Consider the following 72,089-nt stretch of genomic DNA (forward strand, 5'->3'; position numbering starts at 1 on the left):
CAGGGTGAGTGTTCTAACTACGAAGCTCATTTTAGAAAACTACTAAATACTCAAAACCAAGAAAAAAAAATGAATGTATAAAGTCTAAAGATGTACCTAAAAAAATCTTAATCATTTTTGTAGCTTCTAATGATGACGACGACAATGATGATGATGATAATAATGATGATATCTAACATGTTTAGTACCTTAAAGTTTCCCAAACTTATACTCACATTCTTTTAAACATATCAGTCTGTTGGAATATTTAGAACTCTGACTACTAGTTTTGTGCTATGTGTTAAGACTCCTGTGCCACAGAGCAGTTAAGTGATTTATCTAAGGACACATAACTAGATGGATTAGAGCCAGTTATTCTGAATACAAGTCTATTTCTGTCTGCACTTACCTATGGTGCGCTCCAATTACATACCACATATTGACACATTATAGTTATCATTAATTATTACCATGCTTTTAACCGAAGACACATATGTCTTGCAAGTGTTAAGATAATTTCACCAAGACCAAACTTGATAGATAATCTGATTTATGTCTTCAAATATCAAATTGGCCTGCACATATTAATTCAGAAAAAAAAATGAATTGTGTTGTTTTCCAAAGAGCAGGCAACACTCTGTGTGCAAGAAACACTATTTCTAAATACAATTAGGCATTTTTTAGCACTTGAAGAAAGGACATGAAGAATCTCTGGAAATGAGAAAATAATGGTGAAATAAGGGATGTTCTGTGCTCGCCAGTGACCTTTTAATTTCTTTGCTGAGGATGAAGAGGAAGATGAGGTCTCTGGGGACAGCTCTGAACATGCCTGTGGCAGTATGGCTGCTGAACGCTTCTTTCTGACTCCTATTTTTTCAGGGTAGTGACAGCTGTTGGCTTCTCCCTCCTATGGAACCTGCAGTCATTTGCCACCCTACAGCAAAATCTGGTTGATCACAGTTAGGGAAAAGTAGGGAAAAATGGATTCTATGACTTAGCATTTACATTCTGCTCTCGTGCTGCTGAACTCCAGCATTAAAAACAAACAAACAACCTCTCATGGGAACCCTTTTCCTGGCCATGGAAGCTACATGAAAAATCCATAGCAAAGCCATCTGAAGCGTATATGTACTTGCGAATGACATGTGGTCCAGCCTCCATTGGGAACAGATCTTGTTCAAGCACAATCATCTGACAGGTGGGCTGCTAGGCTTGGCTATCAGGAGCTCCACTGCATGTGCTGCTTGGATTTGTGTCCAAATGTTTAACAGTAACTGATTTTTTTTTAATTGAGACTTTACAAAGGAAAAAAGAAGATTACTGGAGAATTACTGAACTCATAATGTAGAATGAACTATATTTAGTTTATTATATTATGCATATAAAGTGTATCTATGCATACATATATATAGAATGCCTAGAAACGGTGCTCAGCTGTAACTAAAATGAGATCCTTGGGTTTCCTACCAGTCTTTTCTAGCTGTAAACAATTAAAGGGAAAAAAATACACCCCAGTTTTGACCCTGATTCTTTTATTCTGTCATTATTTGGACTTTTCTTTTTTAATCACGGGTTGACTTCCCTCTGGGTTCTCATTTTTCTATGTTGATCGGTCTCTGTGTAGTCACTTCCTTGAGTCAAGACAGATGTGCTAATTGGAAGAATTCTCAGTCTCTCTGTTTGCAATCATTTAGAGTTCCGACTTTAAAATATTGCCTTTTTCAGCAGAATTTCCACAGCTTGTATTTCTGTTCTTATTTACTACTATACACAGCTCTGCAAGGGCTGGGTATGTGAAACTGCTCCATTTCTGTAAAAATGCCTATTCTAACTCTCCACTATATAATTTCTTCTCGTCTCTATCATAGTAACCCCTCCAAATTGGAATTAGGTATCCCTCTTATGTTTGCCTCTAGCACACTGTATGTGCCCTCTCATAGCACTTACCAAACTGTATTTGAATTGTCTGTCTTTTTATTATCTACTTCCCATTAGACCCTAACCTCTAGGAACAGGAATAATTCTATCTTTGTTCATTCATACAACCAATGAGTTGTCTACTCAAGACTTCATGCCTCTGTCATATATTGAGCATCTGCTATGTGCTAGACACATAACCCACTCACACTAAGATCAAAGCAGACATTTTCCTTGCACTCATTATGTAATCATTGAGCTTAGTCTACTGAGGCAGGCAGAGATTAATCAAATAATCAACCATAACATATACTATCATTAAATGTGATGAAAGAAGGAAATGTAAAGGATATCATGAGATTAATAAAATCTGGTCTGGAGGTAGGGTAAGTGGTCAGAGAAGAATTCTCTGAGCAAGTGACTACTGATCTGAAATCTGAAAGGTGACTAAGACTTAATTGAGGGAAAGGTAGAAAAAGAGCATGGCAGACTACAAAGCAGCCACAAGGCAGAAGGGTAACTCTGAGAAATGAAAGCAGAGCACTGTGGTTGGAGCAGAGAGAGTGAAGAAGAGAGCGGCAGCAGATGAAATTCGATAACAGGCATGGAATGTATTGTGCAGGGCCTTGTAAGTCACTTTAGGGGTGTTGACTTCGTCTTAAGAGCAAGAGAAATTCAGTGGAGAGTTTTACGCAGGGGAACCCCAAGATCCGGTGTGAAATTGCTCTGGCCCCAGTGCAGAGAATGGATTGGATGAGAACAGAGTGAATAAAGAGGTTTACCAGGGTGGCTCCTACAGCAATCCAGAAAAGAGATGATACAGTTTAGATTGGGATTGTGGTGGTAGAGACAGAGTAGAAATTGCTAGAATGGTGGAATGAAACTAGGTTCATATAGCTTTCAGAAAAGTGAAGAAAATATTTCCAGAAGTGAATGATTATGAGTGCTGAAGTTTACTTAGAATTTTCCCACTGTGCCTTGGACACCATTACATCTCTAGCACCTGACAACGCAAGGCACGTTGTAAATGCTTAATACATATTTTTTCCAGAAAAGACAGAGGGGAGTAAGAAACAAAAATAGCAAGAAAGAAGTACATAATCTTACCAGGCTTTTAGTGAAAAAGAAAAAAATCTCTGGAGTACTCTTCACCACCATTCAAAATTCAGAAATTCTTTGCCGATCCTTGATAGAAAGTAGCTTTCAAATTGGATACAAAGGTTTATTATTTGTTTGTTTGTTTATAGTGACTACTTCCAGTTCTAAGTTGAGTAGGATGCTGAGGCTTGATCTGGGTTCCATGAGACACAGAGCTGTGCTCCTTTAGCACTGTCTGCCATCGGTATGCAACATACAAAAGGGGGTGAGGTGAGCACCACATATTGCTTCTTCTGTAGACTGCACTCCAGCTACTTCTTATGATGCATTGTAATGGAAGCTGTGTCTACCTTCTCTGAAGATTTTTTTCTGTTTACTTACTTATACTTGTGTTGTGTGTACTCAGATCACACACACACACACACACACACGCATACATACATTTTGTTGTTGCTTTTGTCTCCACTAGAGTTATCAATGTTAAGAAAAACATGATAGTTCAGTTTCCATAAATGGATCTTCTTTTGACCACATTATCTTTCATGCTCTGTATAATAGATTTAAAAGACAAATGGTTCACTCATTATTTCCCTGGGAAAAGGATAAATTGGGACAGATTGAAGAACTACTGAAATTTTACTGCTCTCCAAAAATACCATGTTAAGATTAAGATCAATGCCTGCTGTTCCACATCCACTCCCACTATTAATCCACAGCCCCTTTTTCCAACAGCTTTTTTCCTACCTCCATGTCACTTGGTACCTGCCTCTTGTGTTAGGACCTTCCCCTTCACCAGTGATCTGACTTTAGCTCTTCTTCCTACAGTGTATAGATTCTGTATAGATTCTCAGACTCATTCCATAGAGACTTCAAAGCTCCTCTTATGAGTACTGGAAAAGTTTTTTTTATTTAATTCATCCTCCTTAATTTGTGTCTTCAGGGATCTCTAAAGTATTAAGTGTGTGGCCCCAAAAGTTCAGAAGTTCAAACTGCCATCTGAACTTTGAGTATGTTCTAGCAACATAGCTAACACATAGAGATAATTTCCTCTGTCATTAAGAGATGAGATAAATTGCTCCCAAATTCCCATGACGGAAGAAGACTAAGCAAAAGTGTGCAAAGCTAATCTTCATCAGCTCCTAGATACCAAAACTCAACAGGAAATCGCAGGAGAAAACATTAAGCCATTGGCAGGCCTGATTTGTCCCAGTACAACAATGTTGAGGGTCAAATGATGAAATTCCCAGCGAGAATATGCCACCATTCTGCGTCTGCCTCATAATATATTGCTACTTCATGGTCCAGAAAAATAAGAGTAGATAAATATTTATTTTAATAAGAAACAGCAGAAAATATATAGTGAAATAAAATAAAAAGAACTGCATTAGTGACTTCTGCTGCTTAAAGCTAGCTGGTTATCCTCATCTTCCTGGCACAAAGCGGAAAATTATATTTCTCTGACCTTGCAATTAGGCTAGACTATGCAGTCAGTTTCTGGCCAAGTATTGTGAGAGGAAGTGGTACGTGTTGTGTTGTCGCTTCAAGGCTGGAGAATTTAATTGCTGCTGTGAGCATTTCTTTTTTCCTGCTGTATTCACCAGGAAAGTACATGGTACAGATGATACAGCTACAGTATGGTGGAGACTAGCTCATCCGAGACCACTGAGTGACTGCATGGACAACAGATGCCCTGGAGAGTCACCAGAAACCCACAGCAGAATTTACATGAGCAAGAAATAAACATCTACTGTATTAAACCACTGAGATTTGGGGCTTGCTACTGTAGCTTACCTGGCCTATCCTGATTAATACGATGACCTTAGGGAAATTGTTAATTTCTTATCAAGTACAATTGTGCTACCATGATTTGGATGGTTGCATCTAATATTAAAGATTTTATGGGAAGTCAAAATAAATGATGATAACCCTCATCTATTCCCCTGGTTATGGCTTGGTTCTGCCTAAATGAGTTTGGGTTTGGAACGAACTACCCCACATGTGGGGGTGATATCACATACACTGCATCAATTTTTTAAGTCAAGTTTATTGAGGTATAACTCACATATGGTAAAATTCACCATTTTTAAACATGTAGGTTTACAAATATTGGTGAATGCAGATATTTGTATAACCATTACTATTATCAAGTAGAGCTAGAATATTTTCATTACTCCAAAGTTTCCCCTTTAGTCCTATGTAATAAGTTCTCTTCCCCCTTCTTCTATAGCCCTCTGACACTCACCTCTGTGATTTATGTGCCTTTAACTGTGCTCTTTCCTGATATTTATATAAATGGAACCACACGGTGCATAAGTCTTCTTCGTCTGGCACCTTTCAGTTAGCATAATGCTTTTGAGATTCGTCCATGTTGTTGCATCAGTTTATTCTTTTTTGCTTCTGAGTAGAACTTTATTTTATGGAGTTATCACAATTTGTTTACCCATTCTCCAGCTGATGGACACGTGGATTGTTCTTAGTTTGGGGCAGTTTTTGTGTGTACATATGTTTTCATTCTCTTAGGTTAATATTTTTAAGAGGTATTATGTGGTCCTACGGTAAGTGTATGTTCATTTTTCAAAATTGTATTTCAAAATCATTTGCATTACTAGCAAAATGCATGAGTTATAGATGCTCCATATCTTTATCAGAATTTTGTATTTTCAGTTGTTAAAATTTTATCCACTCTAGTATGTGTGTAGTGATATCTTACTTTGATTTTCAATTGGCATTTCCCTAATAACTGATGGCATTGAGCATCTCTTCACGTGTTTACTACCATTTGAACCTTTTTCTTGGTGTGTTCGTTATTCAAATCCATTGTTAATTTTTTAAAATGTGGTTTCCTATCTTTTCATTATTCAGTTATAACATTCTAGATATTTTATATTATATGTTCTAGATGTAACTCCCTTATCATACACATGTTTACTGCATCATTTTTAAATCTGACAAACTCAGGTTGAAAGGAGGTGTAGGGGTGAGAACATAAAAGGGTAGTGGTTCTGTGTAGATTTGAGAAAGAAATGAGGAGTATTTTATCCTTTTGCCTTCCTGGAGCTTTGAGAAGAAGAACAATGCATAGAGACAATATATATAACCTCATGCTTTTTTATGTTCAAAGGATGGAACTTCTGTGTCCTCTCCTTTCTCTTCTACTTTCTCTATATCTTTATAAGCACCTTGAGGCAGAATCTAGCCATGTGCCCCAAATCCCTCAAGACCTTGTCCCAATTCAAGGCGTCTTAAAGACTCCTTTGATAGGCACTCTTCTGCATAAAAGTATAGTTAAAAGATTTCAGCACATTCTCTATGACATCTTATATTGTTCTCAGATGAAGAGATTACTAAAATTATACTTGATCACAATGGATCTTTGAAGAAACCACCTAAGTTAATAAGAAAAATTGCTTCTATTCTAGAAATTTTGCCTCTAATAATAATTTAAATTGGTTGTTATCATTAGGATTAAAAGGACTCATCACTAAAACAACTTTTGATAATGAGAAAGCAGAATCATTCAAGTTTGTTTTCTTCCTCAAGGTGCATTGTAAATTTATTCTGAAACTTTGGGTAGCCTTATTTTCTATGATAATTTTTAAATTTTTTATAGGTTCTTTCTAGTTTTGAAAATTATCACCTCTCTGAGATAAAAAAGTGGCTGACCAAGGAGTTCTGACTAATACTTGAGTTGTAAATTCCTATATGATATATGTATTTTTGTTCAGTTTCTTTTGGGTTAGGAAGATATAAACTCAGAAATTTGTTTCAGTCTGTCATGGATAATATTTGCAATAGTACTGTCATATTGCATTTATTATTTATGAATATTTAGAGGTGAAAAGAGTTTTCCTCTATCAGAGTTGATAAACTTATTAAGCTTAAGAGATTAGTCACTGAAATTCCACCCTAAAAATACTCATTCAAAAGAATACTGTAAATTAAAAAAATAAATACTGGGTGGTCAAGAGTATCAAAAGAAAGATGTTCATTTTATGGAATTTAAATATCATCAACCCTTTAGTGGAAACCTACTTCCATTAGGTACATTACATTCTTTTTGCTATGTTTGATTCATATCACACAAAATAATCCTTTTTCCCTTTCTATTATCTAATAAGTTTAAATTCTTTATTCTGTGCCAATAAAATTTTCACATATTTTCATGTGTTCTTAATATGACTTACTATATAATGAAAGTAAATAATGATTGAAATAGAACTTGTAAAATGTAGAAGAAAGATATGACTCCCAAAGGCAATAAAGACAAACTAAGAGATCAAAAGCATGGCTCGCAGAGAATCTCTAGGGTCACATGTTTTATTTCTTAACAGAATAGAAGAAATCATAAGCAGCCTCATTGATTCAGGACATTGAAGTCTTTAGGGAACTGGATCAAATCAAATAAAAAGAGACATGAGAAAAGTGAACCAATAACAGTAATAATCATTTATTGAGCATTTACGATGTGCTAGACCCTACTCTTCATGTTTTATGTGCATTAACTCATTTAATCCTTACAACAACCTAATGAGGTTGTTATTAACACTATTATTAGACCCATTTTACAGATGAGGAAATAAAGGTCACACAGCTAGTAAATGACAGAGTCAGAATTACATCCTGGCTGTTGAACTACAGAGCCCATGATTTTATTCAGTATGCTACGTTACCTCTCAATTAAGTTAATATAGTAGCTCAAAAAATTCTCTCTCATAATTATTATTAATTGAATTTAGCCTTGTGAGCTAAAACTTTATAAAGAAATTTGATTTCTGTTTTCAAATAATTTTTATCTAATGCATCATGTATAGATTGGATCTATAAAATAATGCAAATGATTTAAAAAACAAACAAACCAAAATTTATAAATCCAATGCATATTGTCCTTCTCAGAGTGATCACCTTAGTAGAGCTTATATTTATTGCAAAGATGTTATTAGTGGTCAAAATATTTTTGCTTTTTGTTTTTGAATGGCCTTGGAAAACTCGGGATTTTTTGAATATCTCTAATGATAGTCAAATTAAACTTTTTAAATGTAGATTTGAATGCTGAAAACAAATCTGGTAGATGAAAACACAGTTAATCAGATTAAGATATAATTCTGAACAAGAATGAGTTCTTGTTGAGGTTCAAACTGGCATTGACTCCAGGTCTAAAATGTTTGGAATATTTGGAAAAGGGGGCAATGAAAGTTTTGGAGTTCACTAAGTTGTGTAGCTTACTAAGGTGACTACAACCTTGAAGAAACAACTTTGGGTAGCATATATTCTGATATGTTTTATAAAATAGACAATATTGATAGCTCATAGATCTGTGCCTAATACTTGCTTTAACTCATAAGTGGGTTGGATGTTTCTGAATTAATAACAGGACCAATATTTGAGTGTCCCATATTGGGACCTAATGATAGGAAGGATTAATTCTTGATGTTTATACTCTTCAGTATAAATCAGTGGTTTTCCTGCAATTTTACTTCATTTATAGATATTATATATATATTTCTCTATCAAACCCTGTTACACAGGAATTCAATTTCCCCTTTCTGGTTGAAGTGTACAGATTTCTGCCTGTTTTTGAATGGCTAATAAGTAAATTGGAAAGGACACTCTGAGCAAGACTTTTCTTGTCATTTGGTATGGGAGTATAGATTGGACCATTTAAAGCTAGGTATACACAAAGAAAATGTTTCAGTTACTCATTATTCTAAGCTGAAATGAAATAAAACATTTTTGTAATATTTTCAGGGCACTAGTGTTAGCCAAAGAAATCAAAGTTATGATTTAGATGAATTTTAGTGTTTCAATATAATTTCTAATAGTCTCATCCAGAAATGTTTGAGGCAGGCCAGTGGTTCTCAACCAAGAACAACTCTTGACCCCGGGGGACATTTGGCAATGTCTGGAGAAAGGTTTTATTGACACAACTGGGGGAATGCCACTGGCATCTAGGGAATAAAGGCCAGAGATGCTGCTAAACATACTACAGTGAACAGGACAGCCCCTCATGAGAAAGAATTATCCAGCCCAAAATGTCAATAGTACCATGGCTGAGAAACTCAGGTCTAGATGAATTACAAATGAGGACAATTGTAATAAGTTAAAATGATTACTTTAGAATATAGACACAAAATTAGGGTAGGTAATATTTAAAATAAGTTTGTAGAGCACCAAATGTAATACCTCAAATTATTTACCTCTTCAAATTTAAAGATGAATAACCAACTATAGTGTATTGAATGGTGGTCCCCACATAAAATATGTCCACTTGGAACCTGTGAATGTGACCTTATTTGTAAAAAGGATCTTTGCAGAGGTGATTAAGTCGAGGATCTCAAGATGAGATCATCCAAATTATCCTGGTTGGTTCTAAATTTAATGAAAAATGTCCTAATACACAGAAGAGGAGAAAACAGGGGGGATAGGTCATATGAAGAGAGAGGCAGAAATTGGAGCTATGCAGCTACCAGCCAAGAAGCTGGAAGAGGCAAGGAAAGATTCTCCCTAGAACGTTCTAAAGGAGCATGGTCCTGCTTACACCTTGTTTTCAGACTTTGGGCTCCAGAATCATGAAAGGATAATTTTCTATTGTCTTGAGCCACTAGTTTGTAGTAACTTGGTATGTCAACCCTAGAAAACTAATAAACCTGTTAATTTTCTTTGCTCAAAAGAACTCTTAAAAAACAAACAAACAAACAAACAAAACCAAAACAAAACCACCACTGAAGAAAAAGATACACTTCAAGGAAATAAGAGATCTGGTATAGTTGAAAAGATGAGGGTAGACCTATCTGAATTCTTTAACCTTGCCAATAGAAATGAACCAAAGGACTCCCAAGCCAAATCAGTCTCCCAGGGAGCCCTCTACTGGACATAATGTTCAGCCAGATTTGCCTGGCCATGGCGGATAAGCTCTGTATAGATACTTAACCCAAAAGCCAAGACCAGAACCAAAATATATTTAAAAGGTCAAGGCCAGAGAGATGAAGTTTGTCAGGATATTTGCCCCATGGTATTCATTTGGTCTTCAATGTGAAGAACAGTGTAACATGTAGCACATGCAGAAAAAATAAGCCCTATCACCAGAGAATATTTTAATGATTAGTCTTTACTTGTTTTTCTCCATTAAGAAGATCAAAAGCATGAGTCTAGTATGGAGGGTGTACCAAATCTAAGATTTATTTAGGAAATATTCATTGGGTCTATTGTTCTAGATATCTCTCCATCGAATCTCGGCAGAGGGTTCTTCAACTCAGGATTTTATGAAGAGGACAAATGGATTTATTGACAGTGACATTGACCCAAAATTTACCATAATTTCTTGGACGTGATAAACTCTGTGCAGATATGGGCTTTGGATTTGGCTGTCCACTTCTCCTGGGGTAGGAAGCTAGTGACAACCCTTAATCAGCATTACGGAAGGAATGGTACTTTTAAAAATTATTCTTTGCCTTACAAAGTCTGCCTTAAGACATGTGCTTCTTTTTTTTTTTTTTTTATAAAAACTTTGTTACTAATCAAATTTACTCTTTATACACTTATTCCAAATGCAGTTTTTAAGTATTTGTAGTTTCACTTGGTTTTTCTTCACTATTTCTTAGAGTTTTGGGTGAGGCTGTGTGATACTTAGTGCTATGCATCCTTCATTCAGTGGCTGTAGGATCAGAATTCCCTTCTCTGCAGTAGTGTGGAAAGGGTGTTTAAATCTCCTTTGGTAGAAAAAGTTACTCCTAGCTCAGAATGTAATTAGCAAACAGATTCACTGTTGGTCAAACATTTGGGTGCCATGATGCTTCCTGTGTAACAACATCAACCATTTCCCGGGCAGTGACATATCAGCCTTCTCCATTTTGTGGTGATTTGGGCAGGAGCAGTAAACTTTAGTCACTTCATAGCTAATGATTTTCACTGGGATATGAAATTTTATTATGTCTTTGGGGGTGACACAAAGGGTTGTGATTTAGGAAGTCTTCGCTACCTTTGAGGTTTTCCTTGAAATGTTAGGAATATATTCCATCATTTTGTACTTTTGAAAAACACATTGGTCTACAAAGGATCTGAATAGGCATTTCTCAAAAGGAGATATACAAATGGCCAAAAGGTATACGAAAAAATACTCAACATCATTAGTCATTAGAGAAATGCAAATCAAAACTACAAAGAGATACCATCTCACCCCAGTTAAAATGGTTTTATCAAAAAATCAAACAAGAACGAATGCTGATGAGAATGTGGAGAAAGGGGAACACTTGTATACTGTAGGTGGGAATGTAAGTTAGCACAACCACTATGGAAAACAGTGTGGAAGTTCGTCAAAAAATTAAAAATAGAAATACCATATGACCTAGCAATCCCACTGCTGGGTATATATCCAAAAGAGGGGAATTCAGTGTACTGAAAAGATATCTGCACTCCGATGTTTATTGCAGCATTATTCACAATGCCAAGATATGGCATGAACCTAAGTGTCCATCAATGGAGGAAGAAATTGTGAGATATATATATATATATATACACCATGGAATATTATATAACTACAAAAACAATGAAATCCTGCCACTTGAAACAACAGGGATAGAACTGGAGAACATTATGTTAAGTGAAATAAGCCAAGCAGAGAAAGGCAAATCTTGCATGTTCTCACTCATATGTGGGAGGCAAATATTAAAAACAATTGATCTTATGAAGACAGAGAATAAAACGACAGTTACCAGAGGCTGAGAAGGGTGTCAAGGAGGTGCGGGGGTATAGTTAATGGGTGCAAAAATATAGTTAGTTACATAGAATGAACAATATTTGATAGCACAACAAAGTGATTATTATCAACAATAAGTTAGGGTATACTTTAAAATAACTAAAAGAGTAGAATTGGGATGTTCCTAACACAAAGAAATGTTAAATGCCTGAAGTGAGGGATACCCCAATTACCCTGATTTGAATAATTTACATTGGGTGCCTATATTGAAACATCACATGTACCCTATTAAAAATATACAATTATTATGTACCCATAATAAATAAAAATAAAAAAGTTATATTTATATTTGTGTATTTTGAGACAGAGTCTTGCTCTGCCAACCTGGGTAGAGTACAGTGGTGTCACCATAGCTCACTGCAGCCTCAAACTCCTGGGCTCTAGCGATCCTGCTGCCTCTGCCTCCCGAGGGGCTGGGACTACAGGTGCGCACCATGACACCCGGCTAATTTTTTATTTTTAGTAGAGACGTGGTCTCAGTCTTGCTCAGGCTGGTCTTGAACTCCTGAGCTCAAGCGATCCTCCCACCTCGGCCTCCCAGAGTGCTAAGATTACAGGCATGAGCCATTGCACCCAGCCAAAAATAAAAATTAGACAAAAAGAAAAAAACCCACATTGGTCTAGATATTCAAAAAAATCAAAATACTATTCTAAATCTTTCCTGAAGTCATCTGTGCTCACAGCCTTACCATCTCTTGTAGTTGAGTATCTTAGGCTTGCTGCCCACAGGCTGTTTTCCTTTTATTAGCTGTAAGTAGCTCCATTTGTTATTAAATTTAAATGATCCAGAGGCTTGTCATTTATATAACCGTTTTTCCCTCTTCTTCCTGCTGCCTGCTTTGGACTTACTTTTCTGGGGTTTTATGTCCAGCATTACCTTCAAGGAATGGGAAGAGAGAAGGGCTGAAAGACAAATCAGGTAATTTTTACCAGTGAATTTAACTTTAGGGGGGGTCCAGTTGAATGGCCAATGTAGAAAGTTATCTCTGGATTGATTCACACGTGCTAGCCTTGTTGTTCGTCTGCACTGACACTCAAGTTGATTGTGGTGAAAAATGTCCTAACATGCAGTTTAATTTTGAATAGCTGCTTCTTGGAGTTAATGGACTTTTCTGGCAAGCCCTGGTGCATTCGCGGACAAGCTAGGCAACCTTCTCCCAAGAACACGACGGTGGGACAGCAACACTGTTGTCCCACTTTGAGAATCTCTTCCAAGTTACTATTATACAATGTGCTTCAAAACTGTTTGTAAAACAAAATTAACAGATGCTGAATAATACTATTGTCAGCTATCTCTGCCATAATATCCACTGTGTGGTAACTCATAACGTTTATTTCTGATTAAATAGCCATAGTTTTGACACAAACAAAGATTAACCCAATTCATTAGGAAGAAAGAGAAATGACTGGATTCCATTCACAAACACTAATTAGAAAAGAGTACCATTTTAAGACCTTATTCAATCCTTCTTTGTAGTATTGAGAAAAAGGTCTTTAAAGAAATTGGTCACAAGGAAAGTAGAATTTTGGCATTTTTCACATTTTTATTTATCTGCAAAGATGCACATGCTTTATAGCTTTATAAAGATTCCACATAAAGCATTATGCATAGAGGTCCATCATTTCTTCTGGAACATGGTACATGGTCTTCTGCAGCCAGTAAATCACAGATGGTGTTTTATCTCCATAGTGCAATTGACAGAAGCAATGTCCCAACTCCCTGGCCCGTCATCCTCAATTAACAGATATAGCCAGGTCTCTGAGCAAATGAGGGGTTTCGCATATGAGAATTCTCAAAATCACTGAGGGTCATTCCTATAAACCAAAACTTTAAAAGATGCAAACCATTTCAATAGAAACTTTGACAGAATGAATTATATTCTTCTGTGCCTTCAAAGCAGAGTATGCAATCTTAACTCATATCATGGATGCAGAGTAGACTTTTATTATAGTCCATGATCAAAGCAGGTCATAGTGCAACACTGACCCGGGGAGACTGAGGTGTGGAGAATTATAAGAATAGCTGCTCCTGATAGCGCTATGCATTTTGGCTTTTGTCCCTTACTCAACAAATATGTATTGAGCATTAGTATGCTAGAGATTGTGCTAATTACTAAGGCTACAAGGCTGCAAAGACACCAACCCTGCCCTCGAATAGCTTACAGTCATTGGAGGACAGAGACAGATAAACATTCATTGTATAATTACCATTGGTAAATGCTCCTAATAGAGATGAGAACAGAGCTCTCCTGGGAGAGTCAAAGAATACGTATTACATTTTATTTTATTGAAAATATCTGCATTACCTTTTCTGGTTGTAAACTTACCTGTGAGAAGTTTAGCAAATACAAAAACATGTAAGAAGAAAATGAGACCACTTTCAAGTTCATCATTGAGAAATAACTACTGATTTCATTTTGGCATACTTTTTTCTGAAATTTCACATAGACTGCTATGTTTGTGCGTGTTGTGTGCATGTGTGTTTTCTCCAGATTGTCTTCCACGCAGCTGACCCCTAGTCTACGTAGCCGTCCTGCTCACTTTGTAATTTCCTGCTTTTTATCTCTATTGATTGGGAAATCAGACAACCAAACTTGTTTGGATGGTGCCTAAAAGAAGAACAAATCACACGGAGTGCAGGTCTGAGGGCCTCTTCTCAGAGAAGAGAGCAGGAGCTTTAGCGCATGGTTTCTATTTTGAATCCTCAGAGGCCTTTTTTCCCTCGCTTCCTGGGCTTCAGCTGTGTTCCTGGTACTTGAGGTTATTGGAGAGATGACCTCTCCGTAAGTGAGCTGCTTTTTTCTAAATGTAGTTCCTGACTTTTAGAAACTAATGAGAATTTGGCAATGCCTGGCTATCAATAGCTTGTCACTATTAAGCTGTGAGCAAAAGCGGCCTCAATTTTAAGCCTCTACTTCAGCCCAGGAGGAGCCTACCAATCTGTGCACAAAAGACATGTGGCAAATGGAACCCAATGCTAGTTATATTTGTCCTTTGGTAGCCTCCGTCTAGGGTTGCCAGATAAAATATAGGACACCCAGTTCAATATAAAATTAAATAAACAATGGGTGATTTTTTAAATATAAGCATGCCCCATGCAATACTTGGGATATACTTATACTAAAAAAATAGTATGCTTTGCTTATCTGAAATTCAGATTTAACTGGGTGTCCTGTATTTTAATTACTAAATCTGGCAATTCTATCCCCCCTTTTCCAGGTACCCAATCACCATAATTAAACTCTCCCCGCTACTGCCCTTTCCTTCTTTTCTCCTTATCCACAAGGCTGACTAGAAAAGATCAGTTGAGTTGACCTCACTTCCTGCAGAACCTCATCCTAAAACAATTCAATTAAGGTTAAGTGTGTGTGTATGTGTGTGTGTGTGTGTGTGTGTGTGTGTGTATTAAATGTAATCATTAATATTTTAAAAGAAAAATTCATTTCCACTTTAAGTTCATAATCTAAGTCATAAGGATTTGAACAGACAGTTTTGGAAAGTTCCAATAAAGATTAAGTTTCAAAATCATGGGAGAAATGACCTAAAAATAACTGTTTCTCAATATCTTTTTAGTGATCCTAAAACCATATCATAAGGCATGCTAAATTATTCTGCAGTCCTTAATCTTACAACGTCCCTTTCACTTCTTGCCAAATGCCCAAAGCCATATCTGGAGAATGGTTACCTCTTCAGCCTCTAATCTCTTAAGTTACCTGGCACCTAAGAGGACAGAGGTCATGCATCCTCAGCACTGATAGCTTGCTTACCTTTATCTTTCCTCTGATAAATCCTTACTACTAATTTTTCTTCATCCTTGGTGAAGGAAAAGTACTATGACTTGATATGGCCTAAAAATAAACTTCAGCCAACTCTACAAAAATTTCATATAAGGTTCTAATTAAAGATAAAATGATTGAATTAAATAAAATATTTTATAACTGTTAAATAAAAGGTATGTACAAACAGGGATTGAAATGTAGTAGAAATAATTGTTTAAACCAAAAAAAGTAGTTAAAATCGCAGTTGGAAAAATGCTACAAAGGTAACATATTGCCTTATTAGGAAAATTCTGGGGTTAGGATGAATTGGTAAGATTAATATTTTTAAATATATGACATAAAAATACAAATATAAAGGTTTCAATTTGGAAAAAAATAAAGGATAAGATGAATACATCTATGGCTTGCCTGGCTGCTCCAGTTTGAGTCTGTTCCCACCAAAATCGTGTTGAAATTTGATCTTCAGTGTGGCGGTGTTGGGAGGTGTTGGGGTCATGGGGTCAGATCCCTCAGGAATGGCTTGGTGCTGTTCTCATAGTAGTGAGTTTTTGCTCTGGCAAGACTGGATTAGTTCCCATGGGAATGGATTAGTTCCCGTGTGAGTGGGTTGTTAAAAAAAAACAGGATGCCCCTCTGGTTTTGTCTCTTCACACATGTCTGCTTCCTCTTTGACCTATTCCACCATGTTATGATGCAGCACAAAAGCCAGAGTCATGCCATTGAACTTCCCAGGCTGCAGAACTGTGAGCTAAATAAATCTTTCTTTATAAATTCCCCAGTCTCAGGTATTCTGTTACAGCAACACAAAACAGACTGAGACACTGGCCCTCCCAGCATCCACGTCTTCCCTGCAAGGCAGAGACCGACCATCTGAGAGACATTTCCCAGTGAACAGCAGCCTCTGTCACTAAAGTTCTCCCCAGCATGACTATTCTACTGGAGTAGCTTCAAATCACAGACCTCTACATTACAAAGTGTCTCGTGCATTTTGTTTCATATTTACTTTTAAAATAGCAGAACTCTGGCATTTTATAGTAGGTACCTATCGTTGTGTTGCTATAACAGAATACCTGAGACTCGGGAATTCATAAACAACAAAAGTTTGTTTTCTCACATTTCTGGAGGTTGGAAAGTCCAGGACTGAGGTGCCAGCAGGGTGGGTGTCTGATGAGGATCTGTTCTGCTGTTGGCATCCTCTCCCAGTGGGATCCTCACATGGTGGATGGGGGAAGCACAAAGGGAGGAGCAGAAGAGATGGACAGGCAAAAAGGGCCTCTCTAGTTCCCTCCAGCCCTTTTATAATGTCGCTAATCCCATTCATGAGGGCTCTGCCCTCAGGACTTAATCACAAAAGGCTCCACCTCTCAATACAGTACTACCACCTTGGGGTTTAAGTTCCAACATGAATTTTGGAGGGGACACAAACATTCAAACCGTAGCAGCACCTTTTCTCTCACATTTGTGATCACTCCTTTGCATAGGGACTGTCTATCAGAAGGGCTCCGCCATAGCTGATGTGCTGGAGGTAAGAGAGAGAGTGATCTCAAAAGCCAAAGGAAAGGGAAGGCTAAGAGAGAACTCGCCTGAAGGAGAGGTGTGGCCTAATCCAGTGATCTGGAGCTAACAATAGGTCCCGGGTAGAGGGTAAGGAGGGGGTTAATAGATGTGAATAGTTTGCCAGCTGATTATAGGAAGTGGACCAAACAACCTTATTTCACATGTTAATTGAATAATCCATCAAACAAAACAAGATAACACTTTGGAACTCAAGCAGCTTTGTTCTAGGACCCCTGGCTATGTATACCAGAATAGGAACACTGTTCCTCTTACTTTGCGTGGGTGTCCTTGTATCAAATTCTAAGCATGGCAGATTTTTCAGAGAAGAAATATCTTGCATTTCAGGCAGTGCCAGTTCTGATTTCAGTGACATTGGGAATGTAAGAGCCCCCATGTGACGCAAGTGGGCAAGGTAGTGATGAGAGCAGAGTTCCAGCCTAGAAATGGCCTTGGTGTTAGGGCCTGGATTTTAGGAGCCTGGCTGTAAGGGAGTGAGTGAGAGTATGGAGTACCGAGTACCCTAATCCTTGGGGCTCAACCAAAATTGCCGTTGGGAGCCCTGGCTGAGCCTAACATAAAATGGACATCCTTTTTATCACCCAACGATCCTCCACCTTCAGTCATAGTGCCATAGGCCTAATTTTATTGGCATATTGCATGGGGGATTTTCCTTGTGGCCATGATAGTAGTGGCCATGGAAACAATATTTTAACCTTAGAACATTTTTGCATGGACCTGAGGGCCAAAGAGTCCTGGCTTGCTAGCAAGCAACAAGGACTAACAAGTGCCCCTGGAGAGGTTAAAAATATTTGGGTAGGGAAACTTACAAAACACTTGACTTCCTACAGTTAAGTAGGAGGATGGTTCAGGAGAAATAAATGTAGGATATTAATATCAATGAGAATGTCTCTGTGCTCACTTATACGTAGAGTCCACAACATTTGAGTTACACTGAAACTTATGTTCTCACATACTTATTCATTAATGTATCCCAGACACATTTGCTGGACATCTTCCGAACGCTAGACACCCTGCTGTGCTCTGTGGACACATTAGAAATAAGACAGACATGATCCCTAACTTCCTTTGATGGAATTTGTAGTCTAGTTCCTGCATATCTCCAAGGAAACTTCACTATTTTAAAAAAATCTTTTTTTTCTTAAATTTAAGGCATTGAAATTCAAGGATTTAAAAATAAAAACCTTGCAAATCTGTGTAATAGCTAGGAATAGATACTACTTTTAGTGTGTAGAAATACTGATTGTTGCTATTGTCTCCTAAAATAAGATAGTGAGAAGGTACAGCTCCTTTTATATGTTTGACTATAAAACGGTTCTTCTCCTCCAAATGGGATGCTCATCCTCTCAATTTGATTTCACTATTTCAGTGTCCAGGAATGAAAGGGAAACCTCACCAGCCAGCCAGATGAACCAAATCCACCCAGGAATCAACTGGATAGCAGATAGTGCAGCCAAATCTTCCTCTCGTCCTGCAGGTTAATATTAGATCTTTCCCATTCAGGAAAGATAGGTCAAATAATTTTCCAGTTTCAGACTCTCATAAATAAAAATCACCATTCCATTTTATGATAAATATGTTTGCTTGAAGTACCACCCACAATCTGAAATATAGCTTGGTCATTTGGATCCTCTTTAATAGTATTATGTACATGTCAACTTCTGCCTTGACAGGCATTAATAATGAGTCAAATAAAATAAATGGTTATTAGCACTTAAGATGTGTTAGATTCTGCTAGGCAATAAGAATTTTTTAATCCCTGCAAAGGGAGAAGTAGAATTAATATATATTAATAGTATGGTTCAGACTCTCAAAAAATTTATAATCTTTTTGGGAAGGGAAAATTAAAACACATGAAACAAAACTAAACCAAAAATGCAAAGGAGTGTATAATAAAGTACTGAAGTATGGCAAGTGGTAAGGGGAATTAATAAAAGTCATTGAAGGTTGTGATAGTCCAAGAATGTTTCACAACCTAGACTGCACTGTGTTGAGCCTTCAGGGAAGGTCAAGTGTGTCATGGGTACAAGCAAACATAGGAAATTGCAGGTGGAGTAAACAAAGGGTAGTGATGTGAACTTGCTGTTTCTAGAGCAATAGGTAGACTGGTTTCACTGGAATGAAAATTGAAATAAGATCAATGGAAGAGTGGATGCTTTTGGGAGGACCTGACAGCTAAACAGAGATGTTCTAATGGGTATCCTGAGTGATAAACCATAAAATATTTTGGCAGAGAGGTTATACAAGAATTAATCTGAAAACTATATGAGGGTTTAAAGTGAGAAGAACATATCAGGGAGACCATGAGGATACTCAGCCACTGGTCCAAGGTGAGTCATTACTTCCTATATAAAACTTCAGGATTATTTGTAAGCGATTTGTTGGCATGAATTGATGAGTGCAAGTTAGAATAGAGTAATTAAAGTCCAAGGATTGAGCAAGACTAGAGGGAGTGATGAGTTTGAGAAGTGTGAGTTAGAAGGAGAATACAAAAGGCAGAATGTCTGCTGTTTGGAAGATCCTCAGTAATGCAATACTCTGTGTTGAAAAAATTCTCTTGGAAATTCTGTTAATAAGCAATAATTGGAGGGCCTTAAAAGAAATTATTATCAGGGCCCTGACTCCAATGACCTACACTACCCTGATAAAATGTACACATTATGGAGCAATGTTTAGAGAAAAGAGAACTATTGAGGTCAATGTAAACCCCTATATCCACAAACAGGTCATTATCCGAGATCATCTCTAGATCAAAATGTGAAAAATGCACTATGTTCAAATTAGTATGCATAATAAATCATCAGCATGAAGTGAATTTATGTGATTATGCCATGAATAATTCATTAGCACAAGCAATACAATTAGCTGCTTATAACATAATGATATAACTATTATATTCATGTACAGTAAGCCTGACCCAAACTATAGTAATAGCAAGACTAAGTTTGAAAGCAAAAGAGAAACCCAAATCTGTCAAATCCAAAGGCACGTAATGACATGTGTTGCTAGTGGAACCAAAAAGTAGTAAGTAGACAGAACAAGTGCATGTCTAAAATTTGTTTTAAAAAAGTATGTGGTTAAATATACGAACATTTTATTAGTGAATAAAATTACTTACTTTGCATTATGATCTAATTGATGTGTTTAATAAACATATCTCTTGACACATTTATAAAATTACTATAGATAAAGCATATAAATAAACAGTTAAATAGCTAGCTATTCTAAACCAAAGCATTTTAACTGTAGATAAATCTTGCTCAGATTTTCAGTAGATAAAAGTCAGGGATTTGAACAGACACAAGATCATCCATGCTTGAGCTGGATCAATAAGTAAATGGCATCTGTAGTTTGCTTCAATAAAACCTTTACTTTCCAGAATAGAGGTTCAATTCACTTTAAGTCCTGCTTTAGTCATTTTCATGATGAAATTACATCTGTTTTGTACTTTCGTTGTTGGCTTAGGCTAAGCTTGCCCATTGATAGACAGTCTGTGGGGGTTTCCTTGGAACTTAATTCTGCTCTTCTTCAAGAGCTGCTATCCTTTCACCCCTAGGAACCCAGCAGAGTAACATATTTGAATTTGGCTTCAGATTACTTCTTGTTGGTTTTGCTTCATTAATTGATGGACAACCATAGAATATGCAAATTGAAAATGGTAAACCAGAGTGATAAATTTCTAAAAGATGCACCAAAAATAATACAATGTCCTTATCACTGTTGTTGTTGTCATCCCTGTCAGTGAACCATTTATGGAGGAGGCAGTGGCAGTGGGGGTTGAGGGACTACTTTCAGTGAAATCACACATCTATAGCAGGATGTATGTTTACACTGGATTTTCCACAGTAGCAGCTTCAAGTTACTCATTATGTTTCCCAGATATGATAACCAGTGATACATTACTGAACATCTTTTGTACATTCTATAACAACATATATAGAAATGAAAAGACATCAATTGAGTAGGAATTATTAATGTGACAGGCCTCATCTTATGTTTTTTAGTGTATGTAATCCCTCTTAATTGCCACAAATACCCTCTATGAGAGACTTTCATTTCTGGCAACACAGTGGTAAAAACCCAACTATTGAAAAACTTTAACATACTGAAGAAAAAACACACATATACAAACACAGCCACACTCACATTGCTGAGCTGGCAAGAAAGGTAAAATTAAGTCAAAGCATGAATCCAGAGCAAGAAGTGCTGGCTGAACTCTAGGTGATTTCCAGAATTATCCTAACAGAAGCTTGGATATTAATGAAGGACACATGGTTAACAGACAAAACTTAGGGCTTCCAAAGAAACAGAATTGATTCAGAACTTCAAATAAAGCTGGAACTCCAAAAGTATCCTCAGTGAAATGGTTAGCTAGAAACAGAGCAAAACAAAACAACTCTGTCTTGTAAACGTTTTCATTAAGGAGAATTTACTCTGTTCTTTGTCTTGATGGAAAGAAAAAAAAAAATAAAAGCAAACCTAAACTAATAAATTCAGCCAAATTGCAGGATACAAGAAAAACACAAAAGTTATTTGCATTTCTATACACTAGCAATAAACAATTCAAAACTAAAATTAAAAAGGAATTTTTTTTACAAAAGCACTAAAAAGCATAAAATACTTAGCAATAAATTTAACCAAGGGTAAAAGATATGTATATTAAAAACTATAAAATATTGCTGAAAGGAATTGAAGAAGACATAAATATATGGAAAGACATCCTGTATTTATGGATTAGAAGACTTAATATTGTTAAGATGGCAATACTACTCAAAATGATCTACATATTCAACACAATCCCTATCAAAATCTCAATGACATTTTTTTTCTGAAATGGCAAAGCTTATTCTAAAGTGCAAATGGAATTATAAAGAACCCTGAATAACCAAAATAATATTGGAAAAGAAGAACAAAGTTAGAGGACTTACACGTCTTGATTTCAAAACCTATTACAAAGTTATAGTAATCAAAACAGTATGGTAGTGTCAAAAGGTTAGATACATAGACGAATAGAATAGAATTGAGAGTACAGGAATAAACCCATACATCCATAAACAATTAATTTTCAATAAGGGTGCCAAGACCATGTAATGGAAAAAAATATTCTCTTCAACAAATGGTGTCGGGACAATGAGATATCCACATACAAAAGAATAAAGTTGGACCTCTACTTCATATCATATACAAATATTAACTCAAAACAGATTAACAACCTTAATGTAATCAAAACTATAAAATTCTTAGAAGAATACATGCAGTTAAATCTTCATGATCTTGTATTTAGCAATGGATTATTGGATATGACATTAACTATAAAAACAACAAAAGTAAAAAATAGATAAATTAGAGTTCATCAAAACTAAAAACTTGTGTACATCAGAGCACACTATCAAAAAAGTGAAAATAAAGCCTACAGAATGAGAGAAAATATTTGCAAATCACATGACTGATAAGGGTCTAGTATGCAGAATTTATAAAGAACTTTTACAACTCAACAATAAAATGACAAACAATTCATGTTTTTTTTAAATGGGCAATCAACTTAAATGGACATTTCTCCAAAGATTATATTCAGATGGCCAAAAAGTACATGAAAAGATCCTCAATATCATTAGTCATTTGGGAAATGCAAATCCAAACTACAATGAGAAACCACTTCACACCCTCTAGAATGGCTATAAACAACAACAAATAAAAAAAGAGGAAAATAACAAGTATTTATAGATATGTGGAGAAGTTGAAACCTTCATATATTACTAGTGAGAATATAAAATGGTAAAACCCACTGTGGAAAACAGTTTTCTGTTTCCCCAAAAAGTTAAACATAGATTTACTATATTATCACAATTGCACTCTTAGGTATGTACCTAAAAGAACTGAAAACTGGTGTTCAAACAAAAACTTGTACATGAATGTTCATATCACCACTATTTACTAGAGTCAAAAGGTAGACACAACCCACCCAAATTTCCATCAATGAATGAATGGACAAACAAAATGTGATATGTACATGGAATTTAGCCATAAAAAAGAATAAAGTACTGATACATGCTACAACATGGATGAACCTGAAAAATATACTAAATGAAAGAAGCCAGACACCAAATATCTCATACTGCATGATTTCATTTAAATGACATATCCAGAATGGGTAACTCCATAAAGACAGAATGTACATTAGTGTTTGTCAAGGGGTAGGAACTAGGGGTTTGGGAAAAAACTGCTTAGTGAGTATGAGGTTTCCTTTTGGAGTGATGAAATGTTTTGGAACTAGACAGAGGTGATGGTTACAAAACATTGCGAATGTACTAAATGCCATTGAATATATGCTTTAAAATGATCGGTTTCATATTATGTGAATTTTAATCTCAATTACAAAAACTAAATAAAAAATGCCTCCACTGGGAATTTATAAATATAGCAAGGCCTAAAGTAGAATTGTACTCTGAATTTATATCACCCCCTGATCAGTAGTGCCAGCTGATGAATGACATAAGAAAATGCAAATATTTCCTCGAAGAATACACTCTCAATCTAGGACACAGAATAGCTACACAGAAAAAGTTTCATTAGGCCTGAGCTCACAAGAACAACAAAAATAACAAAACACAATGAGAAATAAAACAACAAGATCAACAAAGAGCATAAACAATGAAGACCAGAATCATATTCATAAAGACTTCAGATAATGGAATTATTAAATTTAGAATATAAAAATTAAGAATACTCAATATTTTTAAGGTTAAAAAAAGGAAGGCATCAAATGTGTGGACAGGAATAAGAGACTATGGAAATTGATCAGGCAGAGTTGATAAAATTTTTTTTAATGCCCAAAACTTCTAGAAGTAAAAAATACAATTATTGAGATTAAAAACTCAATGGCAAGTTTAAATAGAATATCAGACACAGCTGAAGAGAGACTTTACAATTGGAAAATAAAGCAGAAGAAATGACTCAGAATACAAAATTAGTAAAGATTTGGAAAACATGAAATAGAGGTCAAGAGACATTAGAGTGAAGTTAGAAAATCTGGCTCACGTCTGGTCAGAATTTCACAAGAGAATAGAGAAAATAGAGAGAAGTCAGTATAGAAACATAATGGCGAATGGCTAAGAATTTTCCAATATTGATGACAGACTAGAACAGATTCAGAAGACCTCATTGAAATCTAAGTAGATAGCAACAACAACAATAAACACACACCTGAACACATCTTAGTGATATTGCAGCTCAGCAGAAACAAAGCACAGGAGAAATACCTACAAAGGAATGACAACAGCCTCAAAGGAAGCCAGAAGATGATGAAAAGTATCTTCAAAGAGCCAAGAGAAAATAACTATCAAAACATTATATGGTAGGTGAAACTAGTTGAAATAAAGCCATGATCAGATAAATAAAAGTTGAGTTTGGGGGAGCAAAGGATATTGTAAGGCATGTACTTCAGGAAAAATGAAAATATATTTGAATGACAATATATAAGAATACATATGATTTTTTAACAATCCTAGTGATGTAGAAATTATTGTACTTATTGTTTAAACCCGAAAATTGAAGTTCAGATTATTTTCCAAAATCTACCAACTAGTAAGTGAAGGAGTCAGTCTTAATATCTTGGTCTATATGACTCAAAGCCTGTATTCTCTTGTTTTTCATATAAATATATATAAAATGGATAATTTATTTATAAATAAAATACTTGACACAACTGTATTAGCTGACTTGGGCTGCTATAACAAAGTATCATAGACTAAATGGCTTAAATAACAGAAATTTAATTTTTCATGGTTCTGGAGGCTGGGAAGCCCAGGGTCAATGTACTAGCGGATTCAGTTTCTGGTGAGATCTCTTTTCTCGGTTTGCTTATGGCCACCTTCTTGCTGTGATTAATATTGGGGATTAGGGTTTCAACATATGAATTTTAGGAGAACACAATTCACTCCATAGCACCAGCCTTCCACATAGTAGCTTTCTTTAAATTCATGAAAGTTAGTTATAGATCCTATGATTAAGTTCACTCTATTCCTTATTTATTTAAAGGAGAAATTTGGTGCTAGTCATTCCTTACTCTCCACACCAAATTCCTTCTTAACCCGTGCGTTCCCTGCCTCAGGAGGCTAACCCCTAACAATGAATCTTTTTGCTGGCATGTTACCATGTTTGGCCCACAGAACACACTCGGTTGTAGGGGAGAAAAGCCAGGGTATTTTTTCTCTGGTCCTTCCCTGCTTTAACACAACAACTCAGGTAGCTACTGTGTTTTTCTCCTAAACTACAGCTCCAACTGGGCAGCCCTTCCTCCATAATTCTAGTTCTTATTGGGTTCTGGTCACATTATTTCTTCTCCTTGTCCCTTTAGCCCAGAGGTAGTAATGTTGCTAGTCCTTGGGTAAATCACCAGCCCTTACTTGTTCCTGACACTCTACCTATGCCTACACTTTTGGAAAAAGTCCTGTCATTAACATATCTTCATTTAAACCATACGAAGGGTGAATTCCATTTCTTAGTGGGATCCAGGACCTCACAAGCCTTGCTTAAAGACTGTGTTTAATTTAAAGCTCAGGTATATGGGAATTACGTGCCATTCCACATTTGTATTTTGGGGAAAAATATATACATTGACATCCATCTCACTTAGAAGTGAAAGATGAAAACGGTAGGAGAAAATGCTAGAAGTGAAAGGTACTTTGCAAACCTGCATAAAGAAATTGTCCCTGAAACCTTTAGAAAAACCTCACCATTGTCAAAGGGTCTCTGCCAAGGGAGCCATACAGAAAAATGCCCTTTTGTCTTCTTATGAATAAATTGAACATCATTACCCAAGTATTGTCCATTCCTTTAATGGAAAGGTTATAAAAGGAGATCATTCATTTTCTTTATGATTCATTTTTTCATTTCTTTCCCCTTTGGAATGAGAATAAGTAGAAATTTTCAATACTTTAGTTTAAAATAGGTCATTTCCTTCTCGCATTGTCAGAGAAATCTTACTTCCCTAAATTGGGTGATTGGGTGTATTCAGGGAGTTCCTCTACGTAGTGTAACTGAGTTTCAAAAATCAATGTCATTCTCAGTGTTTGAAATGTGTGGTGGAAATCTGTTGGGATTGCTTTGTTAATGCAGAGGTAGGTCATGGAAAGTCCAAAGGCAGTAAGTTGGAGTGGGCACTAGAAATAGTTTCCAGCAAAAAAGCAATTCAACTGGACAGTGGGCAGGTACGGGTAGGTTCTGACGCTGTGATAAAATGGTCACGAAAGGGGATTGGAAGAGAGAAGCAAAAGGACAGGGAAGGAAGTTTTCTGTATGGGTGGGCCTTGTTGTTGAGACTGAGAAGAGTCTGAGAGAAAGTCCTTTTTCACACACTAGATGAATTCCATAAGAGTTAAGGGATATGCCTTAGGGGGAATGGCTCTGCAACTTCTGCTAAGCTCATTGAAAATGAATTTATACTATTCATGTAGTATCTATAGATTATACCCTCAGATTCTCCAATGTTATTTTAGATGTGCCCCCAAACCATCAGTGTAGGCCAAGGGAGGGGAGAGAAATGAGTCAGGGAGGAAACTGTTTTTCACTAAGATGAGTTTTTTGACCCTTGGGTCCCTAAGATGGTGGCGGTCCAGGAGCAAAGCCAAATCTAACACCAGGCAGTGTGGTTGGGACCTCCAGGGTAGAGTGTTCCACCCCGGGATTATTCTCTATTAAACACTTTGAAGATTAAAAGCATGACTTTGTGACTTGGTATTCCCCGTGCTCAGAACAAATTTTGTCCTCTAATGGGTAAACAGTGAATGCTTGTTGACTAATTGCAAAAACATCCCCATGCCTGACTCTGTCTGTCTTTTCACCCTCTAGACTTGTCTTAGAAATGATGGACATGAGGAAACTGGGCCTTGCCTGGACCCCCGCCTAGCCTGGGCCATGCCAGCCACTGGGCTATGGCGTGTGGTTGCTAAAGTTTAGCTACAAGGCTATATAAGAGTTGTTTTAGGGGGAGGATGGGGTGAACTTTTCAGCTAGAATTTGGCCTGAGGAAAGATTTCAAAACTTGTGTCTGCAATGCTTTAACAGCATTAAAGTCAAATGGAAGCTTTTCATACAGCGAAATCCACAGCAGCTCTCTGTGGTATGTAGGGCTGCCAGCCAGATACACCTGAAAGCAAGCGCTTGCCTTGCTCTCTCTCTGCCAGAAAATGATGATACAGGGATACCAAAGGGAAATACCGGGAATGTCAAGTCAAACAAATCATAGCTCTTCTCCGGCAACTTCTTTGACCTTGTTCCGAGGTAAGTCACACCTGCAGGAGGGACATTCAGGATAAGCATGTTTGTCATTTGAGGCTTCTATCTGCTCCAAAAGGAACTCTAAATCTTCCTTATGGAGGCACTGACATTTAGTTTGGCACATTTTCAGATACTAGAAAAAGAACCATGACTTGACAAAAAAAATATGTCAAGTTAATATAAAGCAGAAGAGGCAATTATTTCAAGCTACTTAGAGAATAATTTGCACATAAATGTGCAACCACACAAGTTTTCAGGTATTGAGATTTCTGTTTTTTTTCTGTCAATGTACATCAAGTAAGATAATAATAGCTTTTTCAAATCCTCTAAAATCAAGTAAGGTTTTTTTTTCCTTTGTGATATTCAGGGCTTTTGTTTGTTTTCTGCCAAGTGTGGTTTCTATTTCAAAGTTCAAGAGCATCATATCAAGCTTTATTACATCTGAAGATGAAGGGAGTAGTTTTACAGGGAAGCTATAGCATCCATTTTAGAGTAGATATAAATCTTATATTTGGCACATGTTTATCTGATGAACTTCACTGTATATGTTCCAAGTTTCAATTAAATCCCTTCTGGGGCAGCAAACCCATTTGTTGATTTGATGGGGGTGTTGTACTCTTTTATGTGACAAAATAACCCAGAGACTCTCACAACTTAAAATGTAAGGGATCCAGAAAGACTGAAGAGATATAAAAACATATCTCAAAATAGACATGCAGTTTGTACTTGTTGATATACTTGCTGAATATTTTTGCTGTCTTCTTTGTTTCCAAAGGGGCATCTAATCCTATGTTTCCACCATTTTCTTGGCTCCTCTCCAGCTTGTACATCCTGTGACTTCTACGGTCCTGACATATTAAGGCAATATTCGATCTCTCCAAGTCTTTGATTATTGTTTTACTCATCTCCAGACTAGCTCCTCCATCACGCTAACTTTAAAGATAAAACATTGGCTCATGAATGAAATCAGAAGGGGAGAAAGTTCATTTTTGTAATTCCAGCGATGAGACACCTTTCACATTTATTACTACCCAAGTATCAGTTTTTGAAGGCAGATTAAAAAAAAAAAAAAAAGCCTGGTGTCAGTAACATTAATATGTCATGCCCACATCATATGGAGTCTCTTGAACTCTAAGAGGAAAGAAAGACAGCCTGCTTTTAGACCTTCTGCTTTCCTTATTAACTTTGACCTTAGCCATTTCTCAATCAGCTGCTTACACATCCATTTTATACACTAGAGGTGTAGAAAATTTCATAAGAAAAGCAACCAGCATAAAAATGACTTTTTAAAGAAAGTTCAGCAACCTCCATATAGATCGAATATGACATGTTCAAGTCACTGACTTCATTTATTAAATGCACTTCCCTGATGTGTTAAATAACTCTTTCTCCTAAGTGCAAAGGGTTTGTGTGGCTCCTTCTGCCCTCTCTGTTCCCGTCTCCACGATTTATGATGTTCCGCTGACAGGCTTCATATGTCTAGGGCCCATTAGGTAGGAAGGTAGTTTTACCTCTGGGTGAGGACTGAAGTCATCCTGGGGTGAGCATTATTGTTGGGCAGTCTCCCTGGAAGTTTATGAAGGAACAAACAAAAAGAGAATCACCTGGAATAGAGGTTTCGGGGAGCGTTTGCTCCTGCTTTTCAAAACAGGGTTTTCTTTCTGTGTGAACTTTTGTTATTACTATTATTTTTACTGTGTAAATGCACAATGTTCTCTTTTTTAAGAGCATGTTGAATTGGAACAAAGGTGACCTTAAGAAGGTGGCTCAACTGTTTCAAAAAGATTTGAGGAAAAAAGTAGAGCTGCTGAAGTCGTAAATTGGGGCCACTTGTTGCAACCCTGAGGATGGAAAAGTACATCTTGCATTAAAATATGGTCTCGTGCCTGTGAATCAGTAAAGGATGTTTATAGATGTGAAATGTTCTAATGTTGTCTGGAAACAGCTGCTAATGTTGGATCAGTCTTAGGTGTGCGTGTGTATAAAATAGACCTCCACACACACACAGAAAACTGAAGCTTCTGGTTAGGATCAACTGTAAGTTAAGTATCTGAATTATTCAAGGTGCCTGGTTTTTCTAAACTTCTTTGCAGTAGAGTTTGATGACTGAGAGTATTTGGGAACACTACCACTTTCTGAGAGTTGTTACTCTCAGGGCTGGTATTTAAAATGGGAATTATTTGTTTGAGAAAGGGATTAATACTCAGGTAGGGAAGGATTTATTCTGCAAGTAGTTTGTGCAAATTTCTTTAAAATCAGGTTGCAGATTTATCAGTCGTTTCTCTTTCCTTGGAATGGATTTTATTACTAGATCAAGAACTGCCAACACCCAGGCCTAGGAAAATGCAAAATCACTCGTATATTCCTATCTTATAACAGGTTGAGGCTTCTGAGTACCTTTTATTTAAATAAATAATAGTAGTTCTTAAAAATATAAAAACACTGGTTACTGATTGCTACCTGTCTTGAGGCTTAGTTGCCAACACATTGTCACAAAGAAAGAGCTCAGACGAAATCTAAATTTGGTGTTAGAAGTCCATTGCTGTATTATTAATCATTTGAAATAAAAATGTCACAGTTATGACTCTTTGGAAACTGCTGCACTTAACTTCCAAACTGTTGCTTTTAAAAAGGCTAATTCAGGGTTGGGTACATTAATGTCAATGTCCTATAAAACTGCCAGCTAAAAAAATGTCAGCAGAGACATTTTTTCTAGCCGATGTCAGCACAAAAGGGTGCCTCAGTTGTTTCATCTCCAAACAGCTGCATGCTTTCATTGACATTTGGTGACCTTCCTTTGTGCACCCGGCCTAACCTCTTAGGTTATTTCCTGGCCTCCCTTCTGTGACCTTTGACCAAGGCCAACCTTTAGCTGGAGAATGTGACATTTTGTTCTCCTCTAGCTGACATGTGATGCTCTCATTATTCAAAGGTATGTGAAAATAATGACCCCGAGTGACCTTTGAGTTTCCTTTCATTTATTGGTTGTTTTTGGTGCTTGTTCAGCATGTGCCTAGGTGAAGGGGGGGTGGGGGTAGAGATGGGAGTAGCCCAAGATGGCCAATATCTCATTTTATTTCCTTTCTAATATCTTTCCTGCCAGATGAGCCACTTTACTGCTTATGACTAAGCCTCAGTATTTTCTGTTTATTGATTTGGGCATAGTTTTGACCTTTGGACAATAGGTCTTTTTTAAATTTAAGAAATTTGGTTTAGTGAGTGAAGCTACTTGTTTGTTTCTATCATCTTCCTATCAATGACATTTCTACATTTCTGAAGATAATTTTCCATTTAATAATGCCAAATCCTTCATACTTGGAAAATGAATAACACATATAGAATAACAATAATATGTGACAAAATACATAAGTGAAAAATTTGTCATTTATGCTTTATATACGTGCCCTAGTTGGATACTTGAGAGAGTTCTCTTTCTAGAGAAAAATTTTTGTGCATTTTATCATATACTTTCAATAAACCTGATTATTCTTATAGATTGAATGTTATAATAATTTGTATATGTATGTATATTAATATAGAAATGTGCACAGTGGGTACTAAATATGAAGAAGGAAAATTAAATTTAGGCACTGGTGAAATAATGGTCATAAATTACTTAAGTTTGATTTGGCATGTCAGAATCAGATTAAAGGGTGTTTATCCATAAGAATTTAGAGATATTTAAAATACTATTTACCTCAACATATTTCACTAAGTAGTTTATGGTATCTGCTATTGAGTTACTCATCAAGACAAAGGGAATGTCCACTTAAATAAAATAACAAAATAAGGAATCATTATCCCCTTTATATAATATGTATCTGTTTGTATTTTGCTCCTAATCAATTTGCACCTTTAATACAATTACCTCTAGAATAGATCCAGCTACTGCAGAAAATTGAAGACAAGAGTTTGGATTGCTTGGACAAAGTTTAAACATGGTCATTAACTCTGAGATTTTGTAATTTTCCAAGGCAAGCTGTTTAGATGCTGATGATGAGTGACATGAGAATTATTTTAAGTGGAGTAACAACTACATAGTCTTCAGCAGAACACAGGGCCCTCTGACTAGGCATGTTCAAATAAAGAAAAGGCCATCATCCCTAAACCATCATATCCCCTCTAATTTCATCCCCAAACACTTGAAAAAAAAAAAATGATTACATCATTACACTGTTATTTTCTTTAGTATAGGAAAAAATAAGACTTTTAAACCCATAGGAATTTTCCTACTTATGATCCAGTCCATTATTTAAGCACAAATTTAAGGAACATTGACATAGTACATTACCTTCCTCTAAAGGATCTATCATAAAACCATCCCTTCTCATTTCTGAATTCATGCAATTAATTTCAAAAAGGACACAAGAGAGGTAGATACTTCAAGAACAGGTTGTTTGAAGACTGAACAATATTTGCCAATCAACCACCGTTGATGCAGGGTGGCATTTTCCTAGAGGAAACATGCTTTTGTTTCTAAGTTGCAAAAGGATGCCATATGGGCTCTGCATTCAACAAATACTTGAATGGATACTTTATATAGAGAACTCCACTAGATGCAGGGAGATAATATAAATCAGACATGGATCTGGCCTTCAAGGAAGATGCAATCTGGTAGAAAAGAAAATCATTATAGCACACTGAAACTTGTAAGTGCCATAAGAAATTTTTTTTTAAAAAACATAAAGTTCTATAGTTTCATGAAAAATAAAGAGCTTCAACTTCAATCCATGTGTTTTTACCCATCTATAAAATTCATTTCTCTTGCCACTGTCTTTGTGACTAATTAGCATATATTGCTTTATCACCCACCAATCAGCTGAACAAACTTTACACGTAATTAGATTTAGGCCCATTAACTACTCTAGGATGAAAGTTGGAGCTAATTCCAAAGCTAGTTCTTCTATTTCACAAATAACAATAACAACAATAATACATTTAAACTCCTAGGTTAAGGCTTTCTTGCAAAGGAGAGAGATAACAATTAAAGTGTGAGATTAAGCTCAATTAATGTGACCAAAGAATCACAAAGAAAAAAAATGTAGGGAATGGACACAATAGCTACATATTTACTCATGAGTTTCAACCCTGTCCACATTCAACATGAGTATTTGCTTCATGATTTTTTTCATCTCCACTGCCTCTAATACTGAAAACTTAGTCTTTTACTTTTTTTGGTAACCAGTGATAGCTTCCAAGATTTGGAAGAAAACCTCAAAAATTACTCTGTCGAATGTTTTCTTGTGATTTGTGCTATGGAAATATAATCTCACAGAGTTTTAATGCCTGTTTTGTTTCCATTCAAATAGGTTTAATCCAATAAAAGATCAAGTAAAAAATATTTCATGGGTCCTATTCTAAATTGAAGAGAAAGGGGTTGCACTGATTAATAAACAGAGCTCTAGGTGGGGTAGATGTACTGCCAGGGTAAAAATATTCAATGAAAGGAAGCTATAACAGGGGAAAAAAAAAAAAAAAAAAAAAAAACAGAAGAAAGAATTGATCGATATTTTGATAATTACACACATTACATTGGAGAAGACATTGTTATTTTGGTATTTTGTAGGGTTTTATTAAGAAAGTATTAAATTAACTTTTAAAATGTTTAGCATTTTCTAATTTACTTGGTACATTCATCTCCTTTATTTGTTATTTCCTTATTTTTAGAAACAGCATTAGAAACCTGTTTTTGCACTTAGCTCATTCTGTTCTCTATAAAGATTCTAACTTGTCAGGCATTTAATCACTATTAAAGACAAATGTTTTCACTTGTTCAAAAAAGTTTTCACCTAATAATAAAATATGACTTGCCACATAAATGTCACCCTGCATGGACAAAGTGCTTTAAAGTGATAACGGGTAACCAAGTTATAAATGTTTAAAAATCGTGTCTGGCAGGAGACATAAGTTTCCCTCTCCAAACCCCAATAACCCAAAATTGAAGAGAGCCAAGGTCTGTTTCCTGCTTTGTGATACTGCCTTATTGTCATTTAGATGTCTTTAACCACAAAGGCCCCCATGTTCTATGTGGTAGATTTCTAAAGAGACATAAATCTACCTCCTTGGCCAAGCATGGTTTTTCAGAATGTGTTTTTTTTTAAGCAGCAGAAATGTACACAGAGGACAGTGGGGAAAAAATTACTCTCATCTGCATTATTGTAACTGAATTCCCAGGTCTTTTGGTATCTAAGACCTCAAACTTGGCCATGATTTTCAGACTAGTATAAATTTCAAAAGTAACACACCAAACTCTAATAGCTAAAAAACAGTAGAAAATTTTAGTTTTGTGTAGTTTTTTTAAATTAATGTTTCATGGGTTGTGTGATTATATATGATATAATAAATTTTCCTATGGTTTTTTATGTAATCACAACTTTGTCTTTTTTTTTTACCTTCAAGGTAGAATATATTGTAATTCTTGCTAATTTCACTGAAACCTCCTACTGCTTCTTGAGAAGTAGTCTAGATATCATCAATATTTTTGCATCATTGTTAATTTAAAGTTACATCTTGTCTCTCTTTGAATGGGGATTTATTTTAAGTTTTTAAACATAAAAATGCCTAACTAATAATAGTGATTGCTTTATTTTGGATCCATTAATTTCCAGATAGATTATTATTTAACTTTGGGGTAAGAAAAGAAGTGATTTATAATGGAATTTGGAGAGGACCAACTAGATTGACTTTCTAAACCAGATCCACTCAAAACAGTCTCAGGAATTACCAAAATTCACTGTATTTTGTCAATGAATCTCTTTACTTTTATTTTAAAATTAATAAAAACATATTTTGAATATCAGATTTTTATCTCCTGAGATCCAACTGACTCCCTATTTTATTGACATAAGTGAGCATTTGTTCCCTTAAGTGAAGAAAGGACTTTGAAATACTATTTTAAAAATTAACAGTAAAATCCTTTTCATACTAAAGATCAATAAATTACTCTTTGGACACAATAATTCAATATTTAGTCTCAAGTGAAATTGAAATACCCTGCATATACATAAAATCTGCAAAGGAGTTCATTTCAGCAGGATAATAGTTAATTTATAGCATTGAGTTCAAAAAGGCAGAAGAAGATAACAGCCCAATTTAGGTAAAGATGTAGCACATTTATGCTGGAGGAAAATAAATGTCAAATACAAAACCATATCTGAAATTCAGATCACATTTAGATGCACAAAAAACTGTTAAGAGCAGTAGGGGGGCGATTGTATTCCAATTAAATTTCCTTTACTCACATCAACCAGTCTTGGCTTGAAAGTCAATCATAAGATTTATAGGGCTCTTGAAGAAATAAAAAGAGGACAGCCCACGAGAGGGAGAAAAAACTGATAATATAACATTTCTAAGAAGGCCATGAATTACAAAGTTTGGGCTTAGGGTGAAACTGAAGTAGGTTAAAAGAAAGTCATTAAAAAATAAAAATTTTTTACATTTTGTTCTTTTTTGTGTGTGATACTATTCACTGGAGATTGTTTTTGAAGACTGGGAAAAGCCAGATAAAGAATTCCAAGTTTTATATAATTCTTAAAGAGACTGTAACCAGAAACCAGACTTGCTAAGGTTTGGAGTTGTCTGGCAGGAATTCTCTGCCAACAGGATGGGGGTGTGCATGGCAGGCCATGCCTTTATTACAGCCCAGCACAAATATCAATGTATGTGCTTTGGTTATGGGAAACACAAAGAGGCCGTCTGATTCAAATTGTCCTTGGGCTTAATTTTGAGGAAATAGTACCATTACTAACTGGGTGAACAACTTGGAGAAGTAAAAAAGCATATCAAACAGAGTCATGAAAAAGAAGTAGGTTTTGATATGTGCTTCTTTTCAAAATCCAAGGGATAACACATAATCTGAAGAGGAATATAAATTGGAGATTGAGGATAAAACTAATGAGTTCTTTGTTGTCCCCAAAGGCCCTCAATGTGTGTGCAGTATTGAACTGGTATCAGTTTTATAAGACTGGGATATGTGATATTTGACTCTAAGTGTTAAAAAAGACACAGCAGACTCATATCTCCACAGATTTTTGGAAAGTTTTGAGTTGCCATGGTGGCTTTTGTTCTCATCAGTATGATGTCTAATAAAGCCCATATAAGTTGTTTTGACAGACACCTAAGATACTAGAAATATTTTTTTATAAAGTCTCTTACAATTTTCTTTGAATTTTCTTATACTCTTCACATGATTGATCCATCAGAATTCATAATTAGGAAAATCACAAGGAAAAGGACTCAACTTAATATCTTTATTATAGTGGCATTGTCATGGTCTTAGGTGACTTCCCATGTATTTGTTTATGCAATACTATCTTTTGATATTCTAACGGTGCTGGTCTTAAAAATATTTCTATCATAATGGTACATAAAATGACACTGCAGACAGAAATAGTTATGAAGGAATCACTAGGAGTTATGCTGTAAATATGTATATAAGATCTTTTCATAATGCAGATTACATAAATTTGAATTAAGTGACTTTTAAGAACATTGATTATTGATCTGATAAACTATTAGAGCCATTAGGGCCTTTTGTGTAAATAACTATTTTTAAAATTCACGCTGCTTTATAATAAAAATTCTTTTTTTTTTTTTTTTGTTGAGACAGAGTCTCACTTTGTTGCCCAGGCTAGAGTGAGTGCCGTGGCGTCAGCTTAGCTCACAGCAACCTCAGACTCCTCGGCTTAAGCGATCCTACTGCCTCAGCCTCCCAAGTAGCTGGGACTACAGGCATGCGCCACTATGCCCGGCTAATTTTTTTATATAGATTTTTAGTTGTCCATATAATGTCTTTCTATTTTTTAGTAGAGACGGGGTCTCGCTCAGGCTGGTCTCGAACTCCTGACCTTGAGCGATCCACCCGCCTCGGCCTCCCAGAGTGCTAGGATTACAGGCGTGAGCCACCGCGCCCGGCCTATAATAAAAATTCTTATGAAAAATACTTATGGTCTCTTGCATGCTGAATAGCCACTTTTCAACATTAAATGTCTTGGCCAAAAATACATTTTAAAATTAAGAGTCATTTAAATTATACAACCACTAAAAAAAAAAAAAAAAAAAAGAAAAGAAAAAAAGTTAATTACTCAGCATGTACTTTAGCATTTATATTACTTTAAAATGGCCAAGACATTTTGTTTTAAATCCCTGTAAACATGACTTACATATTTTTTAAATGACAAACCATTCTATGTTATAATGATTATAGCATATACTCTACCAAAAAAGAAAATTATAATTTTTATTGTGGTGCTGATCCCTATTTTTTAACAATTAGCGGTATCAAGGAGCCCTATGTAGTGATAGCTACATTCATAAAAAACACATGAATCATAGAAATATGTCATCACTGAAATTAAATGTGTTTAGTCTGTCCTATGGATGAAGGTTGAGTCTAATTCTCCATAGCTCTTTGTGACAACCCATCTTGGTGTGAAAACGAAAACTAGAGAGTGTACTTTTATTTACTCAACTCCCAATAAAGCATATTAATAAATTAATTAATGATATATCCTTGCCAACACTGTAAGCTCCTTGAGGACAGTAACTACTGCTTATTTATTTTTAAGCACCAGCAATATTCTGCTTGATCAATGTGTGATGAATGAATGACAGACGAATGCATGTCTTTAAAAGGAAGGAAACTTTTTCTCTATCCGAAGGGAAGGACTTCAGGTATCAAAAAGAAAATATATCTTTCCAAGGAAAGATATTACAAAGAATGTGTTTTAGAATCATAACATTTTAGAGTTGGAAGATACTACTGGAAGTAAAGGTGATTATATATACACATTCAATGCCACGTTCACTCAATTTTTATAAATTTCTAAAAGCTTGGAGATTTCTTTTTCTTTTTTTTTTTTTTTTTTTTTTTTTTTTTTGGCTTGATTCTGTTGAGGCTCAGAAAATGATACCCCAAGTGGCATGTTAGCATGCTGAGCATTCTGCATTAAAGGAAACTGGAAGCCCTTAGAAGCTCCTCGCAGAACCAAGGTCTATCTGACCTTCCCTTGTTTCCCTCCCCAAGTGCAGGCAGGAGCTCTCTCTGAAGTTCCCTTATCTGACTGAGAGAAGTTCTTCCAAAGAAACACAATTGCCTTCAATCCCCTGTCTGAAATCTCATTAACCAGGGAAGATTAATCATGGAAGAAGAAAATGAAGATCATCACCACACCCATTGGACAGACTTTTTATCTTTTCTTCTGAGGCCTATTCCCTGAGAGAGTTTATCTGCATATTAAGACAGTCTTTGTTTGCAGTGCAGTTTCACCCCTCACCTTCTCAGAACCTGTCACCACCTCCCCCAGAGCCCAGAGAAACTTTGTCTCAGGCTATTGTCTGTTCTTCAGGTCCATTCATCTCCCCTGAGAATAATTTGCTCTTTCTCTAAAATTACCTATATCACCCACTTCCCTCTCTCCTATGAAGAGTCTATTTGAGCTTCAACCATATGACCCTTCTTTGAGTTTCATACGTGTGTGACTCCTGTGCACTAACTAGCACATTAATAAATTTGTTTACCTTTTCTCCTGTTCATCTTTCTATTGCCAGTTTATTTTGGCAGACTCAATCATCAAACCTTCAGAGTGAAAGTCTGAACTCCCCTACAATTTTCTTCCTCTTCCCCAGTTTGAGACTTTTCATGTTTAGGTGTCAAGGAAATAGCTCTCTATTTTTATCCTTTATCTTATTTGTCACAAAGCACATAGATAATTTGTATAGAACCACCATATTGGAAACTGGAAAGGAAATTTTTTCTCTAAACCATTTGCCTCTGTTGGTTTGAGCACTGTGTTAACGAGGTCAGAGCAATGCGTTTTTTGTCTGTAGCCACTCTTTGGCCTCTTAACATCTTCCAGTGCTCTCAGTGAGAGGTCAGGAGAGAGTAGAAGAATCTAGCACCACTGAAAAAGCAAGTTACTGCATCGCCTTACTCTTGGCAGGTCATACACATCACTTTTTGATGTATGGTGATAATTCCTTGCAGGTCAATCCTGAGGACATCACAGCTACTATTAAGGGATGCATACAGCCAGACTCAGCCTTTAAGTTGTCCTTCCTCCTCACCGTATATCCCATTCTATAAATGCAGACAAATGAAATGTTAAGCTTGGGGAATTACTATTACAAAAAAAAAAATCCTGAATCATCACAAATACATCAAATGGGATAATTTCAACAGGCCAATACCCCAAGTTTAAACATTTTTTAAATGTCAGGTGAGGTCCAAAAGATGCTTGCTTACCTTTCTTTGAAGCCAAGATAAATACCCTGCATTATGTAAATGTTTGCACTGGTATGAGATTCTTGCTAGAATTTAAACCAGCCCAGGGCCCCCAGCTGGCACAGGCGCTGGGTGGGATGCATGACGAGGCAAGCTCGCGCACCACCGATTCTTTCTCAGGTCACTGAGCTCCGTAATTACTGAAGGATCCACATCCAGTGCCAATAGTCAGGGCCTCTCTTGAGACTGCTTGGCCATGTGCTATGTTAATGCCATTTCTCTTTGCCACCTGCTTTACATAGAACCTGCTGCTTTTATTGTTGTTGCTGTTGTTTCTGCTGTTGTTGTTGCCTTTCTTAGAGCATCTTTTTTGTTCCAAATGTTTAGGTGCTAAAAATAATTTCAAACCTATACGTATCTGAAATATTTTAGATGCTCAATAGAAAATAAGACCAATAACCCTGAAAAGAACATTTTCTAAGAGTCCAGTAGATGGGAATTGCCGTTAAGAAAGCACATCCAATAGGCAAACACAAAGCATTGCTGCACAGTCATCCAAAGTACTTTCTCAGCCCAGTGGACTTTGGTGAGACTCACATTTCAGAAAATGTCATATCAATGAGAATACATGTGTGGATGATTTGGGATCTTAACCCTAAATGTAAGTCCGGTTTTCACTTAGTGGGCACTTAGTGGTACAGCTGGACTAGGGTTTATAGATGGACTTCAGTTCAGAATTCAGGCAGTCTTGGTTCCTTGCTATTTTAAATTATCACTGCATCTACAGGGATTTCTTAAAAAGTGCTTGCCTGTTGTTAAATAATAATATACTGTATATTCACTAGCTCTTTCTTCTTAAAATTTCACGGCCACACTGGGAAGTAAGCAAGCAGGATTCATTATCCCCACCTGAGCAATGAAGAACTAAGATTTAGAGAGGTTGGAGAGTGCTTGTTTTTGTGTTTTTCCCACATTAGTAAACCATTATTCCTCACAGTCTACACACGCATAGCAATGAGTTCACTCCCAATACCACAGCTCTATTCTGTTTCCAAGTGAAGTCCAAATGGCTCTTTCAGGGTATAGGCCCTGTTTTGCACAATAAAGAGAAATACCTTGTCTGTGCTGGCAAAGACCCTGCAATTCTCAGAATGCTTGGATAAAAGGAGGTGAGAGGGAAGAGCTCAGAGGAGAAGGCTACATTTTGACCTTACCTGTTAGAGGGCCCTGCCTAGGCCACCTCACTTCTTGGGGCCTTGGTCTCTTCATCTATAAAGAGGAAATGGCCCTATGCAACATAGTGGCATTGGTTTATGTCCCCTGAACCCTACTGTACCATGCTCTTTGGTTCCTGTGTCTAACACCTTCTTCATCCTTTCTAAACCTCTTAGGAAAGGAAGGAAGCTGTTTCACCAAAAAATCAATAGCGGATACCAGCTTAAAGGGTTACTTCTCAGAAATATTTGCATTAAAATTAAGGTCTGGAAGATGCGATTTCAGTAGACATCAAACTATGTGTGGTAAGGAAGAGCATTTTTTCTGGAGTGGCATAGGAAGTACGGTGATCATCTAAATGTGCCACTCCGATCCTTCTGCGGGGAAGGATGTGCTGCCCAGCTCCAGGGCAACTGGTCAGCAGACAGCCTCCAGCTAACAGTCCCTGCAGGGTTGGCCTCAGCTGCAGAGTGCAGCCTCCCTCTCTGGAGGTCCCACCTTCTGCAGGTCACCTCTGCCTAGTTCTGAGCAAAGGTGTGTGAGAGAGAGTCTAAAGACCAGCTACATGGGCCACACAGTGGGGACACTGGCAGGTAATCCCCTCTTCAGAGTTCGCTTCTGGAAAGGCCAAGGTTTTGGTTGGCCTTTGTCACTGCAGGTCAACTTCTCCCCTACCCACCAATGACAAAAGCCCAGATGGAGCTGGGAAAGGGAGAATTGAGAAAAGGTGCTATCGAGAAAGACAGGGTGTCAGTCTGTTTTCAAAAACCTTATTTAACACAAAAGAATGGGGAAACACATGTACAAAGGACCACAGCAAGAAACAGACAAAGCAGGAAAACATTGATGTTTTCTGGCGAAAGGACCTACATGTGGAAGTCCCAAGAGACAACGATGTTGTAAAGGCTGAGATTCTTCCGGGAGACCTTTAGGAAGCAGTGAGCTCCGAATAGTCTCTGGTTCACTTCCTGACATCCCAAATTTCTGTTTAGGACTTGCCCGAGGAGGGTGCCCAGTTATACATAGCACATTTATGGCCAAAAACTTGACTTCAAAATTATTAAATACTCCTAGCTTTCAGTTTTCCTGAAGATTCTCACAGGAAACTTTTTAGGCTATGCTTGGCTTTCTGTTACCATACACACATCTGTCATACCAAAAACATGTAACTTATTTCAGGCAAGGTTAATAACAGAATATTTTTGATTTCTTAGGTTTTTACAAATGATATTTCACTAAATTTTCTTGTCTAAGAGCCATGGAACATGGAATGATACAGTAGAAAGAATGGTTGATGTCAGTGACTACACCCTGAATGGTTCATGGAAAGGTCAGACCTCGGTGTCAGAGGTCACAGAGATGTCACATGGCTTCTTAATGAATGCAGGGTGGAGTATTATCCCTAGGAAACACTGGCAGTCAGAACAAAGGACCTTTACTATTGTGCCAATTATTACTGTTTAGGGGATGACTCACTTTTGGTGATTATACTAGTATCATCCAAAAATGGAGCTTTTGAGTTTGCTCCAGTTCTTGATAAATTGATTGTCACTGAACAGGACTGAAATCTCAATGTCAGCATTCAGTGTCTTAACACATTATCTTCACATCTAGAGGCAGCTTGAACCAGTGGCTTAAATAAGGGGCTGGAGGCGAGGAATTCTGAGACTGGGAATGCCCCAGTGGAAAAGCATGGATAATGGGGCATGATTTAAACTTGATTCTTGCTTTGCCATCTAACAAGCTCCAAACCTGGAGCCACTTCTACAATCTCTCTGAGCCTCAGTTTGTGAATCTGTAAAGAGGGATACTCATTCTTACCTTGCAGAATTATTGCCAAGTTTGTATTAGATCATGTATGCTATGCACAGGCTGTATTAGGCACACAGAAACTATTGAGTTTTCTTACTGCTTGTTGGTGACTTATGGTGAGTTCATATGGCACAAGAGTCAGTTTTCTGAATCTGACTGACCCTTCTTATGAGATATCAATAATTAAATGTTTGTGACTTTTTCAACATTATGACATATCAGAAAAATACCAATTGAAGTAACATAACATTCAGCATCAGTCACATTTTGAGTGGGTAGACTCACAAATATAGCTTCTTTACTTATGACATTGATACGATCATATTAATATCTTTTAAGAATCATGGCTCGTGTTTTATATTTTTATGTACTATATTTTATGCTTTGTATTTGCAAATATAAATACAGTTAATATAAAATCTTCTTCCACCTTTGAATTCCAGTTCCAGAGACATGCTTCTAGTTCCCAATATTTGCCTTTTCTCCATATTAAAAGTCACTGTTCTTTTAAAGATGTGTCAGTGTGCAATCTTTGTACATTTAATTCTAACACAAATCCTCTGAGATTAGTAAGAGTTACACAGTGAAACTCTCTAATTTGGAGCACTTACTAAGAATCTACATAGACCAAAAGATAATGCTTATCTCACTTTCATTATGATTTCCCAATGAGTCTCCTGAAAAGCTTCTATAGTTACATTGATTACTCATGAAATATAACTTATTAACTCAAACAATCACATGGTAATTTTTTTGTGCATGAAATGATATAATTCATATATAGTGTAAAGGATTGTCACCTCCTTTTAAAACTCATTACCTGGTTATAAATCCATTATCAATATAGTAAATAACATCAACATCTTTATTAGCTTTGGAGTCATACTTGGGTTCAAATATTAGCTCCACAACAAATTGCTTGCATAAATTTGGGGAAATTCCTTACCATTTTGGAGCCACAACTTCCTCATCTGTTAAGATTGGGCTGGTAATGGTATACAACGACGTTTTAAGGTGATGAGAGAAGGCACGTATGGCAAGTAGCATGTCCCTTGACACACAGTAGTTGCTCACTATATAATTACACTGATTACCAGTTTCTTCATCTTTACAAGTGGATGATCATATCACTACAAGAGGGTTATGGTACGAACAAAATGGCAGGTGCTATGAGAACACACAGGAGAGTGTGTTCTCCTTCTCTTGGGGAGAAGGATTCCTTGAGAAATTATGTCTCACCTGAAGCTTGAAGGCTGTGTAATATTAGCCAAGCCAAGAAGGTTGAGGGAATATGTTGTACATGAAATGATCAGTGATCTGTTTAGCAGAATATTCTTTACATTTTTATCACACCAGTGATGGCATCCCTTGTCATGTATACTCATTTAGGTCATAAGCTACATTTTATTTAGCATTGAACCCCCCCCCCCAGCATTCCCCTGCCTTTACAGTAATAAGCAACAAAAGAAAAACCAGATAAATTGGACTATATCAAAATTAAAACTTTTGTGCTGCAAATGATATTATCAAGAAAGTGAAAAGAGAACCCATAGAAGACAAAAAAATATTTGTGAGCCATTCATATGATGAGGGGCTGGTATCTAGACTATATAAAGAACTCCTACAACTCAATAATAAAAAGATAAATAATCCACTTTGAATTTGGACAAAGGATTTGAACATTTCTTCAAAGAAAATATAGACATGGCTAACCAGCATATGAAAAAAATGCTCAAATTATTAGTCATTAGGAAATGAAAATTAAAACCGTAATGAGAAACCACTCACACTCACTTGGATGGCCATAATAAAAAAAAAAGAAAGGAAAAAAGAAAAATAGCAAGTGTTGGTGAGGATGTAGAATAATTGGAAGCCTCCTACATTGCTGGTGGAAATGGAAAATGGTGCAGCCATTTTGAAAAATAGTTCTAAAGTTCCTCATAAAGTTAAACATAGAGGCAGACAAGTATCTTGTTTAACTCCACTATGACCCAGCAATTTCACTTCTAGGTACATAACAAAGAGAAAGTAAAATATACATCCACACAAAAACGTGTGCATAAATGTTCATAGTGGCATCATTCATAATATTCAAAATGTGGAAATAGCCCTAGTGTCCATCAACTGATGAAAATATCCATACAAAAGAATACTATTCAGCATTTAAAAGGAATAAAGTACCTACACATGCCACAAGAGAGATGGACCTTGAAACCATTATGCTAAGTGAAAGAAACCAATTACCAAAGATCATATATCGTGTGATTCCACTTACATAAAGTTCAGTATAGACACGTCTATAGTGATGACTATTGAGTGGGGTGCCTCCGCCTGGTGGGGTGGGGGTGGGGAAAATGGGAATGATGGTTAATGGACAGGGCGTTTCTTTTTGGAGTCATGGAACATTCTAAATTTACATGATGGTGATGGTTATAGAACTCTCAGAATATATTAAAGTGACTTAATTTGGTGAATTTTATGATATGTAAATTATATTTCAATAAGGGATGTTTAAAAAAACAAAACCATACAGGGCCTCATGTACATGGTCAGAAGATGATGGAAATTCTAAAGCTCATTGCATTTTTGAGGTCTTTTTGGAAATATAGATATTCTAAAAAATGTCTGTATATACATATTTAAAACATCCTGATGTATAAATCAAATTACTTTTTAATTTAAGTGAAACTAGGTTGAAATAACCTCAAAATGAAGTTAAGTCTGTCAAAATGATGTGATACCATTATGAAATTATTTGACTTTCTCTATTTATCATGTTAAATTTTTATGGCCTCTGAATTGCTCTTTAGGTGCGTAGGATTGTGGTACTATTACCTGGGCCAATATTTAAGTATTAAGGCACAATATCTAACAGATACAGTAATTGACAAGATATATCTGATTCATCTATTGTTCTTCTGATAGTAATAGATATACCTCCATTAACATAGTAAAATCATTTCATAATGATTTTAATGCACCAGCTGGACCCAGAAAACAACTTTGATTTCTTGCCCAGTGTCCTTTTAAACCTGGCCTGTAAACTTGTTCTGTCCTACCACTTGGATGACATCTCAAGTATTCACACAATAAAAACTCATCTACTCACTTTTAGTTATAAATATTATCTCATTTTATCAACTGAAATATCTAGTACAGGGTCATAACCCAAACTCCAAACTCACGTCTATTTATTCTCCTCTTCTCTCTCTGCTCAATACTGCATTATGCCTGGAAGCCTTTGGCAGAAAGGGGGTGGGAAGAAGCCACATTCCTTGCCTACTTTATGTGGTTTCCGATCTTTCCAGCGGCAGGCTTAGGAGAGTGTGAATCAGGGACCTGGAGCGGGGAATTTGAAATCACTCAGCCAAGGGGGCAAGAGAAGACTGAAATTCTTCTTACACTCTGCTCATCAACCCATGTGCCCTGCATGTTATTGTGCCCACTGGGAAGAAGAGGCAACATTCAAATTTGCACATGCTTATCACCTGTTCACAAGTCTTTTGCCTATGGGGTGGGGCCACGCCTACTTCAAGAGTGCACCATTTACTTTTTTTTCTTTTTTTAATACTAGAAGATTTCTAACACCATAAAGACAGTGCTCCCCTATAGCATTACTCACCGTGAAAAATTACCAAATCTTAGGGATGTCTTCTCATTGCATATGAAGTTATAGGCAAATGGGAATTTTTTCCCCCTCTGAAGTTTAAAGTCTGCTAAAATAAACTGACAATAGAATACCAGGAGGAAAGGCATACAAATTTATTAACATTTAAGTACGCATGGGAGTTGCACAAAATATGAGACTCAGAAAAGGGTGAGATGATTGAAGCTTAAATACTATCTTCAAAAGGGAGAGGGAACTGAGGGATTTTGAAGAGTAGTAAATGTCACCAGCATTGCATGAGTCCAAAAAACAGGCAATGTCCTGGGACAAAACTCCTCTGATCTCTGAAGGAAGTGGCAACAAATTCCAGGAAGGTGAGGGGCAAAACTTCACTGTGAAAGTAGGTTGTCTTATCATGCAGATAAAGTCTCCCGTAATCTCTGGGAGCTGCCCTCAGAAGAATAGATGAAAGGTCTTTTAGTCTGTTCTCGGGTGCTTAGTCTTTCCTGGTTACTTGATGAGATTCCCATGGAGGGGGGTTAAGATAATTGCATTTCACAGCCAGATAAGGGAAGAAAGGGGGGGCAGGGAGGGAGGGGGGGACCTCGGGGGAGGGGAAACAAAGTGTAGAAAGTTCTTGGTTCTCAGGCTGTTTCTAAGGCCTTTTACTTTTCAAAATGCTCAGCATGCTGCAGTGCCATACTCCAGGGTATTGTTTTCTGAGCCTCAACAAAGCCATCATCCTATGGGCTACCAAAGGCCTTAAACACACTGCCTGTACACTTACTTCATGCCATGCCTCTTGGCTATATGAACCACCCCCCAGCCACATGTCTAAACCAGACCTGTCCTTTCAGTTTCATCACCTTTGTGAGATCTTGCACTGACTGTCCAGGTGTAGACGTCCCTTCGTCCTTGGAGAACCCAAAGCACGCAGCGCCAGTTCACTGGATACTTTTCTAATAGGTTATGCCCCTTCCCTCCCTTTCTCTTTCTTCACCTTCCTCCCTCTGTGCCTCTTCCCCTCTTGTTCTTTTTCTTCTCTCTCTTTCTTCCTAATCTAACTTTCATTTACAACTATGTATCTGATTTGAAAGTCAAGTGGTAGAGCTCCTTCAACTACAAAGAATGATGCCTCACTCACATCTCACCTGCTAGTCCTGGGGCGCAGGGCAATCGCCTTTTATTGCCTTGCTGTCTCTTCTGCCATTTACCTTCATATTTCTAAATAACAAGCTTGAACTGTTCTTCTTAGATTTTTTTTTCAATTTTATAAATCACATATTTACTTCCTTTTACAACAGACTAGGATTTAGTAGTCTTACATCAGTGCTAATACATATATTTCATCTTTTTGTGACAGTTCTGGAATACATGTTAACACCTAGGTTTGGTGTTTACATTGTTATGTTTAACTTACATCCTTGTTCATATCAAATCTTGCAGAAAACATGGTTATATTTCTTTTCTTCTATAACTTTTTGCTTTTCCAGGATTTAATATTAATAATTGCCTCATTCATTTGCATGTATCTATCATTAATGTCTCTGTAATCTGTCTGATTGAACTTTAAACCCCTATAAATGCAGTCAGGCATAATAGTTTTGTGGGGTTTTTTGATTATACCCCTCCTGGAACCCTGTGTTTTTCTATTCTGATCAGGACTGATTGCTCTCATAGCCTCAGTTTAGTTATTTTGCTGGGACTTTCCTTCCTCTTCATCCTGGGAATTCCCTTAGCTTTTTTCCCACCATTTGTCTTCCTTGATTTGGTTCCATTGGTTTGGAACACACAAGCCAGCATCTTCCCAGGAAAGTGAGTGTGTCCGGGGCTGGGGAGAGAGATAGATGATTATTTTTGAAATTTTGTTGCATGTCTGAAGATGTCTGTATTCTACCCTCATAATTGATTTATAATTTGGTTTGGTATAGAATTTTATGTTTTAATCATTTTCCTTCAAATTTTGTAGGTTTTTCCCCATTCAATTCTAGCTTCTAGGGAAGCCATTGAGAAGTCCAAAACCGTTTTGATGCTGATCTTTCTCTGCAAGTTTTTAAGACACTCTCTTTGTCTCAGGTTTTCCTGGTGAGGGTTCTTTTCATTTACTGCAATGTCTGCCAATAAATTCTTTAGAATTTGTATTCCAAACATTTCCCAAGTTCTTACTATATGCAGGAACTATTTTAAAACTCATGGCTGGAGTTCTGTTAAATTTTCTTTTATTATTTCCTATTTACTAACTTCATTTTCTATTTTCTCAATTTATGGAGCTCCTCTTATCTGTCTATTGAATATCCTGATTTGATCGTCTAATTTTCTTACCTTTTCTCACCTATTTTCAATTTCTTTTTCTAGTTAGTCTCCTATTCAAGAGATGTCCTAAATTATCTTCTGTTCTTTTTTAAAAAATACAAATTCTTCTCTTAACTAATTGTATGAATTAAAATTTTAACTTTTTTTTTTTTCAGTTTTCTTGTTTTCTGTACATTTTTTTTCTCTCTGTTTTGGGTTCTATATTTAATAGTAGCAGCTTTTCTCAAATGACCAGATATCTCTCCACTTCAGAGTGAGGCTCTGAAGAGCTGGTACTAAGCTATTGGACACCAGGCTCACTGGCTGCCATTGTTTTCTTTAGGACTAATATATTCTGCTAAAGCTGGTTCTCTGTTCTCCTGCCAAGGGGGATACAAACCTGGTAGCCTGCAATCTGGATCCTCCAGGAGAAGGGAGGAGAAAGAGTGGACGAGGTGTCTCACCACGTAGAATGCAGATGGTCACCCAATGCCTTCCCATTCAGTGCTGGCCTCCCTTCTGTCGTCCGAGTGTCTCATGTCCACCTGCCCAGAACTTTACTTGGATGAGAATATTTATGGTAACCTTCTCCTTTCTTCCAGAGTCAGGGAGGGGCAGCTGATCAGCTGTGTGGAATAAGAAAAGGCGTCTAGGGATATTACTATTCCCTACAATGTTTCATTCTATCCATCTGGGGTCAGCTGCCTTCCCATCTCCTCTTTCTAAGCTGCACCACAGACTCCAGTCCCTGGGTCTTTTCAGGACTTTGTGGTCTACTCTTGGCTTCTCTCCATCAGGAGTGTGCATTCCCAGAAAGCTCAAGTCTATTACCACTTGGCTGTGACTCATCCGGTTTTATCTCTGCTCGTCTTCTCATGTTATCATTTGGGGGCTTTTGAAAATAAGCATGTGTGTTCCATTGACCACATTTAGTTTAAAGTCTGTTTAATTGTTTCTTCTAGCTGTTTTTCCTTTGGACAAAATATTTTCTCTCCCCCTCCCTTTATTTTTCCCAAGTCTCCAAGTATCCCAAAGCGGTGACTGTGGCCCTCCATCAGTCTGTGAAGTCATAGCAGGACTGATTTTCAACACAGTAGAGGGAGAGGGAGGAACTGAGAGAGGAGGCCTGACCTCAGCCTGGGCTATGGGTGTCAGTCGTACGCTAGGGGAGGCTGGGCTGGTCTGAGAATGGGAGGCAATGGGTCAGCAATAACTACTCCAGGCTGGGATTGCTCCAGGCTGCTGGAAGAGGAAGACAGGTATCACAGGGATTGTCCAGACCTGGCCAGAGAAGATTCTTAGAAACCTAAACAGATCCTGAGGTGATCCAGGTCACCAACTAGAAGGCAGGAAGGAGCCCAGGCTGTTGCACTCATAGTTTTCTAGCCATGGGGCCCCTGGGAAACTTACTTAACTCTCTGAATCAGTTTCTTCAGCTGTAAAATGGGATCATTAGCCATACCTTCTTCCTAGGGTTATTGTGAAAATTAAATCCATTAATATCCTAAAGGACTTAATATAATTTCAGATAATGACTCAATGAAAAATGACTCAATAAAAAATGAAGGAAGAGGACTAGTGCAATCATGCTTTACATGTGGCACATAGTAGGTGCTGCTCAGTAAAGCTTTGTTAACTAGGTGAGTGAAATACGACAGGCACTTACCATGCTGAATTGAAATTTATGGTCAGTTTTCTGTGCTTGGCAAGAGAACTCTCAAAGAACTATTTTAATAGTTGCTTTTAGTTGGAATAATTAGCTACATAGCACTACAATCGAAGAGACGTCTACTTCCAAACCTCTCCCAGTAACACCACCAGGTAGACAAATCATGACTGATTAACCAAGAGCTATGCTTTGTTCGGTCCAGTAACAACTCTGCCCCAGGCACGTCGGCACAGTCTTCCAGGGACTCTGGCTGATCAGCAAGGAACCAAATGGCTGGTAATTTCTAATTTATAAACACTGCTTGACGTAGGCAGTTGGGCATTCTGCCACACTGCTATGGCCTGAAATGGCCCAATCACTTTTCAGTGCACTGAAAGCAATTTCGAGTGACTTAATAACTCTTTACTTACCTCTCTGCTGGGGTTCACAGACACCATTGCATGGGGACGGCCATCCAGTGGCCTCAGGACAAGGGGTTCAGGTTACAGCTTCATGGGGTTTCCAGCGGAACAATGAGTATATTGTGAAGGTCCCATCTGTCAAAGTAACCAAAGTATAAAGAGGACAATAATACAATTAGACCTTTAAGACATGTACATTTATCTTTGGTTTTTCAAAACTGATCTCAAATTTGGCAAGATTTTCTTTGGCAAAGATGTCAGAAATTGGCATTCTTTTGATACAAACTGAGAGCTTGCCTAAAATGAGTCTGGGAGTACAAAGATGAAAATAATGAGTAGCGACTAGTACTATTGAGGGGGGGAAAAAGAATCTTGTCTATAAAGTAAGTGTTCCAATAAGACAGATAACTAACTAGCTTAGGTTAAGCACTATTTTTAAAGTATTGAAACATTTCCACCTGCCAATAGCATGGAAAGGCTATCTGTGGAAATAGAAAGAACTGAGAGGATCCCTGATGGTGAAAGGACATTGTCTTCTCTGTTTGCTGGGACCTCAAGCAGTGTCGCTGCTGGAATCCTAGTTCCCTCAGCAATTCTCTTCTGTTCTCAGGGGCTCATGTAGAACCCAGACTCTTGCTTTCAGCATTTTTGAAAGCTACTGTCACCTTCCAGACCCCTGCCATTTGAATTTGGTGGGATGCTCCTCCATCTGTCAGATGCTTTCTCTCTGGTCACCCCAGAGTCATTTCTCACCTCCTGCCATCAGCCATCTATGCAGCAGCTACACACAAGTCCCACTGCTTCAGACAGCCATCCTCCCTCAGTGTCCTGAGCCCAGGCTGCCACACTCAGATGAGCCATCCTTGGACCCTGCCTGGGTCTCACACTGGGGCCACATAAAACTGGTTGTGATTTCCCCACACCTGGTTTTCAGTGCATTAGCAGAAATCGTCACCCTTCCTGAAGGAGAACTTTGCCTTCTCTTCTGTCTTCCCTGCTCCTTTAGACCAAGCTAAACAAGACACATTATCCAGGTGGTACGGCCTCTTCTTGATTCTCTGGTGAATGAATTATTGGCTATTCGGTGCACCTACAACCTTGTCTGGGTCTGAAAGGGCATTGGATGGAAGGCAGACACCCAGACATCCCTTAGCAACTCGGAATGCCATTAGGCTGGTGTCCTTCCTCCCTCAAGGTGCTTTATATCAAGGACTGATTATCACTTGTCTAGACAAAATCCTGATCTGTTTAATGAATCTAGGCTTACAAGAACCTCAGGTATAAACAAGAGCACCACCCCAGGACCTTCACTAAAAATTGCATGTTTAAGAACCTGAATGGGATTCCTAGGTCATGTTTTTCCTGCCAACACAATTGTACAATGCTGTTCTAAAAATTGATAGTATATACCTGAAGATGATTAGAGATAGTACTTTTTGTGGTTCACTGTTGATTACTATTGACTTGTCCATTTTTCTACCTTGATGGTGGAAATGATCTCCTTGGGCAAGAAAAGTGTTTGCTGGGTCCTAGTCATATCTGTAAAGTTCTGGTATTTAAAAAATGGGTTAACAAGTACTGTGGTCCTGGTCTATTCTACCTCATATAATAGAGACACCAAGGCTTCTGAATTTGAAGGAGGAGAAAATTCCTTCCCAGCTTTGATGTTGTGAGGAAATAATACTGGTGAAAGTCAATCGCCGAACCCTGAAGCTGAACTTTTAATGATCAAGACCACCTTTGGCCACCTAGACTGCCACCTTTTAGGAGAGCAAAAGTAGACCTAGGTACTCAGATTTCAAGGGATCAAGTCAGTCTGCAGGACATTTCACTTCTTCATCATGTAGATTAGGAGCAGCCAACCAGGAAAATAATTTGTCTATTAGGTAGAGTATCTGGGACAATAGGGTTGCTCCAATGTCACAAATTTTCTGTCCCTAAAACTTCAAGCTATAGCTGAATGAAATGAACCAGTGAAGCCGGCCAATCATAACAGCCTCTATCCCAGCCTGTTAATGTAACTAGTCCACTCATACATCATGGTGCAGAGAGCATGGACTCAAACTACACATATCAGACTCATCTCAAATATTTGCCTAACACCCTCGGGCTTTGCTACTTGACCTGCTATTCCCAGGTCTTCAATCTTCCGGCTCTTCCAGCTCTCCAAATCTGGCATTAAATCTTCTGTTTTAGTACTTCATTTGAACCTCTTTAATGGTTTTTAACCTCAAGCCCCTGCTAGACTCTTGGGATCTCAGCAGAGATATTTCTCTAGAACTTTTGGCTTCTCAGAGCACCAACCCTCACTCCTACCCCACCACTATGGCCTTAAGCTCTTTTCTGCTGTTGTTGTTTTGTTAGAGGAAGGTGATTATACTTTAACTGCCTAAAGGAACATTTCAATATAAAATATTTTAATTTGTTTTTTCACTGTTTACTCTACATGTACACACCCATCTTCCCCATCCAAGCACACAATACAACAAGCCAACCTCACTTGTTTTTGGAGACTTCATTTAGATATACTGCTATGGCCTCTTACCTGTACATCCACACCTGCATCCTCAGGACATTGACCCCGAACAAAGCGACCCAGCAGAACACACAGACACACTCACAAAAAATATCACTCTGCCCTTCATCCCTAATTCCTGTTTGCAACTGGATTGTCTTTGCAATATCTGTATGTGGAATTGATCCTAATTCTGGGCCACCTGTCCCTGGAGTGTTAGATTAGGACCAAATTTTGAAGGGCCCTGAATGCCAGCCTAAATGCTATAGTACAAACCATTAAGTGGAATACAGTGTAGATATTGGACTGAGAAAGAGCACAATGTTAGACAACTGGGGAATATAGTCTTCCTTGGTCCCACTCATTTCCCTATTATGGAGCAGATTTCCCCCAAATCAAATTGAACCAATTTCTACTGAGGTTTACTCTTTCACAGCCTTTTCTTTATCCTTGTAGTCAGCTTTTTCCCTTCCTAATTTTTGTTTATTTGTGCACATGCATAAAGTCATATTTAATCTTGTCTTCAGTGTCCTATGCTCATGTGACATTGGCTAATACCTATTATTGTAAGTTTATTGGGGAACCCTTATTCCAACTCTCATCCACCAAACCTAAACTTTCTCTCTGACGAGAGCCTCACTTTTCTTAGACATGTATCTCATTTGATCGTCAAACCATTTTTCTCAAGCCTTTCAAAACTCAATTTAAAACTCAACTCATTTATGATGTATATGATACTATTCCTAAAGAATCATAGACATTCTCCTAAATGAAAAATTCCAGATTAAAGTAATTAAAAACTATATCCATCCTAAACATATTTACTGTGCTGCACCTTACTCCCAGCTACTATTTTATCCTTATCTCAGCTAGAGTCTTTCTAGAGTTAGGGCTAAGTTTGAAAGGGACATGCAGTACACCCTAGCAGATGTATCACACCATTTAAAAATGCTAATGTAACAGTAATTAGTTAGATAAATGTCTTTGGCAATTTCTTGCTTTGAACATGTTTCCTAATAATAAGTATTGATGGTATTAATAGATAATCACCGGAAGAATGAACAACTTCTGTATCTGTAAAACTGTATTTCTCAATATACTTTATTATTGCCTCTTGAGACTACTTTGCATATTTTCATTTGTTTACTTAATGCCAAAATCCTGGAGCTGCTCCTGTGGGACTTATACAAAGAAAATATCTCTGGTCTCTGAGGTCTTTACTTATTCATCAAAAGTTGTTAGGAAATAAAAGTGACTGTGTTGGCAAAGATCCAGAGTATTTTGCTGCATTTGTTTGTTTTTTATTAAAATAACTCATATTTCAAATAAAAACATTTTATACAGTACTATTTGTTCCCTTCATTTTACATGGTAGCACTACTTAAATGGCTTTTTAAAATAAGTGTATAGAGAAGGGTTTTATTTTTGTTTTTTGGTTTTAATCGTTGAGGATATACATATATATGTATGTATTTATATATGTGTGTGTATGTTTTAATAATTCTTTTAGGTTTGTTCAATTTGCCTCATTTTTTTGTTTGTGTGTAACTTAAAATCAATAATCATTTTCTTGTTTCATGTTAAATAGTTTAGATAAGATGCAAAAGCAAGAAATTGTGCCTGATACTTGAAAGTCACTATTCCTGACAGCACTTCATCTTTTTTCATGCTCATATTGGCTTTTCTCCCGGCCCATCCATTCCTTAATGTAAGTGTTATAAATTGTTCTAAAGTGCCATAAAACATAATAAACATAAATCAATATTTCTTGGTTAAAAACTTAGAAATGCTGATCCAGCCCAGGTTGGCTATAGGTGTCCTGAATCTATCATGTCCCTTGGTTATTTCATCTCACCAGAAGTCATTTCTGGGCTTAAGAATGCCTCTCTTCTTGTTTTTCTCTCTTAGCCTTGTCCCTTGGACACTTGCAGTGACACATCAGGATGGATTGTGGGGAAGATATCATCCAGCAGTCTTAGAAAAGCCCCATTCTTTTTCCTTTTGGCCTCTGATCCTGGCAACTGTGGAGGAGTGGAGTGACATTCTCAGACAAAGTTAGAATGCAGGCTGGCAATATGTCAAGCTCATCTGAGGCAAATTTCAGTTTGTCATGGGAAAAAAAAAATGTTCATTTTCTTCTGGATTCACTGAATTAGGCAAAAGCCCACTCTTTTCCTTCTGGTTTTTGCAAATGTGGCATCTGATCTAAATGGAACACCTGCAGGCAGCTTAATGACAAAACCAACCCATTTGAATTCTGCTATCTTTGGAATTTTTTAATATGATCATATGCTACACCCTTGGGTAGAAAACCACATCCCTCTCCTGGAAATGACAGCTTGCCCCCACAGCCAACTGATGCTATTTATGTGGCATTGTTGTTATTTATTCCCATCTCAAAGGGAATGATTGAATGGCTTTGTGGTTTCTCCCAAGAAATTGTGGAGCTATATAGGATGAAATTTGCAAGCTCAGGTGATCATCTTTCTTGAGGAGACTTTCACAGGCAGCTCTTTGGAAATTGCATGAAAAGGTTGGTAGGACATTAGACAAAGTGATTTTATTAGGCTTATTGACTCACAGTCCACTTTTCATACTAATTGTGATCTAGTGCACAGAGGGCACGCTGCCTTCTCCCTAAAACCTCACTCCACTCCAGCCAAAAGCAGGCTCTTCCAGGATATTAAAAAGCAGCTTTTGCCCAAGGAAGATTGTGTTTCCTTGGAATGGGGATGGGGAGAATTAGACAGACACCACTCCTCCAATTATCTCCCTTCCACCTGTCCCAGTTTGAATCACTGCCATTAGCATTCATTCCTTTGGATTCTGGAAATTTTTAGATCAGTAGGAAAAGAAATGACCTCTACACGTATGAAAAGATGCTCAGTTGTACTTGTAAGGGTAATATAAATGGAAAAGACACTCAGTTACCATTTTATTTTTACTAAAGATATTGGCCAAACAAAATTTAACACATTTATTTTGTTGAAACTTTGAGCAAGTAGGCATCCTCATGACGTTGTTGGTGGACACAAACCTGGTGGAAGGGCAGTAGGAAAAGCTATCAAACTTACAAATGTGATTGTTCTTTGATTTCAGCAATCTCAATCTTGAGAATTGATCCTGTGGTAAAAACTGCACACATAAATGACAAGTCTATAACATTATTCATTATAGAACTCTATAAATATCAAAAATTTAAAACAATTCAAATTCCATCACCAAGGGACTAGTTAAATTAACTATGACATATCCACAAAATGGAACATTATACAATAGTATAAAAGAAAGCGTCAGCTTTTATGTACAGGAAATATCTTATAAAAATAAAGACATAAAATAGTGCATATATATTAATATATGCATATATGAAAAAGGGGAAATAAGAATTCATATCTATTCTTGCTTGCTATTTGCATAAAGATATGCTGAAAAGATACATGAGAAATTAATAGCAGGGGTTACCTATGGGGCATGGGGAGGGGAACAAAATTGATGTGATTTGGGAGAGGAGTAAAGAATTCTTTCAATGTGTATTACTATTATTTTTTAACTATGTGAATACGTAAGTAACCTATTCAAAAAATTTTTTAAATTAGAATCCATATATTTATTTTGTAAAACATTTTTTATTGTGGCAAAATATATATAACACACAGTTTACCATTTTAACTATTTTTAAATTTACAGTTCAGTGGCATTAATTATAATATATTCACAACATTTTGCAGCCTTCACCACTATCCATTTCCAAAGCTTTTTCATCACTCCAAATATAAACTCTGTATCCATTAAGCAATAACTTCCTGTTCCCTAGTCTCCCCATCCTCTAGTAACCTCTAATATACTTTCTGTTTCTATGAATTTGTCTATTCTAGATATTTCATATCAGTGGAATGACACAAAATTTGTCATTTTGTGTCCCACTATTTTCACTTAACATAATGTCTTGAAGGTTCATCAATGTTGTAGCATGTATCAGACCTTCATTCCTTTTTATGGCTGAATAATGTCACTGTATGCATATAAAACATTTTATTTATCCATTCATCTGTTGATTTCTCTGAAATCTCAGGCTGACAAGACACATTGCCAAAGAACAAAGGTCTTCCTATCAGCTTGGCACCCTGGGCTCTCTCCCTTCTCTGGGACCCACAAATACCTCAGGCCTCAGATCACAATTTCAAATATACCTGCAGCCAAATAAAGGGTTCCTCCACAGAAAGAAGTAATCTATAATGCACAGAGCTTCACTGACAGCCCACCTAGTCTGAACTGGAATCTGGCAGAAGGAGAAAGATGAACACGACCAATGGCCAGAGTTTTCCATCCATGATCTGACAAGTGGAATGAATGAATAGTCAACCCTTCTTGTGGACATCATTCCTTGCTCTGGGCATGGTGCCCTTATCTGAACAGCTACTGCCCAAATGTTGGTTGCTGTGGCTTAACCCACCCAAGAGAGTCTGAAGAGCTTACCAATCACCTCTTCCCTGGGGCCACATGTGAGTGGGGTTGTTAACAAGACCTGGGCAATCATCAGCACACAGAGAAACATGAAGCTCTGGGAAATTCATGATCTTGCCAAGTGTGCTGAACTCTTTTCCCACAGAAACACTGAACAATTTTTCGCCACTTCACCTCAACACAAAGAAGCCTTTAATGGAATGTATTACAATGGAATATATCAATGAAATGTATTACAATGGGATATATTACAATGGAAGCATTTTATCTGGAGAGCAGTGTATCAAAACTTAAGATATTATTCCAAGATGGATTTATGTCCCTTGAATGGTGATACAAAATTAATCCTTTAAAAAAATTTTGGCCGGGTGCGGTGGCTCACGCCTGTAATCCTAGCACTCTGGGAGGCCAAGGCGGTGGATCGCTTGAGGTCAGGATTTCGAGACTAGCCTGAGCAAGAGTGAGACCCCGTCTCTACTAAAATTAGAGAGAAATTATCTGGTCAACTAAAAATATATTTAGAAAAAATTAGCCGGGCATGGTGGTGCATACCTGTAGTCCCAGCTACTCGGGAGGCTGAGGCAGTAGGATTGCTTAAGCCCAGGAGTTTGAGGTTGCTGTGAGCTAGGCTGACGCCACGGCACTCACTCTAGCCTGGGCAACAGAGCGAGACTTTGTCTCAAAAAACAAACAAACAAACAAACAAAAAAAACTATACATAAAACAATTTGGCCCAATCTATGAGAAAATCTGTATCTCTATGTATATGTGAAAACTACTCATTCAGGGAAACAAAAAGTGCCATTTTTGGTAGGCTGTGTGTTTGAGGTCAAGGGGAAGATGAGAAGAAAGTAAGATCTGGAGCCTTTTGGAAAGATCTAGAACACACATGCCACTTGTAGCAATGTGACTATACACTCAACTCAGGACTCTGCAAGACCCTGTTCTTGCCTTTTTTAAAGATTTATTTAAAAATTTTATTTTAAGTAGTAAAAACCAAATATGAATTTACTTTCATTGTAAACTTTGAGAAGAAAAAAAGTGAAACTCCCTTAACTCCCGCCATCATCTTTCACATGGGCATTTTCTATTACCAAGTTAGTATTTATCCTTCCAGGTCTTTTATAAACGTTTACAGTTACATTAGTAAATTGTGACTCAGTTCTTTAATCAATAAACATCTATTCAACAAACACTTTCTAAGCGCTTACTATTTAGAAGGCTTTGTGGTTGTCAAAGGAGATATGGAAAGATTAAGTCATAATATATTGAACACTTTATGCCAGGAATTTTACTGAGGGGTTCAACTCTGGTGTTGTATTTAATTGGTACAACAACCTTTGAAAGACGTACTACTATATATATTCATTTTAGAGATGGGAAAACTGAAGCTCAGAGAAACTAAGTAATTTACCAAAGGACACACAGATGATAGAAAGTAGAGTTCATATTCACACTGAGGGCTGTCTAGAGCACATCATCTTAATGACATAGCATGGCAATGTACTGAAATAATAGCATTTCTCCACTGTGCAAGATCCTCTTCTCATGGCTTTACATATATTGCCTCATTTAATTTTTGTAACAACTTGAATGCAGACTGTTATCACCTCCATTTTACAGATGAGGATATTGAAGCACAGTGAGGTTAATTAACATATCAGCATTATGCTAGTTTCAAGTGCAGGGCTGGGTTGGAATCCTGACAGTCTGGCTCTGTGGCTTCCTCTCTTGATGCCTCTGTTACACTGCCTTTCCCAATAGTATGTGCATAGATGCATACTGGTGCTTAGACACTATGCAGCTTGTAATCCATGTTTGCTTAGAGCTTTCGACAATAATGAGAAATGCTTATTTATAACGTAAATAAAATAATAAATTGAGAATTGCATGTATGGTATGATCCTAATCATATCAAATATGTATAGCAGAAAAATTTCCTGAGAAATTAATTTGTTTAGGTTCCTCCTGCTACTGGGTATTTTCTTTCTTGCTATTTCAAAAAGGTCATCAATTCCTTGTATTCTCTTATCTAAGTAGAGATTTTGTGGGAAGGTGCAAAGCAGAAGTTGCCAGATATTCAACAGATGTCATGGCCATGTCCACTCCAGCCTCCTGGAAGAGACTGTGCTGAATTGTGGGGTAGGGTGGGGGAGGTCACTGGGAGGCAAGTATTTTTGGAGGAGAAAAGGCAGAAATAAGAGAATTAGTGAGACGTTAGGGAGCTTCTCCCATCACTGGGAAGTAGCTGCTTTTTTTTTTTTCCCCAGGTTCCTCAGTTAATGGAGACCAATGTCCACACACATGGTGGCACCCAGCCCCCTAGTAATATTCCTTCCCTAACCCACTATTTGGGGCAGTAGTGCAAGTGTATGGTGCCCCCGCAGGCTTCTTGGGGAAGAAGGTAAAATATTAAAATCTGTGGACTGGGAACCCATATCAAAGGTCCCTACGCCTGACTTCAAAAAGTTGGATAATTGTGGTGACCAGCGTGGAATGAAGAAAAAATTCTTTTCCAGAATGTTCTTGACTGTAAAGAACTGCACAAAACTCTTTTGGAAGACATCCCTCCACCCAAGCTCCATAGGACTTAATAATGGCTGAGATTTTCTTCCAACTCTGCAGGCAAGGACTTCGATTTAATTTGATTTAAAGACAAAAAGGAACGTGACATTCAACATAGAGAAAAGACACAGGAAGACCTCAACAGTTGTTTTCTTCAGGTAGTAGAATTGCGGGTAAGTTTTTTTCTTTGTAGTTTTCTGTATTTTCAAGTCTTCCATGATTCCTACTTGCTACTTACAAAATCATAAAACCAATTACTTTATTTAAACTCATATTAGTTATATCACTTCCCCATCCATCTGGCTTAGTTATGCTTTATTTTCATCTAGACATTTTTACACTGCAAATGTTTGTTACAAGTAGGACAGCTATGATTTTTCTCTAGAATCCCATCCTAGAATTTGCATTTAGATATATGTAAATTAAAACAATTTAGGCCAACATCATTCTATATCCTACTTTGAAAGAATTTTTGAAGTGTTAGGGAAACCTGGAGGGGTTTATTCAGTTTGTTCCATGCCATGATTTAAGTTCGGGATCAGGAACATAAATGTTGACAGGGGCCAGGCCAGAGTCATGAATGAATGAAGCAACATTTTGACCAATACGCCTCAAAGTGGTAATTTTTGGCAACTAGTTAAAACTTGAAAAATGGAATGTGGACCAAATGTACAGGCCTAACAGAAAACCCCATGAGCTGCTTGCAGAATAAGAGCAGCCACTTTGCAATTTCTGCTCGAGTCAGTCACTGATTTATAGTTGTAGTTATTCACTTCAATTAGATGTGAACTGATACCCAAAATAGATGTACTGCATCGGGTTACTTTATCCCAGACTGTAGCTAGTGTACCATAATCCTACATAAAAACTAGTGCTCTTTAAGGACTATCTCAAGACAGGATCTATCCTTAAACAGACCCCCGAGGCTTCAACACCAGGGCTGCTAACTTCAGGTGCAATTCCTAGATACTCCTTGTGTTTGTCTCACACACCTGAGATTCTCAGAGGAATTCCAGTTGCTTGATACCAGTTCTGTCTTCTGTGTTCCATGATCTCGCCTCTAATTTGCATTCCTGTTTTTGCAAGAACTTTTATCTCCAGAGCACTGTTTTCCCCTGACCCATTCCACTATGTTTTTGAGTTTATTGTCCCATTGTGAGCTAGCTGAGTAAATGCAAACTATTTCCTAACTCTCAGTGTTGCATGATTTATATGAACCTGCTTACCTGCCTTCCTGATGTTGCCGGGCACGCCATGGAGGTATGCTCGGGCCAATGCTTGCTATTCATGGCTTTAGAGCTGAACCACCTTTCTCAGTCCATCCCTGCTAAAATATCTGCTCCTTGGTCATCCTCTCCTCCTAACCCATCATTTCAAGTAATGGAAGAGTTCCTCCTTTTACAGTCTTCCTTATAGTCCAACAAATCAGCTTTCTGCCTATTCACTCTTCACCACTCATGTAATTAAGTTTAATAAACATTTATTGAGTAACTACCTGATGCTGGCACTATTTCAGGTATAAAACGTGAATAAAATGAGATCTTTGCCAGTAAGGAATCTATACTTTAGTGGGTGTATTAGTTTCGTAGGGCTGTTGTAACAAAGTACCACAAAATGTGTAGCTGAGAACAACATGGATGTATTGTTTCATAGTTCTGGTGGTTAAAAGTCTGAAATCAAAATCAAGGGTTCAGCAGGACTGTGAGGGAGAGTCTATTCTGGCCTCCTTGTCTTATAGGTGGTACTCTCCCTGCATCCTGCCTCTTGACATCATTGTCCTTTTATGAGCAACTGTGTCCAAATTTCCCTATTAAGGGTCCGCTCTAAACCAGTATAACCTTGTCTTCAATAATTACGTCTGCAACGTCTCTATTTCCAAATGAGGTCACATACCGAGATACGGGGTGGTGAGCACTTCAACCTGTGAATTTGAGGGGAGGGGCTCAATTCAACCTAAAACGGTGAGCAAAACGCATACAAATTGAATTAACTGAAATAAAAACACAGAAATACTAATGATCGGTGCTCATGCTAGCAAAGCACAAAGGAGAAGTGTTACATTGTGATTGGCGTAGACTGGGCAGAAAGGGCTTGCAGAAAAACAAAGCTGTCATTCAAACGGCGCTGTCAGGGGTTCTCCTGGCGTTGCAGCCACAGGGCGGAGAAGAATGTTCCGCGGTTGCTGAGCAAATGAAAGCTTTGCCCTACCGTGGGCTCTTCAGGGCACACCTTTGACCCAGGTCTGTGTCCACCACGGAGGAAATGGTCTTTCCTCAGCATGAGCCGTACATCTAATATCTGGGCATCAGCCTCTACTGTACTTATCAGATTTATTAGATAAAATCGCCTGAGGGCGGAAGTACCAATAAGTAAGAGTAATTAAAACACTGAGCAGCGATATTATTAAAGGTATATTAAAATCAATGACATCCATTTGAAAAGATATATTTCACACCCTGTCCTCCACCGTGGGAGATGTGGCTGAACAGAAACAGGTCAAGCAGGGAGTATTGTTAATGAAAGTCCTCGTGGAAAAGGCTGCCTGAAACAAAATGAGTTAAAATCTTTATTGTGCCTTGACAGCCCACATGAATCTATGATGATGATAAATGTTCTCATTTAGAACTTTCTCTTTTCCTGAGACATTTTACATGTTATCTCCAATTTGCTTTGAATTTCTCAAAAGACATATGTTCACAGAAGAAAGTCTCTGCTTGCTTTTCATTAAGTAAGATCTTATCAGGGTGTTTGCATGTGGCATCACGTTTGAACTATTAATCTTATGACAGGATATTAAAAAGGGGGGAGGGGGATTCCTTAACAGGTTGAGGGCCATTACACTTGAGAAACAGCCCTCGGCACTCAGCGACAAGAACAAGCCCAGGAACTGCAGCTGTGATGATTAGTAAGATTTTCCCGAAGCTAACACTCTAGGCAAAAAGGCTGCTCCTTAGAGTATGCACAGTGGACAGAGGAAGCTAAAATGACTTGTGTGCCACTGAGCATGAACTTGGTGCTGCTGGATCATGGACCTGCAGGATCCCAGCAGGGCACCAGGGGAAGATTGTTAATCAGATTGGTATCAGGCAATTCTTAATTCTCAGGGACAGTAAGGCTTTTCTGAAACTGCAGCACAAAACGATGGGGCAAAACACAGATCTAGGGTAAAAAGAAAAGAGAACAATTCTCTATCCCTAATATAACAAGTCTACAGTATACACAAATACATACACACCAGTGTGCACAAGCACACGCACAAACAATACTAAAATCCACTGGGTTTTAATTCATACGTGCACTTAAGTGTTGATGGATTAGTTCTGATTTAGTATTGAGTTCACATGGTGTTGGTTTATCCATTTTTGCGATATTTCACATAGAAGAATGGTCTCCCATTCCATCCAGATTGTTACAAAAGATACTAGATGACCATTTTTTTTTTTTTATGGCTGAGTAGTACTCCTTGGTATACATACACCACATTTTAATTAATCCACTCTTATATTAACGTTGGTGCAAAAGTAATTGCAGTTTTAATATTGTTGACATTTGCTCTTCAATGTTGAAATACAATCTTAAATAAATATGGTTATGTTATACATAATTTTAATGCTCATTTTTTGCTTTGTGTTTCTTTGCTAATGACTTATTCCTTGCTGTTTATTTTATATTTATTTTAGACTATGGAAATGATGCTAGAAAAAAAGCAAATTGGAGTGATTTTCTTATTTAAGTTCAAAATGGGTCATAAAGCAGGGGCAACAACTCGAAACATCAACAACACATTTAGCCCAGGAACTGCTAATGAATGTACAGGGCAGTGGTGGTTCGAGAAGTTTTGCAAAGGAGACAACAGCCTTGAAGATGAGGATCACAGTGGCTGACCATGAGAAGCTGACAATGACCAATTGAGAGGAATCATCAAAGTTGATTCCCTTACAACTACATGAGAAGTTAGTTGAAGAACTCAAGGTCGACCATTCTATGGTCGTTGGGCATTTGAAGCAAATTGGAAAGGTGAAGAAGCTTGATAAGCGGGTGTCTCATGAGCTGACTGAAAATAAAAAAAAAATGGTCATTTTGAAATGTCGTCTTCTCTTATTGTATGCAACAAAAACAAACCATTTCTCGATTGGATTGTGATGATGTGTGACAAAAAATGGATTTTATACAAGACAACCTGTGATGACCAGCTCAGTGGTTGGACCAAGAAGCTCCAAAGCACTTCCCAAAACCAAACTTGCACCAAAAAATGGTCATGGTCACTGTTTGGTGGTCTGCTGCTGGTCTGATCCACTGCAGCTTTCTGAATCCTGGTGAAACTGTTACATCTGAGAAGTATGTTCAGCAAATTGATGAGATGCACCAAAAACTGCAACGCTTGCATCTGGCATTGGTCAACAGAAAGGACCTCATACTTCTCCATGACAACGCCTGACCACAGTTCGCACAACCAATGCTTCAAAAGTTGAACGAATTGGGCTAAGAAGTTTTGCCTTATCCACCATATTCACCTGACCTCTCGCCAACAGACTACCACTTCTTCAAGCATCTTGACAACTTTTTGCAGGGAAAACGCTTCCACAACCAGCAGGAAGCAGAAAATGCTTTCCAAGAGTTCATGGAATCCCGAAGCATGGATTTTTATGCTATAGGAATAAACAAACTTATTTCTCATTGGGAAAAACGTGTTATTGTAATGGTTCCTACTTTGATAAATAAAGATGTGTTTGAGCCTAGTTATAATTCATAATCTAAAACTGAAATTACTTTTGCACCACTCTAATATTAATGGCCACTTGGGCTGTTTCCACATCTTTGCAATTGTAAATTGTGCTGCTATGAACATTTGAGTACAGGTGTCTTTTTTATAAAATGTCATTTTTTCCTTCGCATAAATACCTAGTAGTGGGATTGCTGGATCTAATGGTAGGTCTACTTTTAGTTCTTTGAGGTACCTCTATGCTACTTTCCATAGATGTTGCACTAGTTTGCAGTGTTACCAGCAATGTGTAAGTCAGGCAAATGGGAAGGGGAGGAGGGGATGGGTAAATTCACATCTAATGGGTACAGTGCACACTATCTGGGTGAAGGGCACACTCGTAACTTTGACTCAAACTGTACAAAAGCAAATTATGTAACCAAAACGTGTGTACCCCCATAATATTCTAAAGCAAAAATTAAAAAAAAAAAAAAGACTTAGAAAGCAGTAGGAGGATTAGAAAAGAGAAGCATGCCCCAGGCAGAAGGAATGTATGTACAAGGGCCTAGAGGCAGTAGGTCAGGCAAATGGAAGGAATTTGGACCAAAAGGGAGAAATGGTCCACTTGACACAGGCCTCTCACACTGTTTCAAGAAGTTCAGACTTTAATCAAAGAAATTCAAGAGTGGCATGAGCCCTCAGACTGCAGTGTGGTTGGGTAGGAGGTGGCAGGTAAGAGGGGACTGAGAGAAGGTGTGGTGAAAGAGAAAAGGGAATGGATTAGAGAGATGTTTGGAAAGTAGAATTGACCAGATCTTGTGACTGATTGAATGTGAGGAATGAAATCAAGCTCAAGGATGTTCCTTGAATTTCTGGCTTGGACATCTGGTAGACAGTGGCATCATTCATTAGGAAGGAACACATAGGAAGGAATAAGATGAGTTCATCTGGGAACATACTATGTTTGGGAACTTATGAAAATCCAAGTGGAAATTTATAGAAGGCAGCTGGTGATTCTGTTCTAGAGCAGGGGTTGACAGACTATATCCCATGGGGAAGCCCCTGTTTTTGTAAATAAAGTTTTATTGGAACACAGCCAGCCCCATTCACCTAAAAAATGGGAAACTGGCTTAAGGATAAGGCTTTAGAGATAAGTGAGATCTAGACTTTCTGGGCCATAAGACTATGAAAAGAATTTTGACATTTGTCCTAGGAGTCATGAGAAGTCTTTGATGGATTTCAAACACAAAAATATATAATCAGATTTGTATTTTTCAAAGGTTTCGGTGTGGATAACAGATTTAAAGTAGGTCAAGAGATGGTCAGAAGCTCATAGAGGTCTAGTGGACCACTTTGGCCTATGGTGAGCCTATTGAGATTAGTAAAGTATATAAATCTCAGCAATATTTTCTATTTCAAATCAAAGGACTTTATGGTGGCTTAAACACTAGGATGGGGAGGAGGACAATATCAAGAGAGACTCCCAGTTTCCTGGGTGTGCAAGCAGGTGAGTGGTAAGGAATTCATGGAGACAGGTAGAAATGGGTATAGACCAGACATGGTGGGGCAGGACATGAGTTGGATGTTGGACATGTTGGGTTTGCAATGTCTATAAAATATCTAGGTGGGGATGTTAAGTTGGTTATTTCCATCTAATGGTTATTGGATGCCATAATGTAACCAGGCATCTAATCTACTCAATACTGTCTAGATATCTCTTGCTCATTTTTCTAAGTCTTCGATTTTTAAAGAAATTATTAAACATTCCTGTATTTGGAGAGAATAGGAAATTTTAGAATTGTGTCAAATTTACAAACTAACTTTACTAAAAATGTCCCAAGGGCTTCTTTCTCCCTTTTTGATCCAGGAAAAGTGCTGCCACTTAAAGGCCAAGGGCCTACCAGATCACCAGAAAGGGTAGCAAAGCCAGGTCCACATTGCTGAGGATCTAAGAGAAATGAGGTTTATCATTGGTAGAGAATATGTGTGTTCTTGCTGTATGTTAGCCAGGTTTTACTGTTCTTCTCCAGATTATTTATATTTGGTATCTCTGCTTAGGGGACTACAGAATGTAGCCACAGGGTACTCTTCTGCCAAAGTCAGAGTAAACCATCCATCAAGACCCTTCATTGGGAGAGAAATATGTCCACTCCATGTTCCCTCCAACTAGCTTGAGAAATGTCTCAGAATTTTCCTTAATATTATTCTGAATTGCTTTATGAAGTAAATGTCAAGTATTTTATTTCCATTTCCCTAAAAAAGAGAATGGGTTGCTAGGGGAAATGCCTAAGCCAGTCAAAAAGCATTTCCAAAGGGAGGATGTAGTGAATGAAAATGTTAATTCTCATCTTAACAAGCTCTCATGGCAGCTCTGGGGCGGGGGGTAGTAAAATTTATACTCCTACCAGGACAGCCCTGGAATATGGGCTCAGCATGGCACGGAAAGCAGTCCTGGGAAACTGAGACTAATGCTGTTGCTAGCTCCCTGTTACTTGGCTAAATAGTTTGTCTCTGTTGTGCCTGGGAGGTTTGCATCTCATGTGTGGGGAGTGGGTGAAATCACATAATTTTTTTTTTTTTTTTTTACTTACTCCTTTATCAGAAAAAGGATGACTGTATCATGTGGGCTGGAGTGGAGTGGAATTGAGTTTAAAATTTTCAGTAACCTAAAGTTGAAGATAGGGTGCTGATAATGGATTTGCAGTCTTTGAGTTGCCACAGACTGAGAGGGACAGCAGGATAGTTAGTGAGATCTCAGAGCAACTCGGCAGGACAGAGCAGTGCAAGCCATCTTACCACCTCAGAGAACACACAGGGCTGTAGGAACACACCGGATTTCAGCACCACAGGCCTTATCCCAGTATCTATTCTTTCCCATCCGATTCTCAATTTTCTCACCAATAAAATGGAATCAATAACATATGACTTATATGGTTCTTGTAAGGATTAAATGAGATGAAAAATTCAAAGTACTAGAGAAGCACCTGACACCTGCAGGAGCTCCACACATACCAAATTATCATTATTATTATTGTTATTATTGAGGAGAAAATAAAGGTAAAGGCATTAGAGATTGTTAAGAAATTATTACAGACATTTTTTGTTAGTCATTGTACATATAAAGAAAATGATTCTCATATAAAAGACATTTTCTATTTGAAACGAAAAAATTATAATGCTTCTGCCTTTTATGGTGAGATGTAATGAGTCATATTAGAAGATTAAATCAAAATATTCTGTCTTTCACCTACGAAAACTGATGACTGTGCAACTCGAAGAATTTGTGATCGCGTTTAAGGAAAGACAATCTGAAGACCTTAAATATTTCCTTTGTTTAGCAAAAGACTTTTCTAGGCCATTCTGATTGGGTCAAGAGAAGTCCTAGAGAAGGTCTCAAGGAAGGAGAGGGAGGACAAGAAAACGGAACACAACCTAACCTAAAATTTTGACGTGGATATTTCCTCACAGAACAAGACAAAGTACTCCGAGGGGGCAGTAGGGCAAAAGGCTCTACATGATGGTCTTGGTTGCATCCTGTCTTTCACTTAGGTAGAACAAAACATAAAAATCTCTTCATGGAAACTCCTTATTTTCACTGTGCATACTCCCAGCTTTGGATTGGCCTACGTGAGCTCCTACCCAATTTACAGCCTATTCAGGTCCACTTTATAATATTATAGATATTGGAAATGGAACTGGTGCTTATGATTCTTAGCTATAGAAATTTTAATGAAGATTCTAGAAACTTTCTCATCTTGGCCTTCTGATGGTACAGGTTGAAAACAGTTTCATTTCTGCCATGTCTATATTGAATTTTATTGTTGTTTTTTTATTTTTCCTTTTATAAGAAATTAAAGATTCATTTCCCCTCACATAAAAAATTGCTACTTTGTTCCCTATAGTCACCCTCCCTCTTAGTAAAACAATCCTGATTTTTATAGCTGGGCACATTGCCACCCAGTTAAAGATACATTTCTGTATCTTTCACTGCAAAAGCAATGAAATAAGGCCAAGAAACTATGCTTTTGCCAATAAGAGGTAAACTAAAGTGTAGTGTAGTACTTTTGGAAAGTCTATTTAAAAAGGAGAGGCATCATTTCTTTTGTATTCTTCCCCTACTTTTCCTGCCACTTGAAATGTACATACAGTGGCAGCTACTTCTGTAGGTATTTTCAATCATGAAGTGTCTTTGGTGAAAACCAAGAAAAGAAGAGCAAAAGAACTGAAGGATTTGGGATTCCAGGTCCTGTAGAATTACTATGCCAGCCTTGTACTACAGTATTAGGTATAGTAGAGGAACATGCTTCTGTAGAAAAAAGAGTCCCTCAATATGACAGTTCAAACAAGTTAGAAAATCATTTCTCTTTCACAGGGTGGAAAGGCAGATTGTGCTCCTCCAAACCACTCAGGGATCCAGACTGGCAGGGGACACTGCCATCCGCAACTCATGGCTTCTACATTACGTTAGTCTTTGCCATTTGAAGTCAATGGGAAAAAAAGAGATCAAAGAAACACATATCCAATGACTAAAGGCATCCATCACTTCTGCTCACATTGTTTTGGTGAGACCATATTCTCTTGGCCACACGTAAATGCTGGCAAAACTAAGAAGTGTAGTCCAGCTAGACAATCAGCCTCTATGTCCAGCAACTTTAATAGAAGGGTAGAATGATTACTAGTGATCAAAGAGCAGTCTCCACCAAAACTGCTGATTTTAGTATTTTATCCAGATGATAGAAAAATTTATTTTAGTCTTGTTTAACTTATTGCATTTGGGACCATTATTTTTCACAGCTGAACATGATCTTCATTGATATACTCCTTTTGTGGTTTATTCCATGAACCTCGTATCTGTAAATTTTGAATTTGGATTGTTAGATAAACACTAATTGTCCTCCAACTGTAAAATTTTAAGAATCATTAAAACTTCCTTTCTTAATGTTCTTAATGAGCAACTCACAGGTTAAAAAAAACAAGCAAAAGGAAAATTCTTTCCTGCAGAGCCTTTTGGTATGGTGGCATCAACCTCTACAGGGCCCATCATGAACTGTCATCTGGGAAAGTGATGAGAAAGTGAGTGTCTGGGAGTCAGTCTTATCAGGAGCTGGAAATATCTCTCACCAATGAAAGACATTGACAGAAGCAGCCACTAGGATTTCCTATCACAAAGAATAGTAGTAGTTAGAACAGCAGGTAGGAAAGTTTCTTTTGTTCAACAATTCTTCATTCTCTTACCCATCCCAATAGGAGTCACTTCCATAGAATAAAAGAATTATATTAGTTAGAATACTTTTGTTTGTAAGTGACTGACAACTTAAGCCAAAAAGACGTAAGTAATATATGACTGATATATCTAGAGATATATTTGTTTGGAGAGAGACTTGTTTGGATAAGAGCTTGATTCCTGGTTCAATGACGTCACCAGATTCATTTCTTATTTTTGCTTCTTCTGAGTTGGCTCCATTTTCAGGCTGTATAGGTAAACCAGAAGATTTAGGCTCCCAGCAGCACAAAAGAGAGAGTCTGCTTCCCCATTCAATAGTCCCAGAATTGTGTCTCATTGTTCTGATTGGACAGACTTGGCTTGTATCCCTGTCATTAACCCAAACGATGTGACCAGGAAGTAGAACAAATGGATTGACTTAACCTTGGTCACACACAGACCTGCAGACTGAGAGAGAGTCAGCTTCGTATAAACACATGAGCTGCATGTGGGGAAGTTAGGACACGGTGGTCATAAGAAGAGAGAATAGATAATGAATGTCAAGAACAAGAGATGAAACCTCCATGTATTTCCTTTGTTTCATCTGAAATGTGAAACCTCAAAGGGAGGTAGCTCAAGGTCTCATTTAGTTAATGTATCCATCTTCATGTTTGAAATCTCTAAGGGATGTGCCCCCAGTCAGATTAGGATATATCTCCCTGTGGTCTACTGACCCATGGCTAATGAGTGGGTTTAATCACCCCAACATATCTAACAGGCAGTGATGGAGAAAGGACCCAGTAACTATAACCAACACACTTGTATAGAAAGAATGGGGTGGGGGTGTTGGCAAACAATGCACAATGAATCCCAGTTCACAGTATGCATCCTAGCCCATGGGCAGGAAAGGCAATGACCTGCTGCTCTGGCAGGACAAACTCCTTTCATTAGTCAAAGTGGTTGACCTTGGCTCTGTTCTCTGAGATAGTTGCCCATCACCATTTTCTCCCATAGCTCCTGGTTCTGGTCTGTGGAAGGATCTCCCTTGTGCATTGTCCTAACTGAGAGATGGGTAATGGGAGGATGCCCTTTCAGGGGGCCACACCTCTTTTGGAGCCCACTTCATTTTTGGTATATGGCAGGAGCCTAAGGATTATTTTAAGTGTTGATCAGAAACCTTTGTTGACCTATGTCCTCATCTCAGCCAATTTCAGAATCTAGGTTCAAGATTTCACAATACACCATTCTAAGAATTAAGTTAAATACATTTAGTACTCCTTTGCTTGAAAATGATAAAAAGCTCAAATCAATCTGGCTTAAGAAAAAAGGGGAATTTGTTGCTATAGATAACTGAGCAGTCCGGGGATAACACTGGCTTCAGGTAAAGTTTGATTTCAGATGTGTGCCAGGCTGCATCTGCTGATCTGCTCCTCCAGGTCTATTCCATTCTCAGACCTCCTATAGTAGCCACCAGTAGCTCCAAACTCATACCACAATTGTACCTTAGAGGTTTTGTTCCTCTGAATCAAATCAAGACAATCTTGCTACCAGAAAAGTAAACCAATTCCAGGTAGCATAAAACAAACAAACAAAAATCCCACTGTACAAATCTAATTAATATGTGGGTGGAATAATAGATTGCTGGTGTTTCTTCATATTCCCCATTTGAGAAGAAACCTATAAGCCCTGATTCCCTGTACAAGGTAGTGAGCCATAGATAGAAAACATATAGTTTAAGTCCAACCAGCTCAGCAGACAGTGCAGTGCGGGAAAAGTAGTGCCTAAATAATTTGTATTTATGGCTTTGTTCCTGTGAATAATTTTTGTCCCTGACAATCTGGAAGAAAAAAAATTTACACCAGAACAGCAACAACACAGTGACTAAGATGGTAGTAGCTGTGTAGCTCCTCTCTCTGACGTGCTGTGATAGTTAATTTGATATGTCCACTTGGCTAGGCCACGGTACTCAGATGTTTGGTCAAACACTCAACTGGATGTTGCTTGAAGGTATTTTTTCAGATGAGATTAACATTTAAATAGGTAGACTCTGAGGAAAGAAAATTTTCATCTATAATGTGGGCGGGCCTCATCCAATTGGTTGAAGGCCTTAAGAGAAAAGGACTGAAGCCTCCTTAGGAAGAAGGAATTCTACCTCCAGAATCTCTAAAATTGAGCTGTAACATCAATTCTTCCCTCGGTCTCCAGCCTGCTGGTGTACCCTGAAGATTTTGGACCTGCCAGCCTTTATAATCATGTGAGCCAATTCCTAAAAATAAAACTAATTCTCTCTCTCTGTCCACCCCCCCATTTCTCCCTCTCTCTCTCTTTTTATATATATCTACAGCAAGAAGTCTCTCTCTCTCTCTCACTCACACACACACACAAACACACCCACACCCACACACCCTTTTGGTTCTGTTTTCCTGGAGAACCCTCACACATATGCTAATGTGGATAGGGTGCTAATACACTGGGTAGAGTCAACTTAGCCTTTGTATTAGTTTCTTCTTGCTGCTATAACAAATTATCATAAATTTAGCTGCTTAAAACAGCATAATCTTTTATCTTAAGTTTTGGCAGTCAGAAATCTGATACAGGTCTCACTGGGCTAAGATCAAGGTGCTAACAAGGCTGCATTCCTTCTGGAGGCTCTACGGGAGCATTCATCTTGTCTTCTTGCCTTTTGCAGCTCTAGAAGTCTCCTACATTCCTTGGTTCACAGCCACTCCCTCCGGGATTAAAGCCAGCAGCATAGCATCTTCCAATCTCTCTCTGAATTTGTCCTGCCTCTCTAATAAAGACCCTTATGATTACAGTGGACATACCTGAATAATCCACAATAACCTCCCACAAAATCTGTAATTTAATCACATCTGCAAAGTCCCTTTTGCCATGGAAATGACATTCACAGCTTCTAGGAATTAGATTATGGGCATCTTGGGGAGAGTGTATTATTCTGCCTACCACAGACCTTTTACAAAGACTGGCATTTTATGATGCATTCAGTCATTCATTCAGCAAGCACTTACTAAGTGCCCACTG

Source organism: Eulemur rufifrons, chromosome 7 (assembly GCF_041146395.1).
Source record: "Eulemur rufifrons isolate Redbay chromosome 7, OSU_ERuf_1, whole genome shotgun sequence".
NCBI lineage: Eukaryota > Metazoa > Chordata > Mammalia > Primates > Lemuridae > Eulemur > Eulemur rufifrons.